Source organism: Schistocerca nitens, chromosome 12 (assembly GCF_023898315.1).
Source record: "Schistocerca nitens isolate TAMUIC-IGC-003100 chromosome 12, iqSchNite1.1, whole genome shotgun sequence".
NCBI lineage: Eukaryota > Metazoa > Arthropoda > Insecta > Orthoptera > Acrididae > Schistocerca > Schistocerca nitens.
In genome coordinates, this window is record NC_064625.1 from 77044938 (window position 1) to 77117026 (window position 72089).

Below are 72089 nucleotides of genomic sequence, written 5' to 3' on the forward strand. Positions count from 1 at the left end.
AGTTCTAAGTTCTAGGGGACTTATGACCACAGCAGTTGAGTCCCATAGTGCTCAGAGCCATTTGAACCATTTTTTGAACAAATCATGATAACAAAATGATTTTTAATATGTTACAAGAATTAGGATAGGAAAGGGAAGGATTGCGTCATGGTTGTAGCACTTTAGGTTGCACGCAGCTGCACTGAAAGTCCATATCTTTCTACAGAAGCACAACACCAAGTGAGGCAATCTAAGATCTTTTCCCAGAAGTATTAATCAGCGTAGCCAAGACACTGAAATGCCGTAGTAATATTCTATGTTATCCTTTTGGTAGTACATTAGGTACACCAAACAGTGGGACCATAATAGCATCTCATCGCTCATTGTGATGGACAGCATGTCGTGTCAACACCACGTTCTTGTCTGTTACAGCAACGTAGAATTAGTGCAAAAACCAAATATAGTGCTCCATGATCATAAGAATATACAGGACAAACGGATATTGCAGTAATTCCAGGTAATTAGGTTAGAAGGTGAAGGACATTAAGTCACATACTAGTCTTCATTGAGAATTACACTAGTAATGGGTGGCACTCATTGCCCAGTCATTGAACATTTCTGTACCATGTACGTAGTATTACAGAATAATGTTCATGAGTAACTTTACAGAGAACATTGGCACTCATTGCCTAATTAAAAACCTGCAGAAGTCATTTACAGAGAACATTGGCACTCATTGCCTAATTACAAACCATTAGAAGTCATTTACAGATAACATTGGCACTCATTGCTTAATTACAAACCATCAGAAGTCATTTACAGAGAACATTGGCACTCATTGCCTAATTACAAACCATCGGAAGTCATCATTGAAAAAGAGTTAATAAATGGCATAATTAATCTAATTATAGTAAACATTGTCCTCATAGTTCATCTTATTACATTAATCAGTGGCCTTCATTTGCCTGTTACAAAGCATTTTTTTGTGCTAGCAATGCATTGCGTTGGGTTCGATAATTAATAACAATATTTGCTTTTGAGTTATTGCTGCAAATGAAGATCTGTAACGTCATTCGTCATGAGTCAGCTGTATCAAGATTATGAAACAAGTAGAGTATATGTAATCACATTCATAAATGCCCGCATCTCGTGGTCGTGCGGTAGCGTTCTCGCTTCCCACGCCCGGGTTCCCGGGTTCGATTCCCGGCGGGGTCAGGGATTTTCTCTGCCTCGTGATGGCTGGGTGTTGTGTGCTGTCCTTAGGTTAGTTAGGTTTAAGTAGTTCTAAGTTCCAGGGGACTGATGACCATAGATGTTGAGTCCCATAGTGCTCAGAGCCACATTCATAAATGACATGGGTTTAATGAACAACTGCTTATAGTACATTAATTTCATGAATAATTGCTCCTGCAAAATATACAAAAATGGATTATTAGACTGAAAGAAGAAACACATTTTATGCTGAAAAGTAGTGAACTTCGAATTAACAGGTAGTGAAATGTGTATAAAATGTGTTCCCTAGCTGTCCTTTCCAAAACCTTCAGTCATCATACTATGCAATACAACACATACTGTCAAAACGAACTGCAACAAATACTTAAATAACTACAGAGCATAAATACATAAACTTCAACATCATCCTCATCTGAAAAGAAAAAAAAATACTTCATTATCCATCACTTCATTATCATAACTCCATTATTATCATCACCTGTAAAGAAAAACTTCATTATTCATAGCTGCATATTATTCATCACCATTCATTATCATCTGCAAAAAAAAAATCACTTCATTATTCATTACACAACTATTCCTTATTTCTAGCATATTTCCTCACTAAAACTAAGATGTGAAGTTCTGTCTGACAGCCTGCATCAATCGCTTCGTATTCTGAAAGAAAAAATTAGTTAAGACTGCTATTCTACGATGTGTATAGTATATTCTTGTTAATGCTTGTTAATACTGATCGATTTACTCTTCCTCATAAGGTTTTTGCATCTTCTTTCGTTTATTCCGTAGGTGAAATTCCCATTTCTGTTTAATTTATTTCCTTTACACGTTATTTCTTTCTGAAAATGATGAACAAAGATTAATGTCTTGCATTTAATTCATATACCCATTAGAGAAAAACTGGTTTATAGTGATATAATTAAGCATACAGCATAGCATGACAGAAAACGTATTATGTCAAAAAATATAGACAGTGTTCAGATGCAAAATTGTACACAGAATATCATAATGTAGCAGCAAAAAAAAGTGTAAAATAGTCACGATGTTGAGATATCGTAGGGCAAAAATGTTAGTCAACTGGTGTTTGCTATATCTTAACTATTTCATAATGCATACAAACAAACAGGAAAACAATCATACATACATGAAAAATGGAAATTATGCACGGTGTGATATATAACGACAAGGAATGTGACCTTCTTTGTGTTCAGCTTGTATGTTGTGTAGTTAATAGAGGCGAGAATTGTAGACTTTAATGGAGAGAGAATTTAATAAAATTAATATGTCACTAGATAGAATTGCATAATTATTCATAAGATACGTAAGTTAATCTGGAAAAATATGCATGGTCTGATGTGTAACGACAAGAAAAGCGACCTGCTAACCTTACCTTGCCGGGCACTTGCCAAGAAGAAATACGATAATCGTCAGTAAGTAGTCACATAAATATAATTACATAAGTGGTCATAAAAAGTGTAAGTTTATTTGGAAAAATGTGCACGGTCTAATGTGTAAAGACAAGAAAAGCGACCTGCTAACCTTACCTTGCCGGGCACTTGCCAAGAAACAAATACGATAATCATCAGTAAGTGTTCATGTGAATATAATTGCATAAGTGGTCATAAAAATTAGGAAATGGCACTACAGCATGTCAAATCATAAAGTATCTTCATTCAATAAAAGGTTTAATATTTGATATGTGGTGGTTTCCTTTCGATTTTCTGGTTCTCAAAGTTTCGACGTGTACAACATTGGGGTGAGGAATGCTGCGAATCCGATATGGACCTGCGTATAGAAGTTAAATTTACTGCACTTACCGTTTATTCTGCTGGATAAATAGTGTGTACGTACTAATATCTTCTGCCCAATGTGAAAGTCTCGGCGTGTACAAACCTGTTATTGCTGTCTTCTCCGGCGCTCTGAGGCACGTTTGATGATGTTCAGCGCAATGTCAATTATTTCATGGTGTCGTAGTCGACGAGATGTAGGAAATGTTACTAATTCTTTAATTTTGTTAGGTGGTTCAACATTTTTCAGTATAACAGACGGAGATAGCATAGTAGATTCATTCGGTATGGAATTAATTACATCTTGGAATGAGAGTATGTGTGTGTCCCAATCAATACGTTATTTATGGCAGTAAATTCTACACAGTTTACCAATTTCTTTCATTATGCGTTCACAAGGGTTCGAAGAAGCATGGTACCTGGATATATATATCGGAGAACTGTTTCTAGCTCGTAACATATGTGTCCATATAGCAGATCGAAACTGTGATCCATTGTCGGAAATTACTTTCAACACATGCCCTACATGAAATAGAAAATGTTTTACAAATGCTTTCGAAACAGTTTTAGCAGTAGCTTTGCGTAACGGAGTGAAGGTAACAAATTTTGAAGTGAGTTCAACAGCGACAAAGATATAGCAAAAACCTCTATTAGTTCTGGGAATCGGACCAAAAATGTCTACAGCGGCCATATGTCTCAATTTAACAGGTACAATGGGATATAATGGAGGAATATGTGAAGCCGTATCTGATTTAGCTTTCTGGCAGATTTTACATGACGCTAAAACTCGTCGTATACGTTTCTCCATGTTGGCAAAATAACATTTCTGTCTCAGTATAAGAAAAAATTTTCTAGCTCCGTAATGTGCGTAACTCAAATGAGTATACCAGATTAATTTGTTAACAAGTTCGTCAGGAATGCATAATAACCAATTGTTGCCGTCAGGATGAGAGCGGCGAAACAGAATGTCATTGCGTACAGTGTATTGGTTTCTAATGGTAACACTTTTCCTATCTTGCCAAAGGTGTTTAATCTCTTTCCATACGTTGTCTTTATTCTGCTCTTGTGCTATGTCTTGTAATGACGACGAAATGAAATTTTCAAATGCAACTTGCTGAATGTACATGACGCTGAAATTTGCTTTGCAGACGTTGGTTGCGATGTCTTGCTGATTGTTTCTGAGAGAACGAGATAGTGCGTCTGCTACAACATTTTGTGTGCCGGGAATGTGAATAATTGTGAAATTAAATTCCTGCAAATAAAGTTTCTATCTGCTCAATCTGTCGTGAGTAAATTTAGCCGAAAGTAAAAATTGTATTGCTCTATGGTCTGTGTAAACGGTGGTGTGTCTTCCATAAAGAAAGTGCCGAAATCTCGTAAAAGCCCAAACAACACACAATGTTTCCAGTTCTGTAACAGAATAATTTCGTTCAGCAGGTGACAAAATGCGACTCGCAAAAGCGATGTTTTTAATTACTGTAGAACCATATTCTTCAATTTCCTGAAAAATATGTACGCCTAAAGCGGTGTTAGAACTGTCTGTGGCAATGGAAAAATTTCTGGTAAGATCTGGGTGCGATAAAAGTGGTGCATTCAACAAGGCTTCTTTCAGGTTCACAAATTCAGAATGTGCTTGCTTATCCCAGGACCAAATAGTGTTTTTCCCTGTCAATTGGCATAATATAGGGGTGTCTAAAGCAGAGTAATGAATAAATTTACGAAAAAAGTTAATTAAACCCCAAAAAGCTGCGTAGTTGTTTTTTCGTCGTAGGAACAGTAATGTCACGTAAAGCTTGAAGTTTTTCCGGGTCAGGCGTAATGCCTTCTGCTGAAATTACGTGTCCAAGAAATTTTATAGAAGTTTTACGAAAGTGCGATTCACTGAGATTAACTGTGAGTCCTTGTGCACGAAAAGTTTGCGACAGTTGTTCAAGAATCAGATTGTGTTCAGACCAGTTAGCTTCTGCAATAAGAATGTCGTCTACGTACGTTGTAATTCTGTCTTTAAGTTCTGTCGGAAGTATTGTATTCAAATCGCGAATAAAAGCTGCAGAAGAAATAGTTAAACCGAATGGTAATTTACAAAATTGATAAGTCACCAAAACAGAGAAATGCTGTGTACTTTCTGCAGTTCGGATGGAGCTGAATTTGCCAAAATCCCGATTTCAGATGTAATGTAGGATAAATAGCAGTACCGTGAAATTTATGTAGTAGTTCTTCTAGTGTCTGTGGTCGATCTGTTTCATTAATAATTATCTCATTGATGTGACGCGAATAAAGTACGAGGCGAAGTGAACCATCTTTTTTCTTAACAATATGGAGCGGGTTTATGTACGGACTAACTGCCGGTTCAATAATTCCTTGCTCGAGCATATCTTGCAATTCTTTCTTAACTTGCTCTCTATGAATATACGGAATAGGATAATGTTTGGCTTTAAATGTGCCGTGCTGTTTAACTTGAAATTCGTACATAAAACCGGACATAGTACCAGGAATGTTGTCGAAAACTGGAGCTTGCTGTAAAAGAATTTTGTGTAGTTTCGTGCGTTCGTCGTCTGCATTTGCACTGCTCTGTTTAACTTTATCAGAAATCATCTGCATAACGTCATAGTCAGCTTCGTCTGGAGTATTATAGTTATGTACGTACGTATCTGTGAACAATGTGCAATTACAGTCTATGCTACGTGATACAGAAATGACCTCAGTACAATTAATTGCTTGTTCTTCCGCAGATAAAGAGTGCTGAAATTCTAAAGCTAATTGTACATTTTCATCCTTCAACATTAAATAGGAATTTTGAAAGTCAATAATTGCGTCGTGTTGTACCAGAAAATTCGTACCTAAAATAACGTCTGTTGTCAATAAAGGAACGATACAAAAATTTGAGTGAAATGTGTGACCTGCAATACAAAATGATAAATGTGTCTGTAATTTTACATCTACTCCTTTACTCGATACTGCTCCTCTTACTTTCGTTCTACCTAATGGTAACGTAGGATAGGCATTCTCTTTGTTACACTCGTTGAAAGTTTCTTCATTTATAACTGACATAGGTGATCCAGAATCGATTACTGCTGAAAATTTCGATGAACTAATTTTAATTTCGATGACAGGATGTGAAATGGTTTTCTGAACAACTGGTCTTTCCTGCAAAAGAGTGTCTCGGATGTCGTCAAAAGTAATAACATTTTCGTAAACAACATTCTCCGTGTCAAAAGTAGTGCTTGTGTTACTGGAAGATGCGACCTGTACAGTATCTAGTCAAATTCCATCTGACGTATTATTATTACCAGGAGAATTCTGTGGCATTTCGACTATTCGAACTGTTCTTTCTTCCAGACGTATTACGCTCTGGATGAAACCTACTGTCTGGTTCATTCATGAGAATATGTTGTTGCTGATCATTTTGCTGCTGGTAAGACCGACTGTTATTAAACGTATGTTGATAATTGTGCTCATTGTTTTTACGTCTGTCGTGATAGTCATTTCTATACGGTGCATTGCGATAGGAATTGAAGTACTGTGTTTTCTGCACGTAGTTATTTCCTTGCTGGCGTGCGTTACTATTTGTTGTAGCTGGGACTATACGTGCGCGCGGCGAAACATTAAAGCTTGGTTGACCTTGTGCATTACATTGTTGGTTAGGTATGCTAACCGGCTGACTTTCATGCTGTTACGAAGAAAAACCTCTATTGCTACCAAAAATGTGGTTCCTATTGCTGATAGTTTTACACATACTGATGATTATAATTTTATATGTTATTAATGTTACGGCGATAGTTGTCATTTCGGGAGTGTCTAAAGAGAACTGTCACTTTCGGTAAAATTTGTCGTATCAGGTTTTCGTTACTCATTTCTTAATCCTAGATAGAGCAATAGTTAAAGAGCTGTTATGATAGATATAAAGGTTATTAGAAGAAAAGGCAGCGGTGCAGAAAACTAAAGATGAAACAGCACTACTACGGCTCGGGGCCCTGCGCATGCTACGGCACATATTCATTAAAGCATAATGAATCCTCTTAGGTCAATTATGCGCTGCAAATACATTTTAGCTTTTACGTTACAGGCAATGCCGGTGAAAATTCAAAAACAAATTGCTGTATCCATGCTAGTTGTAGTTTCTGCATTACAGGTAATGGCGGTGAAGGTACAAAAATAAATTGTCGAATACGGTTCAAAGCGTGTACCTGTGCTCCGTCATTTACACATACCTTAGATTTTTTTACACATACAAATTGCTTATAATCAACGTTATCGTCTCTGACTTTGTGAACAGGTTCAGCATTACATAAGAATCTGTTCCTGTATCTTTTCGTATTTTAAGTCGCGTAGTTTTTCGGATTTTAAGTCGCTTACTCTCTGTAAATTACTTAAGTTACACTGGATGTGAGAGTGCGACAAACGTTCAGAATGTGCCGCACGCTGTGACGCGTTAGCAACTGAAACATTTTTCATTTCTGTTACTTTAATACGTTCGTCAATTTGGCTGATCTGTTGTTCAAATTTCGTATCGTTTTACGTATCCAGCGTGTGTGACAGTTCTGGTGATTTTAAATTAAACTCGTAGTTTATCTGTGCTCTGTCATTTTCGAATACTTTAAATTTTCTCACTGATAGAACATGTTTGTAATCAAAATTATCGTCTCTGTATGTCGGAACCGGTTCAGGATTGAATGAAAATCTATTTGACTGGGACTGTTCGGAATCTAACTCACGTACTCTTTGTAGATTACCTAAATTATACTGTGAGTGTGAGAAATGTTCGGAATTCGCCGTATGCTGTGACGTGTTACTAACTGAAATATTTTTTATCTCTGTTACCTCTTGCTGTAAACTTGACAATTTTCTACGTAATGTGTTATTAGACGAATCGATCTCATTGATTGTCTGCTGTAAATTTTGGAATTCAGGTGCCCACGACGCATTACGTGAAGGTCACTTAACTTTCTTACCGAAATATTTACGACACTCACGGGTCGAGAATTTGTGTTGCAAATGTGTAGAAACAAAATCCTATAAATATAACAGTGTCCAAAAAATTTTCGCCGGCGTTGATACATTCACGCATTTACACACATTTCCTACCTCTTAAAGTACGGTTCTTGGTTTCCAACATCCTTTTTCACAAGTCAGAGTCCCTAACCACTATTCATTACTCCTTACCTTATTACACATATACATATTCGTCGACACTTCAATATTTCATCCTAACAAATACAAAGCATAATCAAATTCTTCATACAACATCAGCTTATTGATCATAAACATACCTCAACAGCATAATACACATTGTCGTCATAAAAATAACATCATAACACCTCAGTCAAATCTCAAAAACGTCGTAGCTTTCTGCAAAAATTTCAATACCTAAAAAAATTCTCTGCTCATTTCAATAGTGTTGTCTACCTCAAACGTACTTGAAAAATCATGATCCCATACCAAATACATCATTCAAAGCTCTCATAATATCACAATGGTTCCGAAAAAATAAGAACATTTCACAAAGTACAGACAAAATACAAGTTCATAAGTGTGAAGTTACCCAACTGTGTAATTGCGTAAACATGTGTCACTGAAGTAGTAAAAAAAATGTTTATCTCTCAGTTAAATTATTAGATAACTGTGTAATTTGTGTTAGAGAAATATGGTACCGATGGGTAAAGTTGTATAAGCAAATACCATATTAGCTAGGGCTTCTTGTGCTTGCCAAACACGTGATACACAAAGTAAGCGTGTACCCCCCTGCGGATTAATGTAATTATACCCTCAGGTGTTACAGATTACAGCAATGGAATGAAATGTATCACGGAAAACCTTTGTATCATTGTACTTCAAATATCTTTAAAAATAAATGTTTTAAGTACTAAATTAATCACTCAAATGCGTGTCCTGTAGCGCTAAACTGTGCGTCTTGTTGTAATATAATCTGTCATTACTTAAGGGTAAAAAATGTGCCAATTGTCGTAATTATCGTCGTCCGTAAGCAAAGTTCTGTGGAAGTCAATGTACTTACCTCATGATAAACAAAAGTGAAATGCTTTGCGTATAGATATCGTAGTTATTATGCTTATTGGCGTGATGAAGAAAGTACTGTACAGTAACGTATTGTTGTGCCACGAAAAAGGCTGTCTTATTGTTGCTATACCACAAAAGTTACTACTAAAACATGTTTTACTTTCCAGAATAATGCAGAAAAACTGTGCAGATATAAAACAGAAACACCGCAAAAGCAACATTGTAAATTGTCACTCATTAGTAGTGTCGTGATAAAACCGTGTAGTTGTCACATAAACTAACCACTATGTCGTCTGGTATCTCACAGAAAGTACTTCAAATAAAGAATGTCTTTTCAAGTAAACCAAAATGTCGCATGAAAATCTCATTAGCAGTGCCGGTATATGTTCTAAGTATGTAAGCCTTATAGTCGTTACGTAATCGTGCAACTAACAAGCAAGAATGTACATACACAGTAACACTGTGTCGTCTGTTCACTATAACAATGCACTCGTAACTACTGTCTAAATATGTATCCTAGGTTCTAGATTGGATAGTTAACTTCACACAGTTGCATGTTCACAGTTTCTAAGTCTAACAAAGCATACCAGTAATGTAAAGTGAAAAGTTATATGGCAAAGACGAAGTTAAAAAGCAGATTATCTTTCAATAAACGGTTTTACAGGTGAAATGTGGTGTAAACCTTTACTCTTCATAGTACTCAGAGTTTCAACTTGAACGCAATTATCATGCGGTCATTTCTGTAATTAATTTCTTGTCGGTCACGTGGTGGAGAACGTCTCCATGAGTCGTAATTGCGCGATGGACCTTTGCGTCTGAAGTTATTCTGTCTCCCTTGATAATAATTATTTTGGTTCCCATATTGCCTGTTTCTCTGATTGTCTCTGTGATAGTCATTACCGCGGAGAGATGATCTTTCCCTGTAATTATTACTACACTGCCAACGGTTGTCATACGGGTGGTGTCTGTTTTGGTCACGATTCGTGTTGTGAGAATAGCCTTGTCGTGTCCAGTTATTATTTCTTTCATCGCGGAATTGCGACGGATGTGACCTGTAATTGTTGTTCCTGTTTTCGCGTTCCGTGATTGTCAGTGTCCATTTCTAATTCTTGTAAGAGTCCCTGAAAAGCTTCAATGTTGTGTTTGCAACGTCCTGCCAAAATAATATGTCGTAAATGTTCAGGTAATTTAAGCAAATGCGGATGAGTTCTGAGGGGCTGTATCGATTTGACAGGTACTGATTCATGTGCAACATGTCTTCAAAATATTTCACAAGACTGGAATATTCAGATTGTTCAAAGCGTTTCATCATCATGATGCTATGTTTTACTCGGTCTTGTGTAGCTTGAGAACAATATGCTGAGAGGAAGGCATGATAAAATTCTCCTTCACTGTGACAATCGTGAATGATCGATCGCATTCTTTCAGCTGGTTCATTCTCTAAGTAGCCACACATAAATTCTAATCTGTGCTCTAATGACCAGTTGGGAGAAAAACAATGAGAGAATTGATGGAGCCATGCTTGTGGATGAATGTCGTTGCCAGAATTCTTAAATGTTTTGAATTTACGTGTAGTAATGAACAGCTTACAGTCAAAATCATCATGTCGGCAAGTCGCAAATCGGTCATTGTTACTTCGTTTCGGCGGTTCCATCTCAAAATTCGGTGTGCCTTGCCAATTTCTTTCATAATTTCCGAAGTGTCCTGTGTTATTATTTTGTGGTTGTTCCGTATTTCTATGTCCCTCTTCCCGTACTGGAGCGCGAGTGTCCTCTAAAATATGTAATTCTTGTATTACTTGTGCCAGCTGATCTTGTACTTCCCGGATTTCTCTTTTGTGTTACGTATTAATTTGATTCTGATTTTGTTTGAATTTCTTAATTTGTTCATACTCTTCTGTGTCAGTGATGGCTACAGGTCTTGTGTCATTCAGATCATCATCTACCTTTGCAGATAAGTTAGTGAACTGATCTGAAAGTTCGGCTACTTTCTCCGATAGTGTACTTATTTCCTCAGTGTGTTTTTCTGAACCACGTTTCAGAGTATCTACTCTGTCCTTTAAGTTTTCCTGAGTTTTTGCAAGTTGCGTAACCGAATCGGTAGATGCAACTGAGTTAATTTTAGCTTTTCATGAACAATGGTTTGCAGTTCTTTTATGGCTGCTTCGTGATTCTGTAATGCATTTTCATGCCGCGAAAAAATATGTTGAAAATGCTCACAAATTTGTGTTTTTACTTCATTACAGACTTTTTGACATTTCGATTCAATGTTATGTAACTCAGTAGTTAAATCTTCACGTGTTTGTTCGTGCATGGTGTGAAGATTTTGTCCCATTTGTTTCTGATTTTGTTCAAGCGTTGTGTCTAACTTTTGTAGCCTTTCGTCCCATTTGTTGCATTAACTGTAATAACAGTGCACTGGTGTCTGAAACATGTTCCTCAGTGCTATTCGGCAGTGCATTTGAACCGGCAATATTCGCATTTTGAAAAGCAGAAAATGTGTCTTCATTTATTTGAGAAAACGGTGAGGACGCAAAACCTGAATCTACAGTATTTGCAAGATTGCGTCCTGTCATTTCGGAATCCTGAGGCGAGCTGTTGCCGACCGATCGATCGATAATGCCTCCCTGTTCAATAATTGTTTCACTGCCTACACCATTATTTGCAGCTCGCTCCATTTCCCTATGCACAATTACCAAATTACTACTTTTAACATTAGTTAATTCATTACATGGTGGCGCTGATAAGCTACGCTCGTCGTCACTATTATTTCTCAGTTTACTTTGGAGCCTAGTGTTACATTTTTCACACGCCATTATTGTCACAATATTTCACACGATAACACAGAAAAGCACAATTTGAGGAGCAAAAATAAGAGAACACATTAACATAGCACTGAAAATAATATCTCGTTAATTGCAAGCGCAGCTGCGAAATACTTGCTGCAAATCTACATGCATGGCACAACTGTTTTACTGTACAACAATAAAAAACTAAAACTGCAAAGGAAATTCTCTCTACAATTACGCGCCAACACGGCTCACCTCCAACTGCGCAACGCTACGCGCTGTTAACATCCAGCTGCCGCTGCCAAACACTACAATGGCAGACAACAATGCAAACAAGCCACAGACTGCACACAGCACAGCCAGTGATTTTCATACAGAGCGCACGTGGCGTTACCAATATAAGAACCTAAACAGCCTACTTACAACGTGTCTGCCGTCTTGGAACGCAGAACCACTGTTGGGGATCAAATATTACACTATGGCATGGGCATCATCAGCCAACACGGTAACGTACTCGTTGACAGCATTGCGGCCTTCGAGCATAACAGCTAACTTTCGGAATACCACAGTACGGCTGCCCAAATCAGCAATGAGCCCCACGCCACGTAACACTCCTAGGACGTAAATGCGGCGACTCTCTCATTCCTCCATACTCCAGGTTCGGCTTCCGCAGCACGTTTTCCTGTTACAGGTATTTGCATCACTGATCATCAATTTGGGAATTCCAACTCACCCTCCATTCCGTGGTTATGGAACTCCCGTAGCGTTGTTTAGGCGCTGACAGTGTTCGCGAGTTCGATATCGAATTTTGCAGACATCGTAACTGAACTCTTCAGTTCCCGCCCGTCACGATCACTCAACTCTCTTTCGTCAGCGTTGTGCCTTAGCAAACAATGTTGCTAATCTTTCCGGTTATGGTATACACATCATCGATACAGTGCTTCCTGAAATACGAAACACTCATGTGTACGGAAGCTACCCCTCCCCCGCCCAAACAAGCACAAGCAATTTGCCCACGTTGGACTTCACATAGTTCCCACATGATGCACTCCCTACTACACAGAACGTTATGGTCTCAAGACATGTATTGGGGCCACTGCGTAGGTAGTGGGCAAGAACAAATGAGACAGTACAACCCGAAGGCTTCCCTAACATCTGCACTTGTGTCCAAACACGCATTTCTCGCACTTTTTCAACGTTTTTGTCCAACGACTGAGGCGACAAGTCATCGGAGTCGTCCTATTACCGTGTCGAACCTCCTCTCGGCTGCCATAGCGATGCAACTCGACGTGGCATGAACGCGAAACGACGTCGGAAGCCCAAGCAGAAATATTTAGCCATACCACCTTTACAAGCCTCTATGATGGCAAAAGTGTTCCCGGAGCAGGATTTTTTTGCACGAACTGACCTATAGTTTCTGTCCCATAGATTTTCTGAGTGTTTCATAGCAGTCGACCCGCGTGGCAAGATCATTCACTCGAATTGTCTAGGGTGTTCTTCAGACCAACCACGAACAGCTGTGACCCAGTGACAAGGCGAATTCTCATCCATAAAAAGCCTTGGTGTTTGGGAACATCAAGTCCGTGAGTAACCATTTAGAGTCAATAATCGGTTCAGTTGGACCAGAGGTCCTAGTATATTCCATGTAAACACAGCCGACATCATTGTGGAACCATCACCGGCTTGCCAATTGCCTTGACAACTTAGGTCCATGTCTACGGCGCCACACATGAACCTTACCAGCTCCTACAAACTGAAATCGGGATTCACCTGACCAGTCCACGATTTCCCAGTTGCGTAGGGTCCAACCGATATGCTCACGAGCCCAGGAGAGGCGCTGCAGGCGATGTCGTGCTGCCGGCCGTTGTGGACGAGCGGTTCTAGGCGCTTCAGTCCGGAAGAGTGCGACTGCTACGGCCGCAGGTTCGAATCCTGCCTCGGGCATGGATGTGTGTGATGTCCTTACGTTAGTTAGGTTTAAGTAGGTCTGAGTTCTAGGGGACTGATGACCTCAGCTGTTGAGTCGCGTAGTGCTCAGAGCCATTTGAACCAATTGATGTTGTGCTGTTGGCAAAGGCACTCCCGTCAGTCATTGCTGCCATAGTCCATTAACGCCACATTTCGCTTCACTGTCCTAACGGTTACGTTAGCCGTACGTTCCACGTTGGATACCTCTGCCATTTCGCGCAGTGTTGCTTGACCGTCAGCAATGACAACGTAAACGCAGCTGCTCTCGGTCGCTAAGTGAAGGCTATCGGCCACTGCGTTGTCCGTGGTGAGGGGTAACTCATTGGTATTCTCGAAACGCTGTTGACAGTGTGGATCTCGGAATACTGAATTCCATAAGGATTTCCTAAATGGAATGTCCCGTGCGTCCAGCTGCAACTATCATTCCGTGGTCAAAGTCTTGTCAATTCCAGCCGCGCGGCCATAATCACGTGGGAAACATTTCCCATTTTGCGTGACATCACGGAAACTTCAGAGGACGGACTAAAGGAATGTTTCAAGAGACACAAGACTACAGACCCTTACCGGTAGCATAATACCTGAACCAAACGCCGTAAAAGCCGCCTCATGGTGAAGACCCACCGAATTGCGTTGTAAGTGTAAGAGTTAAAATTTATTGAATCGCTACGTTATATTTTTATTCATATTTTAAGCAGTCTCGGAAACAGCGCCCCCATATAGCACTGTGATAGTGAAACAGCGGACTGCGGACCACATGCGTCTCGAATCAAGCATTGTTGCGGCCCGCTGTTCCCAGCCGTATTTGATCCTAATATTAATACTGCAACAAACAGCCATTCCAAAAAATCAACTAATGTTAAGAGATCCTTAAGAATGTGGTTTTGCTTCTCAGTAATAAATAAAAGTACTTACTGGGATAATTCCGATAATGTTCTCACATAAACTACGGTAAGAGTTTAAAATCTACACACACCTAAAAATCCAGTTGTCAAAGCGATGCCTGTGACTGCATCTCTCGAAGTGCAGTATTTGCCAAACAGGTAAACGTCAGCTTATAAATCTTATTCCCTACGATGGACGTTGTTCATCTGATACTCACCCCTGACTATTATCAGCAACAACACAATCTTATTTGACTAGAGGCTCAGGTAGAGCCAACAGTTGCGAACTGTAAGTAATTCCTTACCGATATTGAGTATACATTCCCATTTGTAACAGGTGCCAGAGCTCAACAGCTTCTGAAAACGGATAACTTACAGACCACTAACAATAAATACTGGCGATTTTCAACTGTTGGCCCTATCTGATTTCGTCATCGTATAAAAAAATACACTGGAGAAAAAGGTGGACAGCTGGTTCAGAGGTAGAGGTTGAGGCAAATAGACAGGTTTGTCTTGTGCCCAAGAATGCGGTAGGAGGGATGCTTTCTTGTTTGTCTTCCACTGTGGACAACTCATGGGCGTGAGTGCTTCGTACCCATCGGTTGCTGTGGTGTAAATTTTAGTAAGAAGCTACATGGCTTCGTGAATCCGCAGTTTCGAGACGGTGATCTTGAAGCGCGGTACATGTTTGAAGCAAAAAGTGTGAAATTGAGTTAAGGGTATTGCAATGGTTACAACGCGATGAGTAGAAGTAAAATGAAATTCACTTACTAAACACGTCTGATCGTGTCTCTAATTGCATAATGCCTTTAATATCAGTAACAGTACCTATACTTAATCATCCTCTCACACAATCAACACAGTATTTCATCAAACAATTAGTGATAAAACTCAGGAGTCACTGACCGTGCCACAAATCTGAAACACAGAACAGCCGACACGAAGATTCGAATCGTACCAACTTCATCAGTACTTCGACGCCAGGACAACTTACCACGTCCTTAGTATAGCTGGTTTATTGGGGGCTAAGGTTGTTATTCCTGTTGTTGTTGTTGTTGTTGCGGTCTTAAGCCCAGAGACTGGTTCGATGCAGCTCTCCATGCTACTCTATTCTGTGCAAGCTTCATCTCCCAGTACCTACTGCAACCTACATCCTTCTGAGTCTGTTTACTGTATTCACCTCGTGGTCTCCTTCTAGGATTTTTACCCTCCGCACTTCGCTCCAATAGTGAATTTGTGATACCTTGATGCCTCAGAACAGGTCCTACCAACCGATCTCTTCTTCCAGTCAAGTTGTGCCACAAATTCCACTTCTCCCCAATACTATTCAGTACCTAATCAGTTACGTGATCAACCCATCTAATCGACAGCATTCTTCTGTAGCACCACACTTCTAGAGCTTCTATTCTCATCTTGTCTAAACTATTTATCGTCCACGTTTCCCTTTCATACATGACTACACTCCATACAAATACTTTCAGAAATGAATTCCTTAAACGTAAATCTATACTCGATGTTAACAAATTTTTCTTCTTGAGAAACGCTTTTCTTGCCAGTCTGCACTTTATATCCTCTCTACTTCGACCATCATCAGTTACTTTGCTGCCCAAATAGCAAAACTCATTAACTACTGTCCCATTTCTAAATCTAATTCCCTCAGCATCACCTGGTTTAATTAGTTCGTCTTGTATCCTTTCAAGAAACTGTCCATTCCATTCAACTGCTCTTCCAGATCCTTTGCTGTCTCTGACAAATTACAATGTCATCGGCAAACATCAAAGTTATTTCTTCTCCGTGGATTTTAATTCCTACTCCAAATTTGTTTTCCGTACTGTATGCTCAATATACAGATTGAACAATATCGGGGAAGGGCTACAACCCTGTTTCACTCCCTTCTCAACCACTGTTCAGCTTTTGGGCCCCTCGAATCTTAAAACTGCCATCTGGTTTCTTATAAATTATAAATAGCCTTTCGCTCCCTGTATTTGACCCCTGCCACGTTCAGAATTTGAAAGAGAGTATTCCAGTCAACATTGTCTAAAGCTTCATGTGTCTACAAATGCTAGGAACGTATGTTTGTTTTTCCTTAATCTATGATCTAAAATACGTCGTAGGGTCAGTATTTCCTCACGTGTGCCAACATTTCTACGGAATGCAAACTGATCTTTCTCGAGGTCGGCTCCACTAGTTCTTTCATTCGTCTCTAAAGAATTCGTATTAGTATTTTGCAGCCGTGACTTATTAAACTGACAGTTCGATAATTTTCAGACCTGTCAATACTTGCTTTCTTTGGGATAGGAATATTTATATTCTTCTTGAAGTCTGAGGATATTCCTCCTGTCTCATACATCTTGTGCACCAGAAGGTAGTTTTGTCAGGGCTGGCTCTTCCAGGGCTATCGGAAGTTGTAATGGAATGTTGACTGCTCCCGGGGCATTGTTTCGACTTAAGTGTTCCAGTGCTCTGTCAAACTCTTCACGCACTATCATCTGCGTCCTCTTCCATTTCCATAATACTGTCAAGTACATCGCCCTTGTATAGACCCTCTATATACTCCTTCCACATTCCTGCTTTCCATTCTTTGCTTAGAACTGGTTTTCCATCTGAGCTCATGATATTAATACGAGTGGTTCTCTTTTCTCCAAAGGTCTCCTTAATTTTCCTGCAAGCAGTATCTATCTATTTTTTTTTTTTTTTCGTCAGTCTACTGACTGGCTTGATGCGGCCCGCCACGAATTCCTTTCCTGTGCTAACCTCTTCATCTCAGAGTAGCATTTGCAACCTACGTCCTCATTTATTTGCTTGACGTATTCCAATCTCTGTCTTCCTGTACAGTTTTTGCCCTCTACAGCTCCCTCTAGTACCATGGAAGCCATTCCCTCATGTCTTAGCAGATGTCCTATCATCCTGTCCCTTCTCCTTATCAGTGTTTTCCAGATATTCCTTTCCTCTCCGATTCTGCATAGAACCTCCTCATTCCTTACCTTATCAGTCCACGTAATTTTCAACATTCATATCTGTCTTACACCTAGTGAAATATGCCTCTACATACTTAGTTGTCCTCAAGCCATCCCTTCTTAGCCATGGGGACTCATAACATAATAATTTGTGGGTTACCAATTAAAACTAAAATCGGGACATATGCGGCCCGAAGTACTGCTGATATTTTGTCGGTATTGGCTCTTGAGCAAAAAGATTTTAAGACGACCAACACGGTCTTGCACATGTGACCAGGACAGCTGTTCGGTAATTTTCTAGACTAGCTGATGGCATGCCCAGTACCCCCTGCGTATCTAGGAGTTGGACTGGCCTGTGCTCTGCTTTGTGCACGGCAGCTGTTCTCTGCTGGTGAGTGGTCGCGGGTTTCTTGCCCGTCGGCGCGCTACGCTATCGCGGGACGCGGAAGCGGCGGACCGCAGCGCAATTAGCGCTCTGCGTAATGGCCGCTAATTACAGGGCAGCCACCTGGAGGCAGCGCCGCGCCCCGGGCGGTGAAAACTGGTGAGGGGGGCGGGGGAAGGGGGCGTTGCCGTAGGGCCGTCGAAGGGGAGGGGGCGTCCCTCTGGCGCCAGACTGACCGGCTCTCCATTCTACACGGCATTTCGAAACGTCACTCAAAAGTCCCTGCGTGACACCTAGACACTAAACAAGTCAGCATACACAGCTGGCCATTAAGATAGCAACTCGAGAAAGAAAAAAAGCGGAAATTCCCCTGATCATGCAGATACAATATAAGACACATGTTACGAAAGTAAGGCCATGTCGCACGTGAGCGACAGAAGCGAGCGACTTCTGGGTACGCGACACTCCAGCGACAAGCAGCAACACCTGGTGAAAACCTTGGGTGTCCTGCGTGCGAGCGACCATGTCGCATGAAACGTCCCCTTAGAAGAATTATAAGTGACTGTGCTTAAACTGACACACAATATTTTTAGCGCAACGCCATCTGACTTTCAAAAATCCCTACAAAAGAATGCCCCTGACTAACAATAACCTATACCTTTCATGAATCACTTACCTCACAAAAATCTTAGTTATTCTAACTGCTGTAATACAGCGAGTGCCAATACTGCCAGCTAAATAAAAGATTAGAACTACTGAAGGCCCTAACTACAGAAAGGCATAGTTAGCAAATGAAAGATTTTGATAGAGAACAAACAATGTATTTACCTTAATAGTCATAATATATATAGCAGTTCATGACATCCAGTCTTACAAATTTCAAAACTCCGCCATTTCTCTCCCCACATCCACCACTGCTGGCGGCTCACCTCCAACTGCGCAACGCTATGCGCTGTTAACAGCTAACAGCCCAACACTACAATAGCGAATATTACAATGCCACCCAGCCACAGACTGCACACACCACAGCCAGTGATTTTCATACAGAGCGCTACGATGCGGTGGCGTTACCAATATGAGAACCTAACCAGCCTACTTACACGCTCTACGAGATGGCTGCTTAAAAGGGAACATCCCTATCGCACCCCCCTCAGATTTAGTTTTATAAGTTGGCACAGTGGATAGGCTTTGAAAAACTGAACACAGATCAATCGAGAAAACAAGAAGTTGTGTGGGACTATGAAAAAAATAAGCAAAATATACACTGAGTAATCCATGGGCAAGATAGGCAACATCAAGGACAGTGCGAGCTCATGAGCGCCGTGGTCCCGTGGTTTGCGTGAGCAGCTGCGGAACGAGAGGTCCTTGAATCAAGTCTTCCCTCGAGTGAAAAGTTTAATTTTTTTATTTTCAGACAATTATCTGTCCGTCCGTTATGTTTTCGTCACTTTTTTGGGAATGATTATCACATCCACAAGAAAACCTAAATCGGGCAAGGTAGAAGAATCTTTTTACCCATTCGCCAAGTGTACAAGTTAGGTGGGTTGACAACATATTTGTCATGTGACGCATATGCCGTCACCAGTGTTGTATACAATATATCAGACGTGTTTTCCTGTGGAGGAATCGGTTGACCTATGACCTTCACTATGAAATGTTTTCGGTTCCCATTGGAGAGGCACGTCCTTTCGTCTACTAATCGCACGGTTTTACGGTGCAGTCGCAAAACACACACTAAAATTATTACAGTGAACAGAGACGTCAATGAACGAACGGACAGATTATAACCTTGCGAAAATAAAGTAAACTTTTCACTCGAGGGAAGACTTGAACCAAGAACCTCTACTTCGGCAGCTGCTCACGCTAACCACGGGACCATGGCGCTCCTGAGCTCACACTCTACTTGATGTTGCCTATCTTTGACATGGACTACTCAGTTTGTATATTTTGCTTATTTTTTTCATAGTTCCACACAACTTCTTCCAGTTTTCTCGATTGATCTGTTTTCAGTTTTTCAAGGCCTATCCACTGTGCCAACTTATAACAAAATCTGAGTGGGGTGCGATGGGGAGGTTCCCTGGTTAGAGCCAACCAGCTGTTTCTATGAAACGGCGCCCCTAAGCTGTAGAATACTGTAGGTGGAGAGTAAGGCTACATAATTAGGTTTTCTTAAGAAAACAAAGCAAAAGGAATGCTGTGCATGAAATTTACAAATGGGGGAATCTCCACGGAGAATTTACTAAGTATCGTCAACTACGAAGATCACCAGACAAGTTCTTCGAATACACGTGAATGAGCAGAGGAGCATTCGACCATCTCATTAATAAATTGAATACGAATGTTTTTTACATGATCAAGAACTTTTAACAGCCAATAAATGTGGAGGAATGACTATTACATGACTAACTACACTAAATACAAACATGAGTACATTGAAAGACACGTGTGGTCAATAGGTAGCTGTGGTGTGTGGGTAGTGTTTGCAGTTCGTAATGACGTGTGAGGATAAGGTCCTAAAGGAATAAATGTTAGAGAGAGAGAGAGAGAGAGAGAGAGAGAGAGAGAGAGAGAGAGAGAGAAACTGAGTAATAGGATGCGGTTCCACTTGAAGAATATGCTAAAAAAAGAAAAAAGAAAAAACATAATAATAAAATAAAAACGAAAAAAAGAAAGAAAAAATACACCGTTTCTCGCCCGATCACCAAAGTAAAGCAACATTGGGCCTTAAAAAAGAATTAAAAAAAGAATGAAACAAAATACCTGGCGTTTCTTATATTTTTACTGATTGAATTACGATTCTGTATACTACGTTTTATGTATACTGTTGACACTGATCGCTAAGTATATTTTAAAGGTCATGCCAAAGAACTTGATCTTCACACCCATCCCAGTATCACACACATTTAATTCCTAATAACTTACAATGAAACATGAAATTTTACAGATATTTCATGTTGCGAACGTAATTCATCACCAGTCAGTGTATGAAACATCCCCTTAGAAAAATTATACAAGACTGTCCTTAAACTGACACACAATATTTTTAGCGCAACGCAATCTGACTTTCAATAATACCTACAAAATAATGGCCCTGACTAACATTAACCTATACCTTTCAAAAATCACTTACCTCACAAAAATCTTCGCTACTCAAGCTACTGCAATACAGCGAGCGCCACTACTGCCAGCTAAATAAAAGATTCAAACTACTGAAGGCACTAACTACTGATAGGCATAGTTAGCAAATGAAAGATCTTAATAGAGAACAAACAATGTATTTACCTTAATAGTCATAATATATATATAGCAGTTCATGACATCCAGTCTTACAAATTTCAAAACTCCGCCATTTCTCTCCCCACATCCACCACTGCTGGCGGCTCACCTCCATCTGCGCAACGCTACGCGCTGTTAACATCCAGCTGCCACTGCCCAACACTACAATGGCTGACAACAATGCAAACTAGCCACAGACCGCACACAGCACAGCCAGTGATTTTCATACAGAGCACTACGTAGCATTGCCAATAAGAAAACATAAACAGCCTACTTACATAGCCCCCATGCTCCCCACAAAAATTTTACAAATTGTTTTGGGCAGTGGCCAAGACAGATTTGAAAAAAATGTTCATAATTACAATAACAAAGAAATCAAATCAACACACTTAGTGATACAATGTTGGTCAAAAGCTAAAATTTTCGCACGGTCCATAAAGACAGTCCTGATCGTTCATCACATAAAATAGCAGTGTTTTTCTCAAAGTCTGAGCAGTAAAAGAAAATGCACACGGAAGTAGTGGATTTCCATGCAGTCTTGAAGACGTAGTGTTGTCCTTCCAATGGAAAGACAGTGCTGTCTCTTGACATGCAGACAGGTAATGGGCCACAACAGAGCAAACCCACAGCAGAGTCAGTCGAAGTTTTGAAGAATATTGGTAGGTAGGTCGTCACAGAGCAGACCCACTGTATTCCTGGTAGAGGTTACGGTATTGGTGGACCACCAGAGGTGCAGACCCACTGCAGTCCTTGTAGAAATAATGGTATTGGTGGGTCATCAAAGATGCAGACCCACTGTAGTCCTTGTAGAGATGGCCAGCAGCCATCTGTTGTGACTGTGCAGGTGCACAATCACAATTGAGTCTTGCGGATAATATAGCAAGTCCATAACCACCACTTGTGCACTCACAAAGTTATTGGAATTGTTCTTAGAACCAGCAATGCTGTTATCCAGTCCCTTGCTGAATTATTAACACACGTGCAAACACGAACATTCCCTACTTCTCACATATTGTCCAGATACTATGACCAACAGAAACGTATGCAGTGAAATGTAACTTACAAGTTAACAATATGATGAACTGGTGACAATTACAATTTTATAACATGAGAATACAATTACAAAGATACAGAAAACATCATTAAAAACATAATAATACAGATAACATTTGTAGTAATACAGGCTTTACAAAAGAATCGAAATAACATATACATTAGTATTACAGGAATTACAAGTACCTACATAAAAGGTCAGAATAACTTTTGAAACATCAACTTCACACATCAGCAACGAAACAGAATAAATAATTTCTAAACATCTTTACAAAGAAAATAACATAGTATTTGAAAAATTCTACAACGTAAATCTTATTAGCTAAACACACAAAGACAGGAAGAAGACAAATACACAAGGGTACATAAACACATAGCAGAATAATACGAAAGGAAAGACAGGGTTCGTGTTCAGTGTAAAATTTGGTACTGCAGTACAACCCAAAACTTCATTCCATAGATCGTCCCTCTTATTTCGACATTTGCTCCAGCCAAAAAAAAAAAAATATCCTATCCAAGCAAGATTTCTGTATTCTGTTCACATCCTCTTTCAAAAATAGTTTTTTCCGCTGTACACAACTTTTTTTGGCCAAACCGTTTTCTTATAGCTTCTCAATGCATTTCTTCCAATTCATCATAGTTAGTTTCTTATATAGTCTACCCCCTCTTAAGCTAACTTAAATTTACTGAGCTCAGATATATATACCAAGGGACGAGGCAATGCAGCAGCACATAACAAATTAACACAAACAGCAATGACAAAAATTCAAATTGGCAAGGCAAGCAGCAGTAAAATAAATTAGCAGAGCAATTGCAATATTACAACTAATATAAGCCAATGTGCAGCAACAAGAAAAATAAATCAGTAGTAAAACTAGCTTAACAGAGTAGTACCAAGTGAAATTTAGTAGCACTATGCCTGGCAAACAGCAGCAGCAAATGTAATAACTTATACCTAAACATGACAAAGCTCAAGCAGAAATAATATTACACTAAAGATGGCCATGTCTAATACCTATGTCACATCTTAATACTAGAGTGATGCATCACAATTTATTCTACAAAAGAAATTACCAAGTACTTCAAAAGAAAATTCTGTATGCAATTCCTGTGAGGGGAAATGTCTTTTTGTGCTCCTTCGTTTTTTTTTTTTAAGTACATCATAAAGTTATTCTTTACTGGGTCTGTAGGCACAAAATATTTATATTAGTACATCTATAAAATTTTATTTTAACCAATGATGCAGGGCAGCTAGAAACTAGATTTTAAACAAATTGAGCCATCTCTCAACTAGAAAGACAATAGATGTAAAAATGTTTCTCATAATTTCATTAGGCATTTTAGTAAATATCATAAATTAAGAGCTCCAAAGTGTAATCATATGTTTTCAGGTTTGAGCATGTCGTATTTGCGGTTTTCTACAACGAAATGTCAATAGCGATGATAATGGCCTCCTTTTTTCTCCACCTAATGGCCTTCTTTTCTCAGACGACTATCTCTTAGCTGGGCGCCCAAAACGCATTACGTCAAGGTCACTTACCTTTCTTACCAAAATATTTATGACAGCAGTTTCCGCTACAGTGACAGTCTCATATAAAAATTTCACAGGTGGAGAATTTGCGTTACAAATGTGTAGAAACAAATTCCTGTAAATATAACAGAGTCCAAAAAGTTTTCGTTAGCACTGTAATACATTCACGCATTTCCATACATTTCATAACTCTTACAGTACGATTCTTGGTTTCCAACAACCTTTTTCACAAACCAGAGTCCCTAACCACTACCCATTATTCCTTACCTTATTCGTCGACACTTCTTCAATATTTCATCATAACAGATACGTAGCATACTCAAATAACTCATATAGCATCAGCTTGTTAATCATAAATATACCGCAACAGCATAATACACGTAGTCATCGTAATAATATCATAACACCTCAGTCAACTCTCAAAATCGTCGTAGCTTCCTCCCATAATTTCAAAACCTAAAAAAAATTCTCTGCTCATGTCAAAAGTGTCATCTGCCTCAAACGTACTTTAAAAATCGTGATCCCATACCAAATATATCATTCAAAGCTCTCATAATATCACAATGGTTCCGAAAAAATATGAACAGTTCACAAAGTACAAACAACATACAATTTCGTAATTGTGAAGTTATCCAACTGTGTAATTGCGTAAACATCTGTCACTGACATAGTAAAAAAAAAATGTTTGTTTCTCTGTTAAATAATCAGATAGCTGTGTAATTCCGTGTTAGAGGAATCTGGTACCGATGTGTAAAGTTGTATAAGCAAATACCATATTAGCTAGGGCTCCTTGTGCTTGCCAAACACATGGTACACAAAGTAAGCGTGTACCTCCCTGAGGATTAATGTAATTATACCCTCAAGTGTTACAGATTACAGCAATGGAATGAAATGTGTCACGGAAAATCTTTGTATCATTGTACTTCAAATATCTTTAAAAATAAATGTTTTAAGTACAAAATTAATAACTCAAATGCGTGTACTGTAGCGCTAAACTGTGCGTCTTGTTGTAAGATAATCTCTGTGGAAGTGTCGTAGTTATCGTCCTCCGAAAGATAAGTTCTGCAGAAGTCAATGTACTTACCTCACGATACACAAAAATGAAATGCTTTGTGAATAGATATCTTAGTTATTACGCTTATTGTTGTGATGAAGAAAGTACTGTACTGTAACGTATTGTTGTCCCACGAAAAAGGCTGTCTCATTGTTGCTATACCACAAAAGGTACTACTAAAACATGTTTTACTTTCCAGAATAATGCGGAAAAACTGTGCAGATATAAAACAGAAACACCGCAAAAGCAACATTGTAAATTGTCACTCATTAGTAGTGTCGTGATAAAACCGTGTAGTTGTCACATAAACTAACCACTATGTCGTCTGGTATCTCACAGAAAGTACTTCAAATAAAGAATGTCTTTTCAAGTAAACCAAAATGTCGCATGAAAATCTCATTAGCAGTGCCGGTATATGTTCTAAGTATGTAAGCCTTATAGTCGTTACGTAATCGTGCAACTAACAAGCAAGAATGTACGCACACAGTAACACTGTGTCCTCTGTTCACTATCACAATGCAGTGGTAATTTCTGTTTAAATAAGTTCTCTTGGTTCTTGACTGGATATTTAACTTCAAACATTGTTGCATGTTAACAGATTCTAAGTCTGACAAAGCATACTAGTGATGTAAAGTGAAAAATTTTATGGCAAAGACTAAATTAAAAAGCAGATTATCTTTCAATAAACGGTTTTAGATGTGAAATGTCTAAACCTTTACTCTTCATAGTACTCAGAGTTTCAACTTGAACGCAATTATCATGCGGTATACGTCGGTAAAGAATACTGGAATTTTTAGCGAGGTTAGCGTCTGTTACGTTTCTCTGAGCCAGCCGGTGCACGCGGCTGCCTGCGGTGCGAGTCATTGTCTGTCTCTTTGTTGGCGCGCGTCGTTATTGGGATTAGGAGACTTAACTTCTACAAATTCACCTTGTCGAGAGGGCCCTGCCCTGTTTAAATCCCGCCAGTTCTGATGCAATTCAGGTCTGTCGTTACGAATATATCGTCTGTCGTAATGTCGGTAGATTCCGTAGTTTCTTCCGTGTCCGTCACGTGGTAGAGAATTTCTCACTGAATCGTAACTGTGCGCCGAACTGTTGCGTCTGAAGTTATTCTGTCTCCCATGATAATAATTGTTTTGGTTCCCATATTGTCTGTTTCCATGGTTATCTCTATCATATTCATTACTATGGAAATGCGATCTTTTTCTGTAACTACTTCACCACCATGTTATAGTTCTGGGTGGAGATTTTAATTTGCCGGATATAGACTGGGAGACTCAAACGTTCATAACGGGTGGCAGGGACAAAGAATCCAGTGAAATTTTTTTAAGTGCTTTATCTGAAAACTACCTTGAGCAGTTAAACAGAGAACCGACTCGTGGCGATAATATATTAGACCACCTGGTGACAAACAGACCCGAACTATTTGAAAAAGTTAACGCAGAACAGGGAATCAGCGATCATAAAGCGGTTACGGCATCGATGATTTCAGCCGTAAATACAAATATTAAAAAGGGTAGGAAAATTTTCCTGTTTAGAAAAAGTGACAAAAAGCAGATTTCAGAGTACCTGTTGGCTCAACACAAAAGTTTTGTCTCAAGTACAGATAGTGTTGAGGATCAGTGGACAAAGTTCAAAACTATCGTACATTATGCGTTAGATGAGTATGTGCCAAGCAAGATCGTAAGAGATGGAAAAGAGCCACCGTGGTACAACAACCGAGTTAGAGAACTGCTGCGGAAGCAAAGGGAACTTCACAGCAATCATAAACATAGCCAAAGCCTTGCAGACAAACAAAAATTACGCGAAGCGAAATGTAGTGTGAGGAGGGTTATGCGAGAGGCGTTCAATGAATTCGAATGTAAAGTTCTATGTACTGACTTGGCAGAAAATCCTAAGAAATTTTGGTCTTATGTCAAAGCGGTAGGTGGATCAAAACAAAATGTCCAGACACTCTGTAACCAAAATGGTGCTGAAACAGAGGATGACAGACAAAAGGTCGAAATACTAAATGTCTTTTTCCAAAGTTGTTTCACAGAGGAAGACTGAACTGTAGTTCCTTCTCTAGATTGTCGCACAGATGACAAAATGGTAGATATCGAAATAGACGACAGAGGGATAGAGACACAATTAAAATCGCTCAAAAGAGGAAAGGCCTCTGGACCTGACGGGATACCAGTTCGATTTTACAAAGAGTACGCGAAGGAACTTGCCCCCATTCTTGGAGCGCTGTACCGTAGGTCTCTAGAAGAGCGTAGCGTTCCAAAGGATTGGAAAGGGGCGCAGGTCATCCCCGTTTTCAAGAAGGGACGTCGAACAGATGTGCAGAACTATAGACCTATATCTCTAACGTCTATCAGTTGTAGAATTTTGGAACGCGTATTATGTTCGAGTATAATGACTTTTCTGGAGACTAGAAATCTATTCTGTAGGAATCAGCATGGGTTTCGAAAAAGACAGTCGTGTGAAACCCAGCTCGCGCTATTCGTCCACGAGACGCAGATGGCCATAGACACGGGTTCACAGGTAGATGCCGTGTTTCTTGACTTCCGCAAGGCGTTAGATACAGTTCCCCACAGTCGTTTAATGAACAGAGTAAGAACATATGGACTATCAGACAAATTGTGTGATAGGATTGAACAGTTTATAGTTAACAGAACGCAGCATGTCATTCTCAATGGAGAGAAGTCTTCCGAAGTAAGAGTGATTTCAGGTGTGCCGCAGGGGAGTGTCATAGGACCGTTGCCATTCACAATATACATAAATGACCTTGTGGATTACATCGGAAGTTCACTGAGGCTTTTTGCAGATGATGCTGTGGTGTATCGAGAGGTTGTAACAATGGAAAATTGTACTGTAATGCAGGAGGATCTGCAGCGAATTGACGCATGATGCAGGGAATGGCAATTGAATCTCAATGTAGGCAAGTGTAATGTGCTGCGAATACACAGAAAGATAGATCCTTTATCATTTAGTTTCAAAATAGCAGGTCAGCAACTGGAAGCAGTTAATTCCATAAATTATCTGGGAGTACGCATTAGGAGTGATTTAAAATGGAATGATCATATAATGTTGATAGTCGGTAAAGCAGATGCCAGACTGAGATTCATTGGAAGAATCCTAAGGAAATGCAATCCGAAAACAAAGGAAGTAGGTTACAGTACGCTTGTTCGCCCACTGCTCATATACCGCTCAGCAGTGTGGGATCCGTACCAGATAGGGTTGATAGAAGGGACAGAGAAGATCCAACGGAAAGCAGCGCGCTTCGTTACAGGAGATGATAAACTCCAGTGGAAGACTCTGCAAGTAAGACGCTCAATAACTCGGTACGGGCTTTTGTCAGTTTCGAGAACATACCTTCACTGAAGAGTCAAGCAGTATATTGCTCCCTCCAACGTATATTTCGCGAAGAGACCATGAGGATAAAATCAGAGATTAGAGCCCACACAGAGGCAATCCTTCTTTCCACGAACAATACGAGACTGGAATAGAAGGGAGAACTGGTAGAGGTACTCAAGGTACCCTCCACCACACACCGTCAGGTGGCTTGCGGAGTATGGATGTAGATGTATTACTCTGCCAGTGGTTGTCATACGGGTGGTGTCTGTTTCGGTCACGATTTGTGTTGTGAGAATAGCCTTGTCGTGTCCAGTTATTTCTTTCATCGCGTAATTGCGAAGGATGTGACCTATAATTGTTGTTCCTGTTTTCGCGTTCCGTGATTGTCAGTGTCAATTTCTAATTCTTGTAAGAGGCCCTGAAAAGCTTCAATGTCGTCTTTGCAACGTCCTGCCAAAATAATTTGTCGTAAATGTTCAGGTAATTTGATTAAGCAAATGCGGATGAGTTCTGGGGGGCTGTATGGGTTTGACAGGTACTGATTCTTGCGCAAGATGTCTTTAAAATATTTCACAAGACTGGAAACTTAAGATTGTTCGAAATGTTTCATCATTATGATGCTCTGTTTTACTCGGTCTTGTGTAGCTTGAGACCAATATGCTGAGAGGAAGGCATGATAAAATTCTCCTTCACTGTGACAATCGTGAATGACCGATCGCATTCTTTCAGCTGGTTCATTCTCTAAGTAGCCACACATAAATTCTAATCTGTGCTCTAATGACCAGTTGGGAGGAAAACAATGAGAGAATTGATGAAGCCACGCTTGTGGATGAATGTCGTTGCCGGAATTCTTAAATGTTTTGAATTTACGTGTAGTAATGAACAGCTTATAGTCAAAATCATCATGTCGGCGAGTCGCAAAACGGTCATTGTTACTTCGTTTCGACGGTTCCATCTCAAAATTCGGTGTGCCTTGCCAATTTTTTTCATAATTTCAGAAGTGTCCTGTGTTATTATTTTGTGGTTGTTCCGTATTTCTATGTCCCTCTTCCCGTACTGGAGCGCGAGTGTCCTCTAAAATATGTAATTCTTGTATTACTTGTGCCAGCTGATCTTGTACTTCCCGGATTTCTCTTTTGTGTTGTGTATTAATTTGATTCTGATTTTGTTTGAATTTCTTAATTTGTTCATACTCTTCTGTGTCAGTGATGGCTACAGGTCTTGTGTCATTCAGATCATCATCTACCTTTGCAGATAAGTTAGTGAACTGATCTGAAAGTTCGGCTACTTTCTCCGATAGTGTACTTATTTCCTCAGTGTGTTTTTCTGAACCACGTTTCAGAGTATCTACTGTGTCCTTTAAGTTTTCCTGAGTTTTTGCAAGTTGCGTAACCGAATCGGTAGATGCAACTGAGTCAATTTTAGCTTGCAAAGTGTCGTGATTTTCATGAACAATGGTTTGCAGTTCTTTTATGGCTGCTTCGTGGTTCTGTAATGCATTTTCATGCCGCGAAAAAATAGGTTGAAAATGCTCACAAATTTGTGTTTTTACTTCATTAGACTTTTTGACATTTCGATTCAATGTTATGTAACTCAGTAGTTAAATCTTCACGTGTTTGTTCAAGTGTGATGTCTAACTTTTGAAGCTTTTGCTGTGTTTGTCCCATTTATTGTATTGATTGTAATAACAGTGCACTGGTGTCTGAAACATGTCCCTCAGTGCTTTTCGGCAGTGAATTTGCACCGGCAACATTCACATTTTGACAAGTAGAAAATGTGTCTTGACGTATTTGAGAAAACGGTGAGGACCCAAAACCTGAATCTACAGTATTTGCGAGATTGTGTCCTGTCATTTCGGATTCCTGAGGCAAGCTGTTGCCGACCGATCGATCGATAATGCTTCCCTGTTCACTAATTGTTTCACTGCCTACACCATTATTTGCAGCTCGCTCCATTTCCCTATGCACAGTTACCAAATTACTACTTTGAACATTAGTTAATTCATTACACAGTGGCGCTAACACACTGCTTTCGTCTTCACTGTCATTTCTCAGTTTATTTTGAGCTCTCCGGTGACCCAGCACCACAGTGCCCTTGTGGTCGGGCATTAACTGTGCGCCATGTTTTATTGTCGTGTCCCCGCTTTAGTCAATCTCGTGTTGTCCTGTCCCTGCCATCTACTTTACCGGATATTTTAGCTGATGACGCTCGAGCAGCTGCTCGTGTTCTGCGTTTTATAACTTTGACTGGCTTGTCCAAAGACATCTAACCTTTTTACTTATTTTATCTGCATCTTTGTCAGGTCTTTCTGGTGTCCCCACCTCCCCTTGAGTTTTACTAGATTCCATGTGCTCTAACAGCAGTGACTGGGCGCTAATGACTTCATTAGTTGAGCGCCCTTAAACCCCACCAAAAGAAAATCAGTTTACTCTGGAGCCTAGTTTTACGTTTTTCATACGCCATTATTGTCACAATATTTCACACGATAACGCACAAAAACACAATTTGAAGAGCAAAATTAAGAGAACACATTAACATAGGACTGAAAATAATATCTAGTTAATTGCAAGCGCAGCAGCGAAATACTGGGTGCAAATCTACGTGCATGCCACAACTGTTTCACTGTACAACAATGAAAGACTGCAACTACAAAGGAGATTTTCTCTACAATTACGCGCTAGCAATAAACAAAAGCTACACTAATTACACAAACTACAAGAAAAAAATCAGAAGATTCCAGGTTCGAATCCTGGCAGGGTCGTCATGTGAAACATCCCCTTAGAAAAATTATACAAGGCTGTCCTTAAACTGACACAATATTTTTAGCGCAACGCAATCTGACTTTCAATAATCCCTACAAAATAATGGCCCTGACTAACATTAACCTATACCTTTCAAAAATCACTTACCTCACAAAAATCTTCGTTACTCGAACTACTGCAATACAGCGAGCGCCACTGCTGCCAGCTAAATAAAAGATTCAAACTACGGAAGGCACTAACTACTGATAGGCATAGTTAGCAAATGAAAGATTTTAATAGAGAACAAACAATGTATTTACCTTAATAGTCATAATACACTCCTGGAAATTGAAGTAAGAACACCCTGAATTCATTGTCCCAGGAAGGGGAAACTTTATTGACACATTCCTGGGGTCAGATACATCACATGATCACACTGACAGAACCACAGGCACATAGACACAGGCAACAGAGCATGCACAATCTCGGCACTAGTACAGTGTATATCCACCTTTCGCAGCAATGCAGGCTGCTATTCTCCCATGGAGACGATCGTAGAGATGCTGGATGTAGTCCTGTGGAACGGCTTGCCATGCCATTTCCACCTGGCGCCTCAGTTGGACCAGCGTTCGTGCTGGACGTGCAGACCGCGTGAGACGACGCTTCATCCAGTCCCAAACATGCTCAATGGGGGACAGATCCGGAGATCTTGCTGGCCAGGGTAGTTGACTTACACCTTCTAGAGCACGTTGGGTGGCACGGCATACATGTGGACGTGCATTGTCCTGTTGGAACAGCAAGTTCCCTTGCCGGTCTAGGAACGGTAGAACGATGGGTTCGATGACGGTTTGGATGTACCGTGCACTATTCAGTGTCCCCTCGACGATCACCAGTGGTGTACGGCCAGTGTAGGAGATCGCTCCCCACACCATGATGCCGGGTGTTGGCCCTGTGTGCCTCGGTCGTATGAAGTCCTGATTGTGGCGCTCACCTGCACGGCGCCAAACACGCATACGACCATCATTGGCACCAAGGCAGAAGCGACTCTCATCGCTGAAGACGACACGTCTCCATTCGTCCCTCCATTCACGCCTGTCGCGACACCACTGGAGGCAGGCTGCACGATGTTGGGGCGTGAGCGGAAGACGGCCTAACGGTGTGCGGGACCGTAGCCCAGCTTCATGGAGACGGTTGCGAATGGTCCTCGCCGATACCCCAGGAGCAACAGTGTCCCTAATTTACTGGGAAGTGGCGGTGCGGTCCCCTACGGCACTGCGTAGGATCCTACGGTCTTGGCGTGCATCCGTGCGTCGCTGCGGTCCGGTCCCAGGTCGACGGGCACGTGCACCTTCCGCCGACCACTGGCGACAACATCGATGTACTGTGGAGACCTCACGCCCCACGTGTTGAGCAATTCGGCGGTACGTCCACCCGGCCTCCCGCATGCCCACTATACGCCCTCGCTCAAAGTCCGTCAACTGCACATACGGTTCACGTCCACGCTGTCGCGGCATGCTACCAGTGTTAAAGACTGCGATGGAGCTCCGTATGCCACGGCAAACTGGCTGACACTGACGGTGGCGGTGCACAAATGCTGCGCAGCTAGCGCCATTCGACGGCCAACACCGCTGTTCCTGGTGTGTCCGCTGTGCCGTGCGTGTGATCATTGCTTGTGCAGCCCTCTCGCAGTGTCCGGAGCAAGTATGGTGGGTCTGACACACCGGTGTCAATGTGTTCTTTTTTCCATTTCCAGGAGTGTATATATATATATAGCAGTTCATGACATCCAGTCTTACAAATTTCAAAACTCCGCCATTTCTCTCCCCACATCCACCACTGCTGGCGGCTCACCTCCAACTGCGCAACGCTACGCGCTGTTCACATCCAACTGCCCGACACTGCAATGCCGGACAACAATGCAAACTAGCCACAGACTGCACACAGCACGGCCAGTGAGTTTCATACAGAGTGCTACGTGGCGTTACCAATAAAAATACCTAAACAGCCTACTTGAAAGTGTTAAGGCCAAGCGTTTCAGTTACTCTAAATAGTCTGTTAAAGTAAAACTTACAAAATTTTTGAAAAGAAATTCAAAGGTTTTGTGTAAAGATTTGTCTAAAGGTATGAAATAAAAAATATTAGGGAAACGTTTGGTGTACCTCTGATACCCCACTTACCTGTTTCTCTCCCTTTGTTTGCCTATGAAAATTTGGACAAAACCTCACGGTGTATGTTGTAGGGAGTTTAGTTTTCGCTATGCTCTCTCGTTTACAAAAACGTATCGAGTGTTAACCATATTATTAAATGGTCCTTTCTGCGTGCTGTCATTTCCAAAATTCGTCGTTTCGATATCTTGAACTTTTTATGAGATACGACCGTTTTTACGACCACTTGATTCCCGAAGTGCGGGAAAGGTTCGGACGCGCTGCGAGCGACCCATCCGCGGATATAACAACCAATATCTCAAGAAGGAAAAGAGATATCATTCCTGTCTCAACTTTAAAAACAATTTAGATATATTGGTTACATTTCATACGCAATAATTTGTGACCTTAAATGAGCTGTACGGAAAGTGTACAGAATGTGATTTTACCTTAGCTAATTCTTAAAAATTTCGTGCAGCCATGTACTCAATTTCGTGCAGCACAGTAACTATGACGAATAACGAAAGTAAATTCTGACCTTTATCATTTAAGGATATCAAGCTGTAGGTGGCGGAAGAATAAAATTTTTTCACTGAATAGCTTTATTAAAATCGAATGTTAAGTAATTCATAGCTGCCGTCGCGTCCACCCCAGAGCTTTGCCAAGAAGACACGTGGCTGTCGCTCTGTGTCGCGCGTGCTGCAGCGACAAGATTCAAACACGTGTGAATTCAAACGTCGCCTATTGCAGCGGGAGACAGGCAGCCACACAGATGTCGCTCACGTAAGACTCTTCCATAACTTCACCTGCGGTTGTGTTTTGTCGCCTGAAGCTGTAGCGCGCTGTCGCTCGCTTCTGTTGCTCACGTAGGACACGGCCTAAGAGTACTACAGTCCGATTAAAATTACCTGACTGTTGACGTCTGTCATCTGCCGCTGCAGTGTTGCCATAGCCACTGCGGGCTACCACCTCGTCACAGGCGACACACAAGGACGGCGCCGTTACTGTGTAACACGGAGCAACGTTGGAAGCGGCCGTCGCGAGGTATGATGGAAATGAGATGGTCTGTCGACAGCTGATTTTTAAGTGACCAATGACTTACTTGTGGCAGGCGACGCATTTTGTAGTCTTGAATTTAAACTCGTGTCCTAATGTAGCCACAACCCCGTGACGTGCAGTGTATCCGAGAAAACGGCGGTCAATCGTCGGGGGCAGAACTACAATTATGACCAGTTTGTTTAGAACGGTTAAAGCTAATCTGAACGAGGAACCTCAAGACAAAAAATTCAGTTTTAGTGCCAAAAAAGTAAACTGTAATTTCTCTCTGTTTCATTGGTTACCTAAAACTACTCACACTGCGTACACAAACTGCTGCTTTACCTACCAATGAACAGCGTTGGTTGGCACTTGGAGATTAAAGACGATACTGGTAGATTCCAACTGAAAAATGAATGATCGGAATAAATCTAAGGGCATAAAGAAAGTCAGTACGACAGTGAAAATTACGCAGCAGAGTACTAGACATACACATTTCGCTATATTTCACGAGGGTTGATTTTTTATTATTTGAGTAATTTATTGAGTAGTCTATACGTACAATTAACTTACAATGAAACAAAAATCGTAAGCGTGATTGACACAATTGACAGGTAGGAAATTATAATGAAGTAGAAAATGCTCAACGGAAGTATATTATTCGTGCAGACTGGAAATACATGTTACAAACAACTAAGCATAACGGTCACAGCTTCATGCTGGTGGAGACAGCGTAAGCGGTGGTCGTGGCGAGAATACCTGTCCATCCCTGTCACTGAGCTGCCCCCCCCCCCCCCCCCACACACACACACAGCTTCATATACGCTACTGGCCATTAAAACTGCTGCAACACGAAACTGACGTGCTACAGACACGAAACTTAACCGACAGGAAGAAGATGCTGTGATATGCAAATGATTAGCTTTTCAGAGCATTCACACAAGGTTGGCGCCGGTGACGACACCTACAACGTGCTCACATGAGGAAAGTTTCCAACCGATTTCGCAGACACAAACAGCAGTTGACCGGCGTTGCCTGGTGTAACGTTGTGGTCATGCCTCGTGTAAGGAGGAGAAATGCGTACCATCACGTTTCCGACTGTGGTAAACGTCGTAACCTATCGTGAGTGCGGTTAATCGTATCGCGACATTGCTGCTCTCGTTGGTCGAGATCCAATGACTGTTAGCAGAATATGGAATCTGAGGGTTCAGGAGGGTAATACGGAACGCTGCCGGCCGGGGTGCCCGAGCGGTTCTAGGCACTACAGTCTTGAACCGCGCGACCGCTACGGTCGCAGGTTCGAAACCTGCCTCATGCATGGATGTGTGTGATGTCCTTAGGTTAGTTAGGTTTAAGTAGTTGTAATCCAGGGGACTGATGACCTCAGCTGTTGAGTCCCGTAGTGCTCAGAGCCATTTTTTGAACGGAACCCTGTGCTGGATCCCAACGGCCTCGTATCACTAGCGGTCGAGATGACAGGCATCTTATCCGCATGGCTGTAACGGATCGTGCAGCCACGTCTAGATCCCTCAGTCAACAGATGTGGACGTTTTAAAGACAACAAGCATCTGCACGAACAGTTCGACGACGTTTGCAGCAGCATGGACTATCAGCTCGGAGACCAGGGCTGAGGTTACCCTTGACGCTGCATCACAGACATGAGCGCCTGCGATGGTGTACTCAACGACGAACCTGGGTGCACGAATGGCAAAATGTAATTTTTTGGGATGAATGCACGTTCTGTTTACAGCATCATGATGGTCGCATCCGTGTTTGGCGACATCGCGGTGAACGCACATTGGAAGCGTGTATTCGTCATCGCCATACTGGCGTATCACCCGGCGTGACGGTACTGGGTGCCATTGGTTACACGTCTCGGTCACCTCTTGTTCGCACTGACGGCACTTTGAACAGTGGACGTTGCATTTCAGATGTGTTACGACCTGTGGCTCTACCCTTCATTCGATCCCTGCGAAACCCTACATTTCAGCAGGATAATGCACGACTGCATGTTGCAGGTCCTGTTCAAAATGGTTCAAATGGCTCTGAGCACTATGGGACTCAACTTCTGAGGTCATTAGTCCCCTAGAACTTAGAACTAGTTAAACCTAACTAACCTAAGGACATCACAAACATCCATGCTTGAGGCAGGATTCGAACCTGCGACCGTAGCGGTCTTGCGGTTCCAGACTGCAGCGCCTTTAACCGCACGGCCACTTCGGCCGGCCACCATCACTCTGACTTCTATTCAAACCATCAATAATTTCCTTTCACGTAATGTCGTGCTAAACTTCCCTAATGCAAGCCGATATCTGTGATTATAACAACTGTATATGTGACGCTGCATCGCGCCTAAAGCGGAACGATCTAGCAGTATTAGATAATCACGTGTGGTGAAATACGAAATAAATGGACCAGATCTAGGGTTGGGATCATAACAGAAAAAGAAATAAATCTGGACAAGGAGTTGGAAGTGAACTGACAAATTGTTGCGGCAATTCCGCAACAGCGAACGGTTCGGGCGAGACGTTGAGCGCTCTGCTTAGAGGAAAGCAGCTCCAACGCGTGAAATATCGACTGTCAAGTAATTTTAATCGGACCAAAGATTTTTATATTTTTTAGAAAAAGTGTATTTGAATAAAAATATTTGCCAGGTGCGAGCAACTCGTAACTATGTATATAGACAGTTAATCGGTTCTAGGATTCGATAATGTCTACCATTTTTGCCTGTCATCGATATTTGGAACTGGCGAGATATCGGACCCAGGTATTCAAACAAATTCGAGAACGTTCTAATTTCAGTTACCCAGATGTGAAAATTTGATGCTGGAGGCAGACGACCGTCGTTATAATAATCAGTAGTTCCCCATTCAGGCTGACTGGCTCTCAATGGTATAAGTCAGACGTCAGGTAAGGAATGATTTTATTGCTCGTATGACGTGTCTCGCAATTTATCCAGGAGCGAGTACTGCACGTAGACACGGCGTTTCATATTATCATTTCCTGACTAGTCTGATCACGTTTGACGTCGCATAACAAATGATAAAAGGAATATTTCTTTGATGTAATATAATTACACATTTACAATTTTCGGTTGTTTTTCTTTCGTTTTACTGTGGAACCTTCCATTTCGACAAATTTCGCGATTCTAGGCGAACGGGAAGTACGATATAAGTTCTGATGAGGGAGTTTACGAGTGGCCGTAACTTTTGACTGCATTGACTTAGAAGCATCAGATTTTTACACCGCAAAGGGATCGTACGCCTCAGCATTGGACGTAAATTTCAACTTGATAGTACTCGTTTCTGACAAAACGGACTTTAAACACTTTCAGAGCCGCTGTCTACAGTTCCGTGCATTGACACTTCGTGTGTATTAGCGGCAACAGAAATATTTTTCCTCAACGGACACCTCATGTAGACATCTGTCAGTGTTCGATCTTTTCATTATGCACATGCCACCGTCCTGTTGGGCGTCACTGCAGAAACACCAGGCATATGTAGTAGTGCACACCAGCTGTGACTGTTTAGCCATACTCCATTGCACAGTTGAATATTATTATTGTTATTTTGTGTCGTAATTATTGAATTCAGTTGATTTATTACATCAGTATTTCAAAGTAATTGCTTTTAGTCGATAAAAAGTCGATGTTCAAAGTATTTATGAAAAGGGGTACATACATTACTATAGGTTATCTGTCTTGAGCTGACTGCAGTCTAATTAGAAAGAATTACACCATACGCGTTTTACATTTCACAATAGAGAAAGAGTAAAAAAGAAACTTACATTTCTTGGACATAACTATAAAGATTCAAAACAACCAACACACATTTGCCATACACCGAAAACCGACAACAGAAGACACAATTATACATGAGACATCACAACAGCCCATTTCTCAAAAGCAGGCAGCACTTAGATACAAGCTCCACAGACTTCACACGGTACCATTAGGTACAGGCGATTACGAAAAAGAAAAGAATACTATAATACAAATAGCTACAAACAATGGATACAAAGAGAACTCAGTAACAAAGCTGAAAAAGAAAATCAAGAAACAGAAAAGAAACAAACACCCAACTGTCACCAACACAAGGGCAAAACCACACACAAACAAATACAGAAAATACAAGAATAGAAATAGCACGAAGTGTGAAAGAAACAGATAGTAAATGATGGTACACAATGACATACAACCACAAATACACACCAATATTTTAAAAAAGGACAAAAAATAGCAAACCAAACTAACAACTCAGTTGAGAAATACTTCCTAAAAGTAATAGGAAAATCTATTGAAATGCAATACATATGATGAAAGATATATAGGTTAAACCAAGAGGTCATTTGACGCCAGATACAAAGAGCATGTGAGAGTATGGACGTACAGGATGAAATAAATATCGTCCATTTTCAGGGGTTCTGGGAACCGGGGTGACATAAAACTTACTTTGATGGGTATAGATAAAAACAGCTAAGGGCTTCAACACTACCTTGGGGAACGCCAGAAACCATTTCTATTTCACTCGATGACTTTCCATCAGTTACTACATACTGTGATCTCTGACAGAAAATCACAAATCCAGTCACATAATTGAGACGATATTCCATAAGCACTACAAGCCGCTTGTGTGGTACAGTGTGGAAATGTAGAAATATGGAATAAATTCGAAATCTCTTGTTAATAACGTGCGGCGGCGCGGTTGTTTCCGTCCCTTTACGACGAACCTGCACCTACCTGTGAACATTGTCTCAGCAGATCAGTAGGGAAGCCGAGCGAAACCCACTGTACTTCGACGTGAACCAGGCTGCAATTAAAGTCACTAATTTGGAAATTTTGTCCTTAATTAAGATATTCTGAAACTCAAGTGAACAAGTATCACTGCCAAGCCCGTGCTAGTCTTAACGCAGTCACTCAATATCTCTTTCACTTGCGTTAGCAAGTTTATGGTGTTACATTTCCCGAAAACGTAATAGCTACAAAAATACGTATTGTTTTTGGTTGAGAATGCTCGCCAAATATTAAGTCTGTCGGTTCCTAATGCAGTCACAGTTTTTAGCCACCGACCTGCTCAATACGCCACGCGGAATTTGTCTTTTCTCGTCACAAAATTCACTTAAAAATTCCGAAATTTCTACACACCCATCGGAATAATTATGCCGTCACTTTCCAACACTTTTGATGTATGAAACACTGTTAGATCCGGCAACTTCTCATTTCCATCGGAACTACTACTACACACGTCCGAACTGTTTCATGGCTAGGCTCCGACTCTTCTCTAGAATACTCTCGAGTCTCCTCTACCGGCAGAGAAAGGCGCGCGAAGAATATTGCTTTACCATTGGTCAGTTTACTCAACAGCCAATTGCAAAACAACATTCTCTCGCGTCAGTCCGCGCTTTTCATCAATAACCAATCGCAAGATAGTAAACCTAACGACTGCACTTTTTACCGCCGTAATTATCTAATATGCTTCAGTTTTGTTTATGCATAAAGTTATTTAGTATTGTTATTTATACCTGAATTAACTTACCCTTTACCATAAACTTACTTTACAAATCTATTCTACATAAAATCCCCTTTGTCCCCATCCATACTTTTTCGAAATGTTCCCACACTAAATCCCACTACATAAATTGTTAAACAATTATCTTCATATTAACCTTAAACCACACTAACGCATCATTCATACTGCTACAACACATTTATAACATTTTACATACATAAAAAGGCATAACAACACTTTATGTAAATACTAGAAGAGTTTATGAAAAGCATTCTATTACTTTAGTGCACTCTAGTGGGCACAATCGAAACTAAATCAGTCCCCTATCCAATATTGTCCTCTATCGGCTGATACATAAACTACGTGCGCGTCCAGGCTCGCGTCACCATCTGTCACTATCCAGCTCTGAGAGACATCCCCCACTTCACCGCCTCCAAGGCAGGATCGGTATACGGCGCTACGCCTCAAACGCATAACACTTCCTGTGAGTAAAGAGCTAGTTGTGTTTCACAAGAACGACGTTTTCTAAATCCGTGCTGATTGTATATCAATAGACTGTTCCCTTCGAGGTAATTCATAATGGTTCGAGCAAAATATATGCCCCCAAATGCTACTGAATTCGCCAAACCCAAACCACCCCCCCCCCCCCGCCCCTCACCGCCAGACCGCCACGGGGTATAGTGTGTGTCATCCCTCCAAATCACTCGTCTCCAGTTACTCGATCTCTAGTGGCGTCGATGTTTACACCACCAGGGGCATAGCTGAGAACTGACTACAGAAATGAGTGGCTTATGAGGAGCTGATCGACCTTCATACCCCATTCTTTCCAGTTCACTTCTCACACCCTAACTTCATTGCTGATAGCACTTTAAACTCACGAATGATTCCTTCCGTTGACTTCAAGCGATACTGCTTAATCACCCTCCGCAGTGCTCATCGGTCCCTGTGCGACAGTATGCGTGGTGTGTCTGGTCTTGGCTTCGCGGTCTTTGTTCGTTTACGTTTCCACTTCATAATCACATCGCCAACAGTCGGGCAGGTTTACGAGGGTTGGAATGCCTCTGATAGCTTTGTTACTCTGGTGGCATCCAATGGGTAGCCCACATTCGAAGTCACTAAGCTCTCGTCACCGACCCTTCTGGTGTTCCTGTTTCTCCATTGATGACATAATACACTGCTAGCCACCGTAAATGCAACACCCTGAAGGAAGCACCCGAATCAAGTGAAATTTACACCATGAGTTTGCAGCGATGAGATGTGCAACTGAGTAGAATTTCAGCGCAGACGCACATCACGCGCGCCTGTGGCGCCACCTCATAGCGCCATTTAAGGCTTGGCGATTTCGACGAGTGTACGTTCGGCACGTGTGTTTACCTTGTGGTTGTTTCACAAGACGATCAGTTATGCCCCGTAGACAACAGCGAACATCTTTTGATCAAGTATCCGAGTTCGACAGAGGAAGGATAGTGGCTTCCCGAGATTGTGGATTATCATACAGAGAAATCGCTAGTCGTGTTGGACGAAACCAAACAACTGTAATGTGGATATGCCGTTGGATGCAGGAGGGTACGACGGACCGATGTGGTCGATCGCATTCACCTCGGTGCACCACTGCAGGTGCCGATAGGCAAATTGTGCGCATGGCAGTGACGGATCGCTCAGTGACATCCCGAACCATAGCACAGCACATTGCGTCTGTAACGCATGATCCAGTGTCTGCGCATACCATTCGACGCCGTTTACAGCAGAGTGGTCTGTCCGCAAGACGTCCATTGCTTCGTCTACCATTGACGCAGAACCACAGACGTCTCCGTCACCAATGGTGTGATGACAGACGGATGTGGAACGGCAGAATGGAATGACGTTGTCTTTAGTGACGAGGCACGCTTCTGTCTGCAGCACCACGATGGTCGGATTCGAGTGTGGAGACACCGTGGAGAGAGGATGCTGGACAGCTGCATTATGCACCGCCACACTGGTCTTGCACCGGGTATTATGGTATGGGGCGGTATTGGATATTACTCTCGCACGCCTCTAGTACGCATTGCCGGTACTTTAAATAGCCGGCGCTAAATATCCGAGGTGCTGGAGGCAGTTGTCCTTCCTTACCTTCAGGGCTCGGCCACAGCCATATTTCAACAGGATAATGCGCGACCACACATGGCACGCATTGTCCAAAGGTTCTTCGTCAATAACCAGATTGAAGTGCTTCCCTGGCCGCCTCGCTCTCCGGATCTTTCGCCGATAGAAAACATGTGGTCCATGGTTGCTCAACGAGTGACCCAGATTACATCCCCAGCTGCCACACCAGATGATCTTTGGCAACGTGTGGAAGCTGCTTGGGCTGCTGTACCCCAGGAACACATCCAACGTCTCTTTGACTCAATGCCGAGACGTGTGGCAGCGGTGATCTCCAACAATGGCGGCTACTCTGGCTACTGATTCTGGCAGGAACCACATGTCACAGACGTCTGTAAACGTAATCATTTGATACTTGGTCAACATGTTATCTACAAAATAAATTTTGTTGTGCTACCTCTTGTCTTTCTTGGTGTTGCATTTACGGTGGCCAGCAGTGTACTTGCTGCCTCCTTTTACACCGGCTTGTCTGCCTCAACTGACATCTTTTGATCAGATTGTTTCTCTCCTGACACTGGTCAGTTAGTGATTTCGAACAGGTGTCCGATGCTTTTTATCAGACAGCGCAAGTTTACCTTGGTTTCACTTTCAGCTAACCGCGAAAGGGTTCTCCTAATAACTCGTGGTTCATTTACCTTTATTTTCCTGATCTATCTGGTATGTCGTTATAGGCAGCAAGCACACAACTTCGTGGCTATTGGTCATTTTATAGAGTGAGTGCTGTTCAAAGCGGGAGACTTAGCAGTCGGTCCTGTACGATCGTCCGTTGTGTAATTCCGCCTTCAAACAATACCGCAGCTCGTAAACAATACGGAAAAGAAGTAATTCCATCATCAGGGAGAAGAAGAAATTCCCGCTGTTCGCTGAGTGTCGTCCGTGAGAGCAGCATTCTTCTCCCGGCGAGTATGGCCTTGTACAGCTGCCGGAATTACCCACTTGTAGAACTCTTAGCCGTCGCTCCCACAGATCATGGTGCTGTCCTCGCCTTATGAGGAATAAACGCCGCAATTATCCGCAGTTAACACAGACATCAATTCTAATACATGATCACACGAGACAATAATAATATATGCCGTTTTTTGCGGGAACTACGTCAGGTTCCTTTTACAACCATAGTTCCATCCTCATTTACACTATTTCGTACATGTAGGAAAACCTTCTGTAGCGGTAACCAAGTAAGTACAAAGGTCGTCCAGTAAGTAATGAAATCCATTTCTTCTTTGTCAGTTTCGGTTGAAAAATGCAGATGATGATGTGGGACATAGTGGAATACTCCGCTATAGTTTCATGAAGTTCTGCTAGGTGGCGGCATTAATCGTAACATTCAAAACGCCGTCTGTAACGACGGTGTGTTCCAAGCAGAGAGCTGTTTTTGCGTTTCTTTTGGCGGAAAACAAGAGCGTCACAGGTATTTACAGGCTCTTGGGGAAGGACACTCCCGTCGAACAGAAGCACGTTAAGTCGTTGTGCGAGGCGTCTGTCCTCGTCGGAATGAGGTTGCACAAACCTGTCAGATCTCTCACGTGCCGGCCGGCCGCACACGGCTTGGACTCCTGCATTGTCGAAACGCGTGGGCGCTCTCAGTCGAGGTGATCGACGGATCACAATCAAATATAGGGTGTACATAAAGTCCGGGAACACTTTCACTTATTTATTGCACAAGAACCAAACATTGTACAGATATCATACATATGTCACTTTGAAGAGAAACCCTGAAAGTTTTTTTCATGTATACCTCCACAGCGTAGTTTGGTAATTTGCCGACAGTCATCGCAAGTGGGAAACATGGCGAGTTCAGGTGCGGAGTGAGCTTTCTGTGTGTTGGAGTTTGACAAAAACAAGTGTACCACACCTGCTCAACGCATGTTTAGAACAAAGTATGTTAAGAAACCACCAATAATGCAGGCCATTTTCCACTGGCACAACAAATTCGTTACGACGGGTTGCTTGTGCCCGGCAAAGAGGAGCGGACGTCCCAGTATGAGTGAAGTGAATGTAGAGCGCGTACGAGAGACATCCATAAGGAGTCCAAAGAAATCGGCGCGTCGTGCATCCTGTGTTCTCGAAATGGCTCCAATGACAGTGTGGAAAGTCCTGCGACAGAATATGTTTACGAAACCATTCAAATTGGAGCTAGTGCAGAAGCTCAATGACGACGGAAAAGACAAGCGTTTTAGGTTTTGTTGTCAGTTACAACTAAATGAGGATGGGGATGCCATAGTAGATCGCTTAATTTTAGCGACGAAGCCACTTTTCACACTAATTGGAAAGTGAACAGGCATAATTGTCGAATCCGGGGTACAAAGCATCCACACGAATGCACTGAATTTGAGTGATTCCCCAAAGGTAAATGTTTTTTGTTCGTTGTCTCGTCGAAAACTGTACGGGCCGTTCTTCTTCGCAGAGAGCACTGTCACTGGATATTCCTGCTTGGACACGTTGCAGCAGTGGCTGATGCCTCAAATACAATCGGACTCTCCGTTCATCTTTCAGCAGGATGGAGCTCCACCCCATTTCCATCTCGAGGTTCGTGGGTACCCGAACACGGAGCTGCCGTATCGATGGATCGGCTGTGCTACACAAAGGGACAGCTGTTTCATGAAATGGCCTCCCCGATCACCAGATCTCACTCCTTGTGACTCTTTTCCGTGGTGACACATTAAAGATCTGATGTATGTACCGCCTCTGCCACGTGATGTAGCAGAGCTCCGGGAGAGAATATGGGAAGAGACTGCCACAGTCGATGATGCTGGGATGGGTGTGGCAAGAATTCGATTACCATATCGATGTCTGCCGGGTCACTCATTGCTCGCAAATCGAATGTTCGTAAAAAGAAAAGAATTTCTCGTCAAAATGCAATGTGTATGACATCTCTACAATGTTTAGTTCTTCTGCAATAAATAATTTAAAGTATTCCTACACTTAATGTACACAATGTACATCGTTGGTCTACTGGATGTCTGTGTTGGTACTGCTGACATAGTCCTCCACTAGTTGGGTTACTCAACGTTGTCTGCCTCCTGACTGCCTCGCCGCCTAATAGACCATAGAGAGCAATGTGAAACGTCCCCTTTGAAAAATTAATGAATGTCTGTGCTGGTAAACCTCTTACATTTTTTGATTTTCAAACAGCTGAGCAAAACTGAACGTACTCAGACATTACTCTCTTTACTTATTCTGATCAACACTAAACTGACACACAATATTTTTAGCGCAACGCAATCTGACTTTCAAAAATCCCTACAAAAGAATGGCCGTGACTAACATTAACCTATACATTTCACAAATCACTTACCTCACAAAAATCTTCGTTACTTGAACTACTGCCAGCTAAATAAAAGATTCAAACTACTGAAGGCACTAACTACTGATAGGCATAGTTAGCAAATGAAATATTTTGATATAGAACAATGTATTTACCTCAATAGTGTTCAAAAGTCATAATATATATAGCAGTTCGTGACATCCAGTCTTACAAATTTACTGTCTCTGTCCAAAACTCTGCCATCTCTCTCCCCACATCCACCACTGCTGGCGGCTCACCTCCAACTGCGCAACGCTACGCGCTGTTAACAGCCAACTGCCCAACACTATAATAGCCAACAACAATGCAAAGCAGCCACAGACTGCACGCAGCACAGCCAGTGATTTTCATACAGAGCGCTGCGTGGCGGTGGCGTTACCAGTGTAAGAACCTAAACAGCCTACTTACAAATGGAGGACCATAGTGCAGAGGTGCTTCCGCGTTATAAGGCTGATCTTGTCAATTTTTTGTCAAACATCGTCACAGGGGTTTAAACATCAGACCGTCACTTAGAACCACAAACATTACGGCAACGTATTAAAATAAAATTTTGAAATTTATTAAATGCAAAATTCTAATTAAGGAAAATGAATCTAAGTGCCAAAGCAATTAATTTGGTGCTCAGTGAAAACTGCATCACTAAACTCAGCTCCGAAGTACACTATGAACGTCACGTGGTACTAAGCGCAAACTTTGGCTTGCAATATCCACAAAAATAAATTACTGTTCTACTTTGAAGAAAATAGCGGTATGAAATTACTAACACAGTCCACTGAAAATATATGTCCTTGTTAGCACGGCGCCTGACAATTCTGACTACATACTGTTTGCTCAAGAATACAAAGTGAGTTCTGTCCTGAAATAAGTGACTTACCTCTCACTCAGCATGACGTTTCTGCGTCTGGGGTCCTGACGTTCTCGTAAGGAAATGCAAATCAGCAGATGCGGCAGCTAAAGGAAAATAAACTTCCCGCTACTAATTTCTTTTTTTTTGTCAGAAACAATCTGTGACTTCGTGTGGCGCGAGGTGCAATGCACACAAGACAAAATATTTTAAATTTTACTATAAACCATGCACGTGGGTTTCACTCTAAGGAAAATGATCCTTGAGAAATCAAACTCTGATTACTGAGAAAAAGATAGAACATAAGAAGACTAACAAAAATTACAATTATACATCTAAATTCCTTGAAAGTCTTCTCCATCAATACAAAGAACAAAAGTACTTTAAATGGGTTCTCATGACAATAGTAAAGTATTTCACATAGTTACTCCCAGACTCGCAAATAAGACCTCTTTCTCCGAAAAGTCTCAAATGCTCGCTACTAAGTTTCAAATAAGCACTGCCGTGCAGGTAAAACAATCAACACGACACGGTATACACGCGGGAGTACCCCAGGGGAACATCCTAGGGCCCCTACTGTTTAACCTCTACGTAAACGATCTGCCAACCACACACAACACATCGATGGCAATCTACACGGATGACACTGCCATCCTCGCGCAAGATTGGAAACCATCTAACATTATGTCACGCTTACAGACCGCACTCAGTGGCTGAGCCTTGGTTAGAGAAATGCCGTGTTAAAGTAAACGTTGACAAGTGCGAAGCCGTTCTGTTCACTAGAAGTCGGAAGCAACTGCGCAAACACCGATACTGCAGACCCATAACTCTACATGCACGCACAATACGTTTCCGCGAGAAAGTCAAATACCTTGCTGTCTGGCTGGACCGGAAATTACTCTGGGGGTACAACACATGACTAACCGAGCAAGCGCGAGGTGAACAGACGGGTGTAGAGGTCCACGTACATGACACTTATTCGACCCCTGATGACGTACGCAGCCTCTGTCTGGGGATACGCTGCGCCCACACGTCTGCGCCGTCTGCAGCTCATACAAAACAAAGTGCTCAAAATCATAAGCAATGCTCCACGATACACACGCATCGCGGACCTTCACTGGGAATACCGACTTGACTCTCACGGAGGTAATCCACAAACTCACCACAAGACTATACAGAAACTCCAGACATTCGCAGAACCCGTTTATTCTGAATCTGGGGAACTACGACTACAACCATAGATGGAAACATAAAAGACCAAAAGACATACTTGTAAGGACCTAACATCTATGGCCAACTACACGCAAACACAACGGTACAGGTGAGCCCCTGTTAGTCAACCACCATTACTGGATATCCAGTTGAAACACACTTAATGAATAACTGGCACCACGCGGGGAAGCCGTACCGTACACTACATGCAGACAAGCTCCACACACCCCACACAACTTGAGATGATCTATGGCCGATCTCCCACTACTATATAACGATCCTGATTGTTCCAGGAATGCAGCGGCTGCAGCAAACTGGGATACATCGCCATCGCCTGCCACGGTAATGATGCATGGTACCCATCGTACATTTGAAAGGCTTTCCTATTTCATAAATAATTTACAAACTAAAACAGTTACTATCTGGTTTCACTTACATACACTGTTATGTTCTTTCATTGAACAATACAGAAAACTAACTCTTTTCAGTTTTAGGAAACAACAGAAAAAACTCAGTAACGGTTGCCAACAATGAGATAAATGTTTCTACATTCGTAATGGAAAATAAACAAATTTTACTTCAATATTAATCTTTGCTTCTCTGGATTTTCTGCAAAACTACTACAGATACACGTCTGGGACATGTTTTATTACATTCACGAGACTAATAACAAAATAAAAATCGTGCTTTACTTAAACCTCGTACAGTTTTGCGATGGCTTCATATTAGCGAAGTTGGTGAATTTCAGGAAAAAATTTTATTAGCCGTAACTCCGTAACTAAAAATTTGCGGACCTATTTTTATATGAACTTTTTTAGTTCTACTTGCAGAATAACATATTCAAATATGTGCATCCCTTCCTGAATCAACCTGTATAAATGACCGTGATTATTTTCGTGACTACACCTTATATCAATTTTTTTAAACAGTTTTATATCTTTTTGTCAAAAATATAGTCTACTTTCTGTTAGAAGTATTCTGCTTTCTGTTAGAAGTATCCTACTTTCTGTTAGAAGTTGTCCATCAACTTCCAAATTGGTTCCATGAATCGCCACCAGATTAAAATAGCTATCCTTCCAATAATCATTGATCAGAGGCCTGTTCGAATTGTCTTGTAAGTTACACAGCTCCAATAACTACAATCAGCTTCTACGGTACAATTGCTACGTTGACAGGCAGACGTAGTCTACACACGTTTAGTTAATATTCGATTTATTTTACACAGTCCTGAGGCTGGTTTGATGCAGCTATCCATGCTACTGTATCCTGTGCAAACTTCATCTCCCAGTACCTACTGCAGCCTACGTCCTTCCGAATCTGCTTAGTGTATTCATCTCTTGGTCTCCGTCCACGCTGCCCTCCAGTACTAAATTGGTGATCCCTTGATGCCTCAGAACATGTCCTACCAACCGATCCCTCCTTCTGGTCAAGTTGTGCCACAGACTCCTCCCCAATTCTATTTAATACCTCCTCATTAGCTATGTGATCTACCCATCTAGTCTTCAGCATTCTTCTGTAGCACCACATTTCGAAAGCTTCTATTCTCTTCTTGTCCAAACTGGTTATTGTCCATGTTTCACTTCCATACATGGCTACACTCCATACAAATACTTTCAGAAACGAATTCCTGACACTTAAATCTATACTCGATGTTAACAAATTTCTCTTCTTCAGAAACGATTTCCTTGCCATTGCCAGTCTACATTTTATATCCTCTCTACTACGAGCATCATCAGTTATTTTGCTCCCTAAATAGCAAAACTCCTTTACGACTTTAAGTGTCTCATTTCCTAATCTAATACCCTCAGCATCACCCGATTTAATTTGACTACATTCCATTATCCTCGTTTTGCTTTTGTTGATGTTCATCTTATACCGTCCTTTCAAGACACTGTCCATTCCGTTCAACTGCTCTTCCAAGTCCTTTGCTGCCTCTGGCAGAATTAAAATGTCATCGGCGAACCTCAACGTTTTTATTTCTTCTCCATGTATTTTAATACCTACTCCAAATTTTTCTTTTGTTTCCTTTACTGCTTGCTCAGTATACAGATTGAATAACATCGGGGAGAGGCTACAACCCTGTCTCACTCCTTTCCCAACCACTGCTTCCCTTTCATGCCCCTCGACTCTTATGACTGCCATCTGCTTTCTGTACAAATTGCAAATAGCCTTTCGCTCCCTGTATTTTACCCCTGCCACCTTCAGAATTTGAGAGAGAGTATTCCAGTCAACATTGTCAAAAGCTTCTCGAAGTCTACAAATGCTAGAAACGTAGGTTTGCCTTTCCTTAATCTTTCTTCTAAGATAAGTCGTAAGGTCAGTATTGCCTCACGTGTTCCAACATTTCTACGGAATCCAAACTGATCTTCCCCGAGGTCGGCTTCTACCAGTGTTTCCATTCGTCTGTAAAGAATTCGCGTTAGTATTTTGCAGCTGTGACTTATTAAACTGATAGTTCGGTAATTTTCATATCTGTCAACACCTGCTTTCTTTGAGATTATATTATTCTTGAAGTCTGTGGGTATTTCGCCTGTCTCATACATCTTGCTCACTTGATGGTAGAGTTTTGTCAGGACTGGCTCTCCCAAGGCTATCAGTAGTTCTAATGGAATGTTGTCTACTCCCGGGGCCTTGTTTTGACTTAGGTCTTTCGCTGCGTCAAACTCTTCACGCAGTATCGTATCTCCCATTTCATCTTCTACATTCTCTTCCATTTCCATAATATTGTCCTCAAGAACATCGCCCTTGTATAGACCCTCTATATACTCCTTCCACCTTTCCGCCTTCCCTTCTCTGCTCAGAACTGGGTTTCCATCTGAGCTCTTGATATTCATGCAAGTGGTTCTCATTTCTCCAAAGGTCTCTTTAATTTTCCTCTATGCGGTATCTATCTTACCACTCGTGAGATAAGCCTCTACATCCTTATATTTGTCCTCTAGCCATCCCTGCTTAGCCATTTTGCACTTCCTGTTGATCTCATTTTTGAGACTTTTGTATTCCTTTTTGCCTGCTTCACTTACTGCATTTTTGTATTTTCTCCTTTCATCAATTAAATTAAATATCTCTTCTGTTACCCAAGGAATTCTACTAGCCCTCGCAGTTTTACGTACTTGATCCTCTGCTGCCTTCACTATTTCATTCCTCAAAGCTACCCATTCTTCTTCTACTGTATTTCTTTCCCTCATTCCTGTCAATTGTTTTCTTATGCTGTCCCTGAAACTCTGTACAACCTCTGGTTTAGTCAGTTTATCCAGGTCCCATCTCCTTAAATTCCCACCTTTTTGCAGTTTCTTCAGTTTCAATCTGCAGTTCATAACCAATAGATTGTGGTCAGAGTCCACATCTGCCCCTGGAAATGTCTTACAATTTAAAACCTGGTTCCTGAATCTCTGTCTTACCATTATATAATCTGACACCTTCCAGTATCTCCAGGCTTCTTCCATGTATACAACTTTCTTTCATGATTCTTGAACCAAGTGTTAGCTATGATTAAGTTACGCTCTCTGCAAAATTCTACCACGCGGCTTCCTCTTTCATTTCTTAACCCCCAATCCATATTCACCTACTACGTTTCCTTCTCTTCCTTTTCCTACTGTCGAATTCCAGTCACCCATGACTATTAAATTTTCGTCTCCCTTCACTACCTGAATAAATTCTTTTAAGTAGTCATACAAATTCACAACAACATGTATGACTGATAGAGTTCTGTACACCACTCAAATGAATTCGGAGGACATGAGTATCAACGTCCAGTATGTATCTCATGGGGTTGTATGAATGAAAACGAGAACATTCTCCAGAGTTGATACTCAGAGCAAAAGAACATTCTCAAAGAATGTTCTCAGTTTCGTATGAATAAAAACTAGGAAGCATAATCTCTGACCCTGGAGTACTTTCTCTCTACCTCCCCTCCTTACTGAGTAAGTTCTCAGCAAAGAGATTAAAATCCAACATCTTTGGTTCTCAGTTTGTTTCGTTTGCGTGTGTTTTGTGTTAGCGAAAGTTTCTCTCAAGTTATTTCTGTGCCGAAATGGAAGACTCAGAATTAGCCTTTGTCAACATTATTGAAGAATACCCCGTAATCATCAGTAAATCGCAAACTCTGGCCGCAAGAAGAGAGAAGGCGGATTGTATTAAAGAAATACAACACCGTTATATGGTTAGTTTGGGGAAAGAAATAACGGACGGCAGATAATGAAGAAACTGCACAACATGAAATCCCGTATCAAGGCCTAAACGGATGTTAATAAGACGGGGAACATTAAGATTTCCCTGAAAATTTGGGAGCAGACATTTTTAAAGTTTCTGGACGGAGATGACTGCAACCCAACTATCCAGAGTTCCTGGTAAGTCCCATACTTTCCGATATTTTTATTACGCGCTTAATGCTTTGAAATTGTGATTCAGAAAAACACGTATTTTTTACATGTGAGAATGAAATAATGTTTGGTAAATTTCGTCTACTATATCACCACTTTTCAGTAAAAGTATCACAGTGTACTATGCATGAAATTGGACGAACCCCTCCCACATTTCTGCGTAAACCTGTTTGGTATATTTACTAACTAGAAACTGAATCCTGACACATTACTATTACTTTTTTTTAAATTTTTATTAGGAGCTTGTGCAGTAGGTGGTGGTTCCACCTCTGTCCTCACTTCACCACGGAATTCAGAGGTAGCTCACACAGACTGCACATTGTATGAACAAGAGTCAGTTTTGCAGCTACCACTAATTGTTGCAACCGACCATATGGATCTCGTGGGCCCCCAAGTCGTCATACCTTCTCAATCGCCTGCTTCGGGGCACGAGAGAGTGCCTAAACGTCGGAGATTAAGCATGGAAACAGATGAGACACTTAATTTGTCTACTTCAGAGCTGCAAAGGCTGGTGCTATTGTACCAATTGAACATATTGAAACGAAAGCAGCAGAAATTAATGCGTGATGAAGATAAACAATAAAACAAATTGTGTAGTGTCTTATTTACGTACCGAATTTTATAAATAAAAACATCTTTTTTAAGTGAATGTTCATTTACATTCATCATTTACCAAATTCCATATCCTCTTACAAAAATTATTCAGTTCAAATTTCTTTTCAATGAAACAATAAGTGTAATATAATCCAATTTGAAAGGTTAAAGTGTATGCACTTATATTGTTGTGTCTTGCCAGTATCTTCACCACATCATTGTAACAATTTCTGGTAAAGTAAAGTAAAAGGAGTAACTTGTTTTACTGTAGCATCTGGCAAATACCTTCACCACTAATTTTTGGTACAGTAAAGCAAAAAACAGTAACTTGTTTCTACACTCCTGGAAATGGAAAAAAGAACACATTGACACCGGTGTGTCAGACCCACCATACTTGCTCCGGACACTGCGAGAGGGCTGTACAAGCAATGATCACACGCACGGCACAGCGGACACACCAGGAACCGCGGTGTTGGCCGTCGAATGGCGCTAGCTGCGCAGCATTTGTGCACCGCCGCCGTCAGTGTCAGCCAGGTTGCCGTGGCATACGGAGCTCCATCGCAGTCTTTAACACTGGTAGCATGCCGCGACAGCGTGGACGTGAACCGTATGTGCAGTTGACGGACTTTGAGCGAGGGCGTATAGTGGGCATGCGGGAGGCCGGGTGGACGTACCGCCGAATTGCTCAACACGTGGGACGTGAGGTCTCCACAGTACATCGATGTTGTCGCCAGTGGTCGGCGGAAGGTGCACGTGCCCGTCGACCTGGGACCGGACCGCAGCGACACACGGATGCACGCCAAGACCGTAGGATCCTACGCAGTGCCGTAGGGGACCGCACCGCCACCTCCCAGCAAATTAGGGACACTGTTGCTCCTGGGGTATCGGCGAGGACCATTCGCAACCGTCTCCATGAAGTTGGGCTACGGTCCCGCACACCGTTAGGCCGTCTTCCGCTCACGCCCCAACATCGTGCAGCCCGCCTCCAGTGGTGTCGCGACAGGCTTGAATGGAGGGACGAATGGAGACGTGTCGTCTTCAGCGATGAGAGTCGCTTCTGCCTTGGTGCCAATGATGGTCGTATGCGTGTTTGGCGCCGTGCAGGTGAGCGCCACAATCAGGACTGCATACGACCGAGGCACACAGGGCCAACACCCGGCATCATGGTGTGGGGAGCGATCTCCTACACTGGCCGTACACCACTGGTGATCGTCGAGGGGACACTGAATAGTGCACGGTACATCCAAACCGTCATCGAACCCATCGTTCTACCATTCCTAGACCGGCAAGGGAACTTGCTGTTCCAACAGGACAATGCACGTCCGCATGTATCCCGTGCCACCCAACGTGCTCTAGAAGGTGTAAGTCAACTACCCTGGCCAGCAAGATCTCCGGATCTGTCCCCCATTGAGCATGTTTGGGACTGGATGAAGCGTCGTCTCACGCGGTCTGCACGTCCAGCACGAACGCTGGTCCAACTGAGGCGCCAGGTGGAAATGGCATGGCAAGCCGTTCCACAGGACTACATCCAGCATCTCTACGATCGTCTCCATGGGAGAATAGCAGCCTGCATTGCTGCGGAAGGTGGATATACACTGTAATAGTGCCGACATTGTGCATGCTCTGTTGCCTGTGTCTATGTGCCTGTGGTTCTGTCAGTGTGATCATGTGATGTATCTGACCCCAGGAATGTGTCAATAAAGTTTCCCCTTCCTGGGACAATGAATTCGCGGTGTTTTTATTTCAATTTCCAGGAGTGTATTTTAAATGCTGCAGGTTAGACAGTTGTGCTCTTATTTACTGTAGCACATGGCAAATATCTTCACCACATCCTTGAAACCATTTCTGGCAAAGTAAAGCAAAAAGATTAATTTGTTTGCATTTTAAATGCTGCAGGTTAGACAGTTGTGCACTTATTTACTGTAGCACCTGGCAAATATCTTCACCACATCCTTGTAACAATTTCTGGTAAAGTAAAGCAAAAAGAGTAACTTGTTTGTATTTTAAATGCTGCAGGTTAGACAGTTGTGCACTTATTCACTGTAGCACCTGGCAAATACCTTCACCACATCCTTGGAACAATTTTGGTAAAGTAAAATAAAAACTTGTGCCATCAATCTGCTAAAGTTACAGTACAGAAATTACATTAAGATTCCAGCGGTTCATTTTAACGTGTTGTGTCCAAAGCTATTTACAGTAGTATCTGAAAATTCTGTTCCCGTTTGAATAGTTACATGTTCAACAATTTTTGTTGAAAGTAAAATCGATGATAGAGAATGAAAAAAAAAACAACACTAAACAGCATTTTATTACGTAACATCAGAGCACTGTGCTTTATTTTCATCAGGAAATAACTATTGTAATTACAAAAAATATACAAATTGGGTTTAATTATTCAATGTTTGGACAGACGCTGGCCGATGTGGCCGTGCGGTTAAAGGCGCTGCAGTCTGGAACCGCAAGACCGCTACGGTCGCAGGTTCGAATCCTGCCTCGGGCATGGATGTTTGTGATGTCCTTAGGTTAGTTAGGTTTAACTAGTTCTAAGTTCTAGGGTACTAATGACCTCAGTAGAGTCCCATAGTGCTCAGAGCCATTTGAACCATTTGGACAGACACCCATACATTAGTTGTCGTATTACATTTACAATTTCCCGTCTTTTATTTGTTCCACGTACACGTAAGTTTGCTGCTTCCTCTTCTCCCAGTACTGGAGGATTGTTGTCATCATCACTAGGTGCCTCAAAATCCTCACCCCCTACATGTTTTGCTACGTTGTGCAAAACAAAACAGGTTATTATCACACTGGGGATTTTTGTTTGGGCAAGCCTTATTTTATTTTGCAGAATTGGGAAACGCCTTTTCACCTGTCCAAAGTACCGTTCGATTATCACCCTTTCCTTAAAGTCTGTTGTATGCCCTCTCATCAGGTGTTCGGGATTTTGAAATGGGGTCATTAACCACGGTGCAATGCCATATCCTTCGTCTCCTAAAATTAGGGCGTTGCACTGGTTCTCACGCAATATACGATATGCATCAGAGTTTCTTCATATCCTAGCGTCATGTACAGACCCTGGCCATGAAGCATCAACACTCGTAAACATTTCACTGTTGTCACACGTCGCCTGTACGTTTATAGATGGAAAGCCCTTTCGATTAACGTATTCGTCTCCATGTGAAGAAGGTTTCATTATAGGTATGTGCGTGCAGTCTAGGGCCCCTACCGCACATGGAAACTTGTATCTCGATTGCCATTTAACTTTCGCTGTTTCTTGTTCATTAATATTACTCGGAAATCTGATCCACAACGGTGCTTTCCTGTTGACCTGTTGCAGAACATACGAAAATGTTAGTGATACTGTCGTCTGGTGTACTCCCAAATCTTCTCATACACCTATCTGAAAGCCTGGATCCGCCAAATAGCGCAAAAATATTTTCATTTAGCATTCATTGGAAAGGGCGCCTCCTCTTCTTTCGTGATTTTCCGGAAGAAAGTGATTCGCCAGCCAATTAATGTTTTCACTGTTAAATCTATACAAACTTCTACAGTTCCTTTCTTCTGTGTCCCTGCGCACTACGTATATCTTTTTTTGGCTTTCAGTAACATAAATTCCGCCATTTTCGCTAAAAACACTCGGTAACGCTTAATCACAACACCACTCACTCAGCTCTAAGTATGCTACGGAGCTCACTCACAAAAACAGAGAATGTTCTCCGCTTGTGAGAAACTTCTTTGGCTCTATTCAAACGAAATCGGAGAACATTCTTTGCTTTGAGCAACTTCCCCCACCCTTCAACCCGCACTGAGAACATCTACATCTACATCTATACTCCGCGAGCCACCTTACGGTGTGTGGCGGAGGGTACTTATTGTACATACTCGGGTGAAGTATATTCTCAGACTCACTCTATTCATGCCAACCAGAGAACTTTCTCCGAACATCTGAGTATAAAGTATATTCTCTATTTTATTCATACGACTCATGGTGTCATTGCATGGCTTGAGATGTTCGCCTTCAATATAAGCAACAACTGAAGTCATTCACCGTCTGTTGGCTGTGTTATGCATTAAAGTATGAGGTGATCCCTGAGAAGAAACTGAGTACCGGTGTCGCTGTGTGCTCTAGTAGGACATACAGAGGACAGCTGTCATCTGCAGACTTTGTATTCAAACACACGCAGTGCAAGGTCTTCACTGAGTGCAAGTTGCAAGGGCACTGTGTTTGTTTCGAGAAGGATGGACTTCCGATCGTATTTCTGCCGATGCGAATGCCTCTCCATCTGTTGTCCATAGCTTATGGACATGCTACAGGGCGACAGGTCAGTACGCAAGTTGAGTTGCAAAAGGACTCCGACGCTTCACAACTCCACATGAAGACCGACATCTGGCCATATCTGCGTTGTGACGTCGTACGGCTACCGCGAGAGTACAGCAAGATTGTCGCAGAAGGATCACTATAGCCGCCGTGTCGCTATCAGACTGCAAGGAACAGGTTACGAGAGAGGGGATTCCCAGACGTCCTGGTCCAGAACCCTGCCTGACACATAACCTCGCAGTTAGCGTTCAGTTCTGGCTTTCCCATGTCACGTAAACTGACAACTTCGTCACTGGTCAAATGTTCTTCACAAATGAGTCCAGATTTCATCTGGCGCAAGATGACGGCTGTGTGCGTGTGTGGGGACGACTTGGCAAACGATACGTGCTAAATGTTGTCCAGGAAATTCGACAGATTCGACCAAGAATCTGTGATGGTGTGAGGCGGCTTCAGTGCTGACAGATGTACAGACCTTGTCGCCGGCCATTGGGGCCTTACCGCCAGGTGGTACACCGGAGAGATCATGTTGGACCATGGGGCAGACGTCTTCCGAAGTCAGGACATTGAAATAATGGAATAGCCAGCAGTGAGTCCCGATCTCATCCTCACAGAGTATGTATCGGACATGGTTGGAGAACATGTTCGTGGTCGTTCTGTTACACTGCAAACTTCAAGAACTCCTATGGGATCTCTTGAGGAATGGGAACGTATACCACAGGGTGACGTCTGTAGATTTACACGGAGTGTGCCATGTAGGTGTCAGTCGGTGATGAATGTTCGGAGAGGGCATACACGTAACTAAAACCCTCAAAGTCCTATTAAAACCATCGATTATGACGAGATGAATGGTGGTTTTTGACACCTGTCTGACATTACAGTATGAGTTCTGTAAATGACGTTAATAGTCCTGTTCCCCCAATTCTTTTGAGCAGTGTGTAATCATTTCAAAGAAAAAATTTTAACAGAGCGCAGAAACAATGTTCATGCCACTGCGAACCATAGGTGCTCTAGTGATAGACTCGCACTGTCGATTTGCTGCTTTGGTGAAACAGTTAACAGGATCTTTTCCATGCAACATGGAACTGTGCTTCGACAGTGGCGCTGGTTCAAGCGCACCCAACGAGAGAGAGAGAGAGAGAGAGAGAGAGAGAGAGAGAGAGAGAGAGAGAGAGAGCGCAAAGACAGACTCACAAGCAACACGCCACCAACGCTCTCTCGACAGTAAGTGTTCAGGCTGCCGCCTCTGACCGGAGGGCCTCAGTCTGCCACCATCAGTCACTAGCTCAGTCGCTCAGTCACTGGCGCACTAACTTGCACTCCCTACTGGCGTTTGTCAGTACATTGTGACCAAATTAGCGTTTGTAGAGCGACTTTCGCATCTTCAGCAATGAGGCTGCGGTGTACTGTTATTTGAAGAGCTTGTACTGCAACGCACGGACTCTCTTAAAGGTAAGTAGGTTCCTGTTTATGTAAATGAAGACCCCTGTTAATACATGTGTGCAGTTGTGTTGTAGAAAGAGTATACCAACCATCAAATAACACCCTCTCCCTTGATTCCTACTATACAAGACTCTACGGTGGCAACGAGGATACAACAGATACAAACAGAAACCGTCAAACTTTCAGTACATAAATTTAAATATTTAAAGCATAAACTGTTGCTGCGTACCTGATGTCGGTCACCAGTTCGGAGCACACCGAATAAGAGGACGTAGTCGACCCCGATCAACTACATCAGCAGCACATCGCCACATGGTGCAACATACAAAAAGGGACCCACATCAGAGGGCGCAACTGCAACCACATTTAGCGGTACTGCAAGGCACTCAGTCCCACTCTCAGTGGCACGGGGACTGCAGTGGCGCGGTCCTTTCGTCTGACGACGAGTGCGCTGTGTTCCTTTGACACCCGCGCCTGGCGCCACAATATGCAATGGTGCCAACAGCACAGGGACTGAACCCTCCAGTAGTGGGGTCGCGTGCTCTGCTGGAATGAGGGCAGGTTGTATCTGAGTAGCGATCCTGGAAGTGCCTTCACTCGATGAGATGCGGGAACGCATACTGCTCTCAGGAGCAATGTGGCGAACGTGATCGTTTTGGTGGTTCACGTGTTTGGGTGTGGGGAGTCGTGATGTTGCATGGGCGGACTGACATCCAAATCTCGGTAATTTGCAAGAATGATTGCCTCTCGAAGTCGCGGGGTCCAAACGATACATGTCGAACGTGCTATCCTAAATCGATCACTCCACTCTGGTGGCAGGCGTTATGATCAATTATTTGTGATTGTCATTTTCGTCTGCTTTCCGTCGTTCCCTTAGTTGCTCTAAGTTACACACTTCGGCGAATTAATGGCAAAAAGGGAATTGTTCCCGTAGCGTACACATCACATGGCAACACCGACAGCGAGTAAGGAAAGTCGTCTCCTTTGTAATGACAAGTATTTTTGAAACGCTCTTCTTTTGTCGTTGCTATAGTGACCACCGTAAACATACCCGTAACGAGGGTCGCGTGATCGATTTAGGATCGCACGTTCGATATTCATCGTTTGGACCCCGCGATTTCGAGAGGCAATCATTCTTGGAAATTCTCCAGTTAACGTTATTCTGACACTGTATTCCTTCCCATGTACGTATTTCCAGGGATGCATTAGCTCCTGCCTTAATTTTTATGGACGGAAATGCACTTACTGCAACCAAGAGAGCATGTGGAAGAGCTCTGGCAACAAGACAACATTCGGTCTGCCCGTTCCCCCGACTTAAGCGCCATCGAGAACGTGTGGGATGCTTTCGGATGACGTATTGCAGTCCGTCCACATCCATCATCTACCATCCTCAGTTTCAGCCGCCCTGGTGGAAGACTGGTACGGTCTATTGAGAGAAATGCTCCCCAACTTTGTGGGAAGCTTGCAAGCACGTGGCAGAGCATGCACAGCCGTCCGTGGTTATTACAAACCATACTGAGCACCACATTCCGCTTTTCGTAAATGTCTGGGTCACCATCACAAACTGCTGTCACTTACAGTTACTGTCTTTGTACAATAGTCATTTCTGTTCACCTCATTGCGTATTTTTTTCAGTTAAAAATGGTTCTGAGCACTATAGGACTTAACTTCTGAGGTCATTAGTCCCCTAGAACTTAGAACTACTCAAACCTAACTAACCCAAGGACATAACACACATCCATGCCCTAGGGAAGATTCGAACCTGCGACCGTAGCGGTCGCGCGGTTCCAGACTGAAGCGCCTAGAACCGCTCGGCCACCCCGGCCGGCTTTTTCCAGTTAGCATCTGAACTATAATGTACTAGTTTTTTCTGTGTCTGGAAAGAAGTATCATCAAAGTATGAATGTCCTCCTTGCAACATACTTACGAAGATACGAAAAGCAGTCCGTCTTTTCTAAGTAGCACCGTACATTTTTTGTTCAGTACTCCACTACCTGTCTTCAAGTCGTGTTCAAAATCGTGTGACAGTTCCAGTACAGTGATATTAAAAACTTAACGCAGAATTGATTTTAACACTCCTGTGCAAGCACACAATGCAAATAATTGGGGTAAGGTAACTCAGTCACAGGTTTTCAGCGTGTACCCTGCCCACCACATTTGTTTCTGCCAGGAAATGTAGTCCAACTTTACCTTCCATTCTATAAAACTCTACGTATTACCAACACTATGCCCCGACAAACTGTTAACCAACTTAAACTCGCACGATAACCTTTGACTAAACAGAGCCTAACTTTAATTGATCTGTACCTGGTCGTAATATACGGTCGCAGGTTCGAATCCTGCCTCGGGCATGGGTGTGTGTGATGTCCTTAGGTTAGTTAGATTTAAGTAGTTCTAAGTTCTAGGGGACTGATGACCTCAGAAGTTAAGTCCCATAGTGCTCAGAGCCATTTTTGAACCTGGTCGGAATACAACATATCTTTATACAGGGTGAGTCACCTAACGTTACCGATGGATATATTTCGTAAACCACATCAAATACTGACGAACCGATTCCACAGACCGAACGTGAGGAGAGGGGCTAGTGTAATTGTTTAATACAAACCATACAAAAATGCACGGAAGTCTGTTTTTAAAACAAACGTACGTTTTTTTTTAAAAATGGAACCACGTTAGTTTTGTTAGCACATCTGAACATATAAACAAATACGTAATCGGTAAAACAATAATCCCCCCCCCCCATCCCCCTCAATCATAATTTCCACTCACCTCGTCTCTTGACAACATCGTTGCTCATTTCTCGAAAGCATAACAGCAAACAAGCAGTAACTAAGCTAGATTTCTCTTCCTGAATAAAATTTCCAACGGTTGCATACCACATGTGGTAATGCGTAATGACAGAGTAACTACTCCTCTGCGTAATGATAAAGAACATTTACTCCTTTGAAATTATATTCAAATACAACGATTTTAGAATGAATTATGCATTCAAAAAGACACCGTAAAGCTTCATGTGATTTCACACATGACATACTACGCTAAACAATGTGAACAAAAGCCGGCCGAAGTGGCCGTGCGGTTCAAGGCGCTGCAGTCTGGAACCGCAAGACCGCTACGGTCGCAGGTTCGAATCCTGCCTCGGGCATGGATGTTTGTGATGTCCTTAGGTTAGTTAGGTTTAACTAGTTCTAAGTTCTAGGGGACTAATGACCTCAGCAGTTGAGTCCCATAGTGCTCAGAGCCATTTGAACCATTTTGAATGTGAACAAAGACTTAAAGTGGGTACAACGTTAACATGGAATTTCTATGAAAATGAAACAGCTTAATCAAATACTATGTTAATGCATGACTGAGGGAAGAGGGCTGTCTTTCTCTTAGCTCTGAGGAGATAAACAAAGTTACCTAGCTGGCAATACCCACTCTGGCAAACTGTGCAGTGGTACAGTCTTACCACAAACGTCATATCTTCAAAACAAAAAACACAAAGAAATTTTGCAAAGTTTATGTTCCTTTTACCTTTAGATACATAGATCATATTCATCGTTGCTGTCCTCTACAATAAATCTTTCTTCATGTAACAGATGCAATAACAAGTAAACAATGCACTACTGAATACGTCCATCACCTACCACACTTCAACTAAAAATGTATCAGACCGCTCAGAGGTAAAGACTGTGCCACAATAAGACCCAAGATTGTTCAATAGTAATATAGCTTGCTCTCTCTTCGGCGTGCACATCGATAACATAGAAAAATGAAAATGAAGTGACCACCTTACAAGTGACGTTGGCTGCATACGGTCATTGAAATTAATCGACAGTAATAGGTGAGCATTTGTACTGATCCGAGGATAGATCCGGATCTCCGTAACGCCAGTGCTCGCCATAACCGCCTCGGCAGTCCGAACACGCTTCCGACCAGACACACATTCCTAGGCTGTTACGTGCGACTAACAAAGCATTGTCTACCCATGAACCCCTCACCAGCCATCCCGCATTCCAGCAGGAGATCGGGCATGGTGCGCAGCCACATTGAAAGAATGGATCGTCGGTCAGTCACCTTACGGGAAGCGTGCTGGGATGACCGATAGGGGTTACGACGACCGCTCGCGTTAAGCGGAAGACCCGGGTTCGATCCTCCGTCCAGCACAAATTCTCACCTACTACCATTAGTTTTAATTCCCATATGCAGCTAATGTCACTGACAAATAAGTATCTGTATGGTTGCTTGACCACATAAGGTACATTAGTTTTAATGCCCATATGCAGCTAATGTCACTGACAAATAAGTATCTGTATGGTTGCTGAACCACATAAGGTACATGTTCTTCCGGACATGTCCGAAGGAACAGGCACCGCATACATGTAAGATAACTGATCCACTCTGGATGCAGGCCTGTACGCTTTACCGCAATGAGTTCCGAATCATTTCAGGTACGCTTGAGTCGTTCCGAAATTCTTGACAAGTATCTGCTACTATTCTTCTTCTTTGTTAACTGGACGGGTTAAACTTAATCTTCAAATTGCCATCAGACTCAGAAAGCCATGGGGCTCAGTCAGATGATCTTGGAGACCACTCTAAAGGTCCACCTCGTCCATACTGGCGCGTTAGATGTTTCGTCATAGCAACAAAACGTGGCAATGCTCTATCATGCATGTAGCATATCCTCTATGGACATCCGCAAGCAATCCTGCATGATCATAATGCAGGAAGCGAAGGAAATTCCGTCTGTTGAGTTCGTTGGTAACGTGTACGCACAATAAGACGATCACCTAATACACATAAACGAATTATAAATTATGCGTATGTGGGTCCTTCGGAAGTCAGATCTGGAAGCTGAAGAGATCTGGAGATTGAATAGGTGTGTGTAACCGTTCTTTCCACCACCCTGTCATCTTCTAAAGTCGTGTCCCCAGCACAGAAGACAGCTCGTCAATCGTGGGTTGTTCTTCGGCGGAGACTGCTACGCTGTTAACTTTAACCTGTGATTGTGCTTTTTATGGGATGTCAATTTCGTACTTGTTATGGGGTGCCGCTTGCCCAGATTAGTTTCAGTATCTACAGAGGGCAAGATCTGTAGTAGTGACAATGATGGTAGGCGACACTACACATTACTGTATCCTGTTTGATTATATTTTAAATAATGACACATTTTATACTGTCTTTTACAGCACTCGACATAGCTTTCTTAATTGTACACTAACTTTTCTGACAACTTGCGATATAGAGTACGACATGCCCGTTCCCCTTAAACGATCGAACATGTTCGTTCGTCTAGAACACCCGAAACAGAGACGTGGCCGTCCCTCTAGAATGTCCTAAACAGTTACATGTCCGTCACTCCAGAAAACCGGAAACGTGACACAACCTTCACAACGGCCGAAACAGAATTACGCGTCCGTCTCGGAAGAATGCCTGAAACAAAGTGACAAGCGCAGTCTTCCCGGCGCACCAAAGCGACCCGAAGGTGTCCCAAGCACTTTCGGTTTCAATATCGTTACTTTTGTTTCTCAAAACTAGTGAAATTTAATAAACAAAAACGATAAACTCATAAAGTAACCATAAGAGTTTGTAATACTGAAAACTGGGTTAAATACAATGAATAGTAAATAAATAATTAAGGCGGGAATCCTGCCTAGGTCATGGATGTGTAATGTCCTTAGGTTAGTTAGGTTTAAGTAGTTCTAAGTCTAGGGGACTGATGACATGACTTGTTAAGTCCCATACTGCTCACAGCCATTTGAACCATTTGAAAAACCACACCACGGAAGGGCATGCGGTGTTTACACGTAACAGCGCAACTAGTGGCTGGTAACCAAAAAGTTGCAGTTAACTCGCAAATGGTTTGTTTGCGGACCTGTGTTTACTGAGAATTTTTTGGTTTTAGTATCGTGTACTTTCAACTGAATACGTTTACGCCATTACTTACGATACAGACTGTAGTAGGAGGAATATAAAATATAATTTATAGATGATTTGGAGGTATTACATTGCTATTTTTATTGCATTTTATGAGTTTATAGTCAAGGATTGCATGTATTCTTAGTTTTAAAATGGTGTTTCGGAAGGTACGTTGAAACTAAATTTGCCTTGTGTGAGTTTTGTCGTGTGGTGAAAAAGAGCTGTGGCAGATTCCTTGTTGCGTACACTTGAGTCCGTAGAGTTACCGTGTTCATTTACAGGTTCGTTCGCCAGTCTCCCCAACTCCACACACACGTAGTGCAGCTGAAACTTTCGTAAGTAGGCAGTTTAGGTTTTTATGTTCGTAATGCCATGTAGTGCTCTGTATGAAAATCGCTGTGTGCAGTCTGTGGCTGACTGGACTCGTTGTTGGAATATTCGCTGTTGTAGTGTTGGACAGTTGGATGTGAACAGCGCGTAGCGTTGGGCAGTTGGAGGTGAGCCGCCAGCGGTGGTGGACGTAGAGAGAGAGAGAGAGAGAGAGAGAGAGAGAGAGAGAGAGAGAGAGTTTTTAGAGGTTACTACAAGCGGGCGTTCTGGACGTGTCCGCCAGAAAAAGGAAATTTGTAAAGATGGAGGTTATGAATTTATAGAGATAAATATGACTTTTGAACATTGTTAAGGTAAATACATTGTTTGTTCTCTAGCAGAATCTTTCATTTGCTAACTATGCCTATCAGTAGTTAGTGCCTTCAGTAGTTAGAATCTTCTATATAGCTGGCAGTATAGGCACTCGCTGTATTGCAGTAGTTCGAGTAACGAAGATTTTTGTGAGGTAAGTGATTCATGAAAGGTATAGATTGTTAGTCAGGGCCATTCTTTTGTAGGGATTATTGAAAGTCAGAATGCGTTGCGCTAAAAATATTGTGTCGGTTTAGTGACGATCAGAAGTAGTAAAGAGTAAACTGTTACAGTACGTAGAAGTTTACCAGCACAGTCACTCATAATTCTTCTAAGGGGACGTTTCACTTTATATAGTAATTCGAATGATTATAAAGAGCAATGTTTGCGTTCAGTCTAGCCTAAGTATTTGTCAGAGATCAGCACTCGTTAATTTCTTCTTTGAATACAACTACCGCTTTTACTATCGAGTTGTAATACGTAATATTCACAACAGAAACTTCCCTTCGTCTTTATCAGAACACGAACAAAATTAAAATCATTAACATTACATTCAACATCAGAGATAATAAAAATCTAAGATAATGCAATGATGTTCGCTTTCCTTCTGCAAGGAGTAACGTCTTTGGTTCCTATACACAGAACAGTACCTCACGCAGACATTTCCTTAATGAAATATGTTATTACAGAATAGAGGGTGCGAAATTTAGGTCAGAGTACGTCTGGCAGCAATAATAGCTCCAACGTCATTAGGTACAGAGGAATGCTGGCAAGGGGATCGCACCGACTCGGCATCACCGAATTTGGTTCAAATTCATGGTATTTGCAGGGACTGGCCACAAATGAGAGCGCCAGGGGCCAACCGTTTCGAAAAAAATAGTACTGTACTTAGAGCGTTGATAAGGATGGTGCAAGTAATTTTGCAGGGTTTAAAGTGTAAAATGCTTCGCATTATTTATATTAATTTTGATCTTCCACCAGTGCTTGGCAGCTATTAAACTGCGACGTTTACTAATTTGGTCAAAAAGCTTCAAAACTGCTCTTACCTCATGGAGTCAGAAACACAAATCGAATCCCGAGAAGACTGCATCAAAATACAGTGTGATTCAGAGAGAGAGAGAGAGAGAGAGAGAGAGAGAGAGAGAAAACAGATTTTAATTGTTTGTTACAGCCAGTCTATAAAAGACAAACACACTGAATCTTCCTCTATCGAGTGACATGCGCAAAGTTTTGACACAGCTGTGCTGCTGATTTTCTTTATAGCAACGTGGAGACTACACCACAAGATAAATCATTTTGTGTGTTGGAATTTCCGCAAAGTCAATCCACTGCTCAAGTGCATTCCAATCTTGATTCAGCAAGACGCCGCCTCTGTATAAGCAGATAGTGTTATTCCTGTTTTGGCCGTCAGTATTTTATTATGCTAGAAGCTCGGCTTCATGCTGCTTCATACACGTGAAGTAGCGTATGGTACAAAAGTGGAGTGAGGTACAAGCAGCATATGGTACAGTATGTACCAGTCCCGTGCGGGAGTCCGCCAATTTTACTAAACTTGACTCTGGTGGGTTGGCACATTCGGGTGCTAGGCGCCAAAATGCCTGATTCTCTTATTTACACTACTGGTCATTAAAATTGCTACACCAAGAAGAAATGCAGATGATAAGCGGCCTTCATACGCCTGGGCATTGAGTCAAACAGAGCTTGGATGGCGTGTACAGGTAGTGACTGGCGTATTGTGACGAGCCAGTTGCTCGGCCACCATTGTCCAGACGTTTTCAATTGGTGAGAGATCTGGAGAATGTGCTGACCAGGGCAGCAGTCGAACATACCCTGTATCCAGAAAGGTCCGTACAGGGCCTGCAACATGCGGTCGTACATTATCCTGCTGAAATGTAGGGTTTCGCAGGGATCGAATGAAGGGTAGAGCCACGGGTCGTAACTCACCTGAAATGTAGCGTCCATTGTTCAAAATGCCGTCAATGCATATAAGAGGTGACAGAGACGTGTAACCAATGGCACCCCATACAATCACGCTGGGTGATACGCCAGTATGGCGACGACGAATACACGCTTCCAATGTGCGTTCACCGCGATGTCGCCAAACGCGGATACGACCATCATGATGCTGTAAACAGAACCTGGTTTCATTCGAAAAAATGACGTTTTGCCATTCGTGCACACAGGTTCGTCGTTTAGTACACCATCGCAGGCGCTCCTGTCTGTGATGCAGCGTCAAGGGTAACCGCAGCCACGGTCTCCGAGTTGATAGTCCATGCTGCTGCAGACGTTGTCGAACTGTTCGTGCAGATGGTTGTTGTCTTGCAAACGTCTCCATCTGTTGACTGAGGGATCGAGACGTGGCTGCATGATCCGTTACAGCCATGCAGTGAAGATGAAGATGCCTGTCACCTCGACTGATAGTGATACGAGGCCGTTGGGATCCAGCACGGCGTTCCGTATTACCCTCCTGAACCCACCCATTCCATATTCTGCTAACAGTCATTGGATCTCGACCAACGCGAGCAGCAGTGTCGCGATACGATAAGTGCTAGAAGAGAATCAAAACGTTATTGACATGATCAATTTGTGAATAAATCATTCTATGTTTATCAAAGTGTAACCATATGTTTTTCTGTACATTTACGTCGCACCTACTGATTGCCGTCCCATTTTGTCAGTTTATTGGTGGGACGTCGGTTTTTTGTCGTAGTGTTTCCTATTATTTTACTTAGAGTATTTCTACCAAATCTAGCTGGAGTTTTAGGGTATGTAAAACGATACCACATATTCTCTTTCCACGTCTTTGTAAATGAACGATTGATAATTAACATATATTTTCGGTTTGTTGCTGTTTCTTTAGAGCGTGCAGTACATACAGTAAGGGAAAGAACACAATTAAAGAAAGCAAGGTTACCATTCATTTTACGTTTTGCCGACGTGGAACAAGAGCATGCATGCCACATTCTTATAAACCTGCAAGAGATGAAGATGATGATAATACTGACCACATAGTCACTCCTTCATAGGCCGTAATAGATGGAAGTGTTGGGACAGTCCCACCAGAATCTGAGAACGCGTTCCATGGCCGCAAAAATTGCGTGGGACCATGCCTTATCGTCTTGGGGCACAAGTTTGTCTCCTTATCTGGCGTCAGTCCGGAAATTCTGTCAAGCTATTCAGTGCCCTCTTGTAGCGTTGTGAACTGAAAATAAAATTTTTGGAAGACACCCGAAAGAACCACACCCTATCTGTCCCAGAAGACTGTACGATTTGGCAGCAAATGACTGTATTTTGAGCTTCTTTCTTGAATTTGCATTTTGCCACACCATGGAACGTAGTTTGGCTTCCGATTCGCAGTGGTGAAACCACAGCTCAGATGTCATCTTACTTTCCCTTTAATACAGAGATAATTGAAATTATTTGTATGGTAGTAAAAATTTAAATTTGTCCCTGGATTCAGTGCACCATTCACCCTGCTGTGTAAATAAGTTTCGTAAAGAAAAAGAAATTGTCCAGAGAAGTATTACGTTCCTCTGAGGATCACGTGAAGGACTCCTGTTTTGTTGCTTTGTTCTGTGTCTGATCTCGAAAGACCTTCCTTTCTTCCGGAGGAAATTTTGACAGGAACGTCTTAACTGGACATGCTGCAAAACTGAGTTTCCTACAATGTCACAAATTAATGCATGAGACCGCTACACCTCAATTTCACCTTTAGGTGCTGCGTTGAAAAAAATGGTTCAAATGGCTCTGAGCACTATGGGACTTAACATCTATGGTTATCAGTCCCCTAGAACTTAGAACTACTTAAACCTAACTAACCTAAGGACATCACACAACACCGTCATCACGAGGCAGAGAAAACCCCTGACACCGCTGGGAATCGAACCCGGGAAACCGGGCGTGGGAAGCGAGAACGCTAACGCACGACCACGAGCTGCGGACGGTGCTGCGTTATTTTAACACCATCATCCCATTACGTTGGATTGGAAAAAGTGGGCAACAAGATGTTGTTCATAGGCTTTGGTCTACCAGGTCAGTAGACTCCACGGCTTGCGATTTTTTCTCTGTGGGTTACGTGACAGATTCTTTCTCACACCTATGGCAGCTAATCCACAATAGCTGAGAAATCGAACTTTCGAAGCTGGCGACTCAGTAACAGACCGGTTGATCCGTATGTGGAGGGAAACTGACTCCCGTTTGCAGATATCTGTTTTTCTATAGAACCTTCAAAACTTTCAATTAATTGTAAAATTGCCGTGTTTATAGCGTGTGCAAACTGCCGATAAAGTTACTGCTTCCTCTGCTTTTACGATGAACGTCAAACCATACGAGTAAATTATCAGCTATAAAATATTGAAAGTGAAACTTCCTCTTTAATAATTTTTATTAAAGTCTTTTCCCTGACAGAAACGACTCAAACTTAACCATTCATGTATTACCGAAAATATACAAGCCAAACGCAATCTGACTGCTATACATAGACATGGTTTCCAGTAATTAACACAAAAGAATGGCCCTGAATTGCAAGAAATCCTAACAATAATACAAAGCCAAAAACTATTAAAGAAATATGAAACTACCTCTAACTCTGTTAACTGCCTAAACTCATATAAATCACGAATGCCAACAGTGCATTCTTATCTCACAGAAAATCTTCATAGCACGAACTACAGTAAGTAGCAACTACAGCCAGCTAAATAAAAACATTCTAACCACTATAGACTATAGCTACTAGGAGGCATATGGTTAGCGAAAGAAAGATTTTGCTGACGATGAGACAATGTATTTAGAAAATTTTACCTTATTTATGTGACATTCAGTTCCAAAAATTATGTAGCTGTCAATAATTCCATTGCCAAAACATTATCAACCATACATCCTTTACCACACCCTTTCTTGCATCTTTTCTTATACGAAATTTCACCTCACTTTAAATTGCGTGTCCTACAAGCACAGTCTCCACGAAGAAAATCATGTCCATACAGTTCCCTACCCACTCGCTAACTGCTGGTCCGTCCAACCACAGAATCTCTTGCTGAGGGCTCAGAGCGCTGTTAGCGATGTTAATACAGTCCATTGTGCTGCCAACATACAAACAGGCTACTTACAAAAGTCCCAAATTTTCCCTTACGTTTTATGAGAAGATCAATGAATACATCATCTTGAGCATTATAGGGTTATGGGTTAGAATTTGCTTTTATCTATTTTACAATGGTGCTTATTTCTGTAGCTCATATCGTGAAGATAAATATCTTCTTCACAAAGGCATATCGTAGGCTGTGCAAGACCTGTAGCATTAACTCCGTCACCTACTTCTAAGAACACCTTTCTGACCGTTAGTTTATGTCAGTTATTCTCAATGGACAATGTGCACTAGAAGTTGTGTGCGATGTTTAACATGTGCGGGACTACCTACAAATGAAATTACAATGAAATAAATACTAGCTGCATACAGGGGTTTTTACACGCCAGCAGGGACAATTGAAAATGTGTCCTCCGACCTGGACTCGAACCTGGCATCTCCTGCTAGCATGTCAGACGCTCTATCCATCTGAGCCACCGACGATAGTGGGAATGCAGGGACGTACCTCTGGAACGCCTCGCGTGAGACCCATATTCACAACTTAGTGTCCCGCACTATATTCATAGTGCCCCTGCCCCATTATACTCATTACTCGCGGCGTTACTGCCGTTTCCCGTAAGAGTTCGGGCACTGTTTGTACATCCGCACAGAAGATGGTCAAATGGCCGGTGAACCTTAACAATACATTTATGAAGATTTCATCTGTTCATCTGTTCTTCATCTGTTCTTCATCTGTTCTTCATCTGTTCTTCAGATACCTTCTTCATCTGTTCTTCAGATACCTTCTTCATATGTATATCTACAAATGGAGCATAAGAAAACTCAAAGTAAAAGTCCTTCAAAATCTCTCCACTAACTGCAAGCAAAAATCGGTTACCAACATACATTGCAGTAAAGTCAACAAAGCAAAGCAGAGGCTTACCCATCGAAAACATTACATAAAAGTGATATAGTACGAGTAGAAAAGAAAACTCCTAAAAATAGGAATCATTTCAACAACCACGTCGTGTAAAATATGAATAAAAGAAAATCGTTACTGGTAGCAGAAAAGTTACTTACAAACAAAGCCAAACACCCTCTGTATCACCAGTTCTCAATCTGTATTCATCTGTGCCCCGCTTCAAGAGGAAAAACGATGTCACACCAACAGCAACCTATTTTCCTATAAAAATAATCATGTTCTTCATAATTTATTTGCCTTATTCTCTATTTCACCAAATCCAGTTTATAAGGATTTTACGCGGCACAAACCATAATTATGTGAATTAATGTGACCAAAACGCGGAAAAAATTTATCACAATTTAAAAAACTATGAACATTCACAATTCGGCAAAAAGATTAAAACAGCGTTACAAATTTGTTTTAGAGAATAAAGGTTCTCAAGATGTTGTTAAGTCAAAGAAACAGCCACCCGAAGTTCGCTGCTTACATTTAGCTTTGAACGGTATGTACACATCCGACAAAGCTGAAACGCCAGTCTCGTGTAAATGTGTTGTTGCAGGAGGAATGACGATCTTCATTGTACTTCGGCTCAGCGTTGGGAATTCGTTGCTAACATGTATCCAAAACTCCAACAAAGACACGTCATTAAATTTGCTCTCCCGTGAAGTATTACAAGTGGGCTCAAAAAGTTATTTTACGCCTCTCTTATATTTTTGCATGTTGTTCCAGGGGCATTTTTGAATGGATTTTTAATCCAATTAAATTTATCAATATCGTCGCTGAAATACTTTCCGAAGTTAACTTTGTGTTAAAGTCTGAAGAAGAAATCAGGCTTTTATCTCAATTGGAAATATCGTATTATCTGTGTCCTCTAAACAGTGACACTGGAGCAAGGAACATATCTACCTTGACACTTCCCATTCGATTTTCCTACAGCTCTAATTTCATTATGGAAACCTCCAAGTTTTCATTGCCATATAGCAGTATTGCCTGGTTGCCTTGGAGTAAAGTGCTAAGAATAATTGTGTGCCAAAAATGTCAGTGACGTGACCCTATTTGTAACAGAATTTCCGTTGCTGAAACAGTCTGCCAGAGGATAATTTTTCTTCTTCAGGAAACAGAATACCTCACTCCTCAGCTCAAACATTTTTTAACACTTCACACCTTAAACTCTCGAGCATTACTAAAAAGTGCAGTTGAGTGTGCCCAGCACCCATCTCCTCTCACAGCACTTTAAAAGTCCTCAAGTTTATAGATTTTACCTTAATATTGTTTCTGTAAGTGTTTGCAGCACTTCATAGAGGGGTGAGCTAAGTTATCCAGCGGCCAGATCGGCCTGTTGTATCTTGCACTGAGCCTGTAGTTAATCAGGAGCTACGGCCTTAACTTCCGCTTGCAGTCCATGAATTCCAGACACTGAGCTCCAACTAAGCATACTACAAAGCGCCTATTCCATAATATCCCGTTTTTATTAAAGCAAGTAATGATCATAGCCAAAAAGGCTTTGAGCTGTAGCTCTTTACTGTATCGGCTTACAGAAAACCTATTAGTCCCGAAATTTTAATTCAGAAACGAATTTAACAT